General features: G+C 46.1%; 1 pseudogene; it reads left to right on the top strand.

Moving 5' to 3' along the window:
• The first annotated feature begins 14,076 nt into the window (after window positions 1–14,076).
• LOC146870089 (histo-blood group ABO system transferase 1-like) lies at window positions 14,077–34,480 on the top strand (annotated as a pseudogene).
• Window positions 34,481–72,089: the final 37,609 nt, after the last annotated feature.

Genomic DNA, 72,089 nt, shown 5'->3' on the forward strand with positions numbered 1-72,089 from the left:
CGTGGTGAGAAGTCAGCCTATCCAAGATAGTGCTCCCTGAAAAGGAGAGTTTTCGGTTTCTTCTGATTTGTAGGAGGTTTGGTGCTGTTCTGATGTAAAGGAGATGTCGTTCCAGATCCTTGAGGAATAGGCTGAGAAGGCTTTCTGTCTTGTTTTCTCCTTCCTGCAGTATTTATGGTCTTAGCTACTGTTGTCAGAGTGCCTCATGTGGCATTGGCCTGAAGATATTGCTATTTTGTTGGCAAACTTCACACGCTTGCTCAGGTACAGTGTGAACAGCCGCAATGTATGTTTTCTCATACACATCATCATAACATTACCACAGAGTGCTCAGGTTTTTCACTTCCATGCATGAATAGCTCGTCTACTCCATGTGTTTTACCAGTGGCGGCTGGCATCTGTGAGGGGTGGGGTTGGGGGGGGCGTGCACAAATATAATATATAGAAGGAATACAGATATCTGCAGACAAACACAATGTCCTCCACACTGGATGTATTCTTTCTTCAACTGCAGATCAGGCTACAAGGAAAACTCCCTTGAACAATCCTGGCACTGCTCTCATGCAGCATGAGAACAGTGCCCTGATTGGAGGGAGCAGCCTCACTCGGAGCTCCACAGCACTCTGGAGACATGCACTTGCTGTAACTCAGCTGTCTTAAAACAGGTGGGTAAGAGATGTTTAAACTGCGCATGTTTGGCTGGCCACAGCAAGAGGGCTGGCAAAAAAGACATGCACACTTTAAACAGTGCATAACAGTCCATCCTCCTCGTTGCTGTCACTTAGCTGGCCCCTCCCCTTCCTGATGCTCTGTTCGGGATGGGGGATGAAAAATAAAATGGTAATTAATTACCATTTTATTTTTCATCTTTGGGGCTCAGAGGGTAATTTGAGTGGGGCGAGGCTCCTCCACTCCAATGGAGGACCCGCCCCAGTGTTTTACTTTGCATTCTGGAATGTGAAGCCCTGTTTCTATCCTTATAAAATCCGGATGACAAGTCCCAGAAAGTTCCATTACTCATGCATAGGCCTGTGAAACTTGAGAACTGTTTTAAATGGCACTAAAAACAGTTAGGGAAAGTGAGCACTCCAGGTTCTGAGTGAAGATGATGATGTCACTGCACAGAGATCTTGATCATCTTTCTGAAAGACATATGATGGTCTGCGGTGTGTATTGATTCTACTAGAAAGTTGTCTGGCTTGGTTACATGAAATACTTCGTTGTTCCCAACGTGCACACTAGTGTTAAACTGATTAAACTTTAAAGTGCATCAATGTTCAATGCTGTGCTGCGAACACCCTGGCGCTCGTCCGTGGCGCCTTGAAGATAAATTCAGACCAGAATGCAAAAGGGGGAAACCCAATTTGCGGGTGTGAGCACAATTTATAATAGCAAGGAGCGCTATCCACTAGTTTCCAAAACATAGGTTCCAAACAAAGTTCATACTCTTCAAGTAAAGGGTAATCATTTATTTAATCTTCAAATCTTCATGGAATTGCATTCAATATCATGCGTATTTTTCCATTGCAAACAATAAAGTTCATATACGTGAGTTGGTTTCAATTAATGCGTTATTCAGCACAACCCAATGCATTTCGAGCCCGGTGGCGACCCTTCGTCAGGGGTCCTTCATTGAAACGCTAAAAAGAAAAGACAGGAAGGATTTCAACTGACAGTCCTATAAATATTAGTTGCAAATAACTTGAATACATTGATGGAGCGTACTACCAAAATGAAAAGAGCGTGCTCAAGTTGAGCTTGGCAGGCCAGCGGTACTGTGAGATTAAGAGTCTGTGATTTTTGTAGGTTGACTCTAAAGCCCAAAACGTTGAAGCTATTTTAGCAAGGCAGGTAAGGATCCAAGAGGATCTCTGAGTTCCACAATTACATCATCAGCATTGAATCTGATGGTGTGGTTGTCCCTCAAAATGCACCCGGTTCTCAGCTGATCGTCTCGTACATGCTGGGCCATGGGTTCATATAGAGTGCAAACAGTAGCGAGGACAGAGAACACCCCTGCTGTGTACCTCTTTTTACTATAAAGGAGCTAGAGGAAACCTCATTCACCCCCACCAGCGCCTTGGGAGAGCTGAAACCGCAAAAAACTATTGCCAAAACTTATATCTGAAGCCGAAGTGTTTCATGGTGGCAATCAGATTCAGCCATTGAACTCTTTTGAACATTTTTTCGGTGTCGATGGCAAGCAACATTGCCTCCCATGGAGATCTTTTCACTTTGTCTATCATATGTAATAAATGTTTGGTTTTGTCCCCACTTTTTCTATGTGGGATAAAACCTTCCTGGTCTGGGTCTCCCAATGAAGGCATAGTAGCAGGCCTCAAAAAATCTACTCGCCCACCTATGGCCAGTCAGATTTTATCAGGGTGAGCTATTTTAGGACCAATTGGCCTGGTCCGGCAAGAGAGCTCAAACTGGCAAAGAACAGGTATTCTGCTCATTCAAAAAGTGAATGAACAATAAAGATGCTTTTAAATCTGATTTTTATCTTGTCACATTTGCTGTAAATTCCAGGACAGAGGTCAAATGTCAGCCTATGTCTTCTTACAAATTGCTGCTTATTTTATCCTAGAAATTGGTGTTGGCAAAATCCTCAAACTTTGCAGTTAGAGAAGAAGGAAAGTGAACTGTCTGACAGTCATGCTGTGGTAGTGTGAGATGAATGGCTGTATGGTGTTACTTTTCTTATAACAAACAACATTTAAGTAACTTATAAATGAACTATATAAATATTTCAAAATATATTTCAGTAATTAAGAAAGCACTTTTTTGTAACTCTGAACTGTGGTAGGAATAGAGATTTTAAATGGACCAAAACACTTTACTTGGTGATTTGCAAATGATAAATATTTGCTGAAACCTGGTTTCCACAGATTATCATTTGTATGCTATGTTTTATAAATTAAACTGCATGTTGCATTACTGCACCAGTCTCTGCTGCTCACTTCGGGCAGATTTCATTGTCTTGAGTTGCGATGCCGGTTCTTCCTTGATTCCGACAGCCTCTCTCACGCTCTCCCGGCCTCACTGTCTCAGGATTATTGTAGTTAAAGCCCTTCTCAGCAAGAGTTTTCCTGTAGTGTGCCATCTTAGTTTGGCACTTAGTCACACCCCCAATTAAACTGCATGTCAGTAGGAAAGTTTGTGACTATTCAAAGGAAATGTGCTGATTGTAAATGACAGTGTGCTTCCACATCATGCTTTAGTAATATATTTATAAAAGTGAGGGTTTTTTAAACATGAACTGAGAAACATTCCTGTTCCTTGTTTGTGGGGCTAGATTTTTATTATACATGGGGCAAAGGTTTAGTCTCTTCAATGAAATACGAGTTTTTGTACAGCAGACATGCTGAACTCACATATTTGAAGGTACTCTCATAATTAATAATTAAAGAAAAAGGTGACACTGTGATAGTGGACAAATATTTTATTTCACAATTTAAGACCAATTTAGGTTGAGCAGATTATTCAATTCACTAGACGTGCAGGTCTGGTAAAATGTTTATGATTTTTCAAGGCCTGTATCCAGTTCAATCTGGCGGCAAGTATACTAGTGAAGAACCCCGCATCAGAGTTGATTAACAAGATAAGTCTGTATAAACTTCACAATCAATTATCCTTTCCGGGCTTGGGGATTACCGTTATGGACCCCTCCAGCATGGAGTGTATCAGAGTCCCTTTGTCCATAAAGGAGTTAAAAAGTCTATTAGGGATTGGCACTTAGGGACTAACAGAAGGTTTTATGGTACAATGGAATAAAGAGGTCTGGGCCAGTGGATTTAAAAGGTTTCCACTGCGCTATGACTGAAATTAACTCCTCGATTGCAATAGGTTTCTCAACGCTCTTCCCCTGCCATGGAGTAAGCCTAGTTCACTTAGGTAGCCCGCAGATATGCATCAATACCATTGTCATACATATCTATGGATGAGTAGAGAGTTTGGTAAAAAACAAATCCCTGAATGTCTCAGCTATGTGCTCTTCTCGAGTCACCTCTATCCCCCTCCGTTAGTGCGTATTCTATCACTGGTTCGTTTAAAGCAAAACATGTGCACCAATAATTTAATGCATTTGTTTCCCCCATATAATATTTGTGTTGTCGCTATAGCGATGCATATGCCACCCTATCTAGGTCATATCGCTTGATTTGTGTTTGTGAGGCATCGATTTTACGCCAGACCCTTGGTGCCCCCGTGCATTAATGTACGGCCTCAAGTTCCTTTACTTGTCCCTCCAGCTCCTTTTTTTTCTCCAGTTGTTTTTTGTTGGCAGATAAAGATACCACGAAAGTTGAGATAGCTTCAGGGATTGCCATCACATTGTCTTGCCATTGAATGTTGCAGTCCCAGAGCATCCATGGTCCCAAAACCCACCTGACCCCTTCTGCGCTGAAGGAAATAACCACTGGTGTGTCGTCTTACTGTGACAGTGGTACAATACATACATTCTGGACCAGTGCCTGCAGCTCTGGGGTACCCAAAAAGTAATCAATGGGTACGTATGTTTGTGTGTGCCAGAGAAATATGTGTGATCTCTAAGGTCTGAATGTGCGAGTCTCCACAGGTCCTCCAGGCCACCCATCTGCAGCCATACAAGGCCCCCATGGGAGAGGGTCCCTGCCTGGCTACAACACTGGCCGGATCTGTCAAGGTCAGTCTTCAGATTGAGGTTGCCCCCTAGCAAGACCCTAGGGTATGGGGACTAGAGCATCTCAGGAGCAGCACCCCTCAGAAACTTTTATGATTCTCTTTGGGTGTGTAAACAGTTGAAATTGTGAAAGATTGTTCCCCTACTTAAATGCAGTAAGCCAGTGTCATCCCCCTGATTTCAACAATCTTGCTGGTCACCTCCCCTCAGGAGATCCGGTTGATCAGGATGGCCACCATCTCTTTTTTTGTCAGCCCACAAGACAGATATTGTAGTAGAAACCAGCGTGATTTCAATCTCTGCCAGTCCTGTGATATAAGGTGCATCTCCTGGAGAAGCCAAATGTCCCCTCCACTCTGCTCCAAAAAGGACAGTATTGTTACCCTCTTAACAGGAATATTTAGGCCTTGCATGTTGAGGCTCAGTATTTTAACATCAATGGTTGCGTATAAGGGATCTCTAAAACCATAGCTGAGACCCAAGAGAGAAGGTCAGAGGCAGTTTAGACAACTATGAAGTGTTGACAGTGATATAAGGCAAGTATACAGCCACAAGGTTGTAGGGTGGAATCAATCCTGTTAGTGCAGTGAGTGTGTAACCCTAATCACACCCCAAAACAAAACATGAATATTAGAACAAGCCTATGGAGTTGAGGCTTGGCCTGGCCATCACCCTCCATATGCTACCAAAGAAACATCCTGCCCACATCCCCAGACCTCTCATAATGGGGCAGTGGGCTTGGCCAGTTGTGAAATCCCCACTCTGAAGTGGCAGATGCCAGGATCAACCTGTGTCCTGCCAGCCAACCCACCAGTGAGTCTGTCCAAGACCGCCTGTTTTTATTGGGCAATTGTGTCGGGGTTGGGACGCAGACCCGAGGCCTTCTGCCATTAATAAGTGCACCCTGCCTTGGCCTTCTGGGACATCCTAGGAGAAGCACGCCAAGCTTCCTCTTGAAGATCCAGAACTTGAAGGGCCTTCGCGAGTGTCCTTATATGGTGCAACTTGCCTTCCAGACAAAATGAGATACGGATCTGATGTCCCCAAGTATAGGCAATATATTTACTCTTGAGGTGTTCTATGATGGGTCTGAAAATCTCTGAATCTCTAGAGAGTCAGCAATGAGAGGTCTTAGAATAGCGCCAGTTTATGACTTTGGCACCCTAGGGGGTTAGCACCCAAGCCCCCTGGAGTATAGTCTCTTTGAGATGAAAATTGTGGATGCATGCTAGGATGTCTAGTTCTCCCCTGTTGTTCTCTCTTGGGCGACCCACTCTACGGACTCCAGAATATAGGTCACTGGCTAACTGAGGGCCACGCCAGCTGGTGTGCAGGCAAGGGGTTGTGGAACACTCTTCTCACTAAAGTTCCAAATGACATGGCTCCTTACTCATGCCTCACTTAATGTTTGAAGGTGTTTCTTAGTCTGGATGTTGACTATAGCCAAGATCTAACAAAATATGGCGATCACAAAGCTAAAAATGTCCGTTCCCTTGAGCGGAGAGTTTTAATCATGTACTGGGGGGGAAATCTATGTTGAAGATTTGTGGGCGCCATGCGCCGAGGGGTCCTGTAGTCACCGTGTTCCATGCTCAAATTGTTCATACAGGTCTTGATCGGCTTTGCTTTTGAAGCTTGTTCTTTTCCTAATAAAAAGATTTTTTTTAAATGTCCGTTTCCTCCACAGCCGCCGGTACTCCCCTTATTCGGATATTGTTCCTGCATGATCTGTTTTCTAAATCCTCCCATAGGCTCAGCACCGCTTGCTGTCAGTGTTCTAGTTCCTCACCTATTGCGATTTTGTTGTACTCTTGTACAGACACTAGGTCACAGATTGTACCAAAGTCAGGTTTCATTCAATTCCTGTGATAGATCATGTTTCACCTTTTAAAAGTCATCCCCCTGTTCCTCCGCGGGGGAGCCCTTCTGCCTGGTCGGACCTTTTTTGGTGGCAGCATTAGTGGAGCGTGTGAGCATGCATCTCATGTATGATCTTTTTTTGCCTTTGGTCGTTACCATGCTTATCCCTGCTTGTCTGTGGAACAGCCTGCTTGTCTCAAAAACAGTTGAAATGCACACTGTAGGGTCTGTGGTCTGCTGTGTTGTCACCTGGGCCCGCAATCCCCGGACTGGTAAGGTGAAAGAAAACGCTGTTCCCTGGTTTAATCATGACAAATGTTCAGGGGATGGGCATCCCTCAGGGAACTGCTCCAGGCAATATCTGGGGGCCCAACTCATGCACCAATGTGTCAACAAGTGTTGACTGTTGAGAGGCGTCATTGAGCTAGCCAAGCCCACAGCGTCCCATTCAGTGCAGCACAGTTCGATCGGTCCCAGGCTATCCACCAACAAGGACCGTACCCTTGTGGCACTCTCCTCAGGAGATGACCCAGCAGACAGCGCTCTCCTCACCTGCAGACCCAATAAATGGCCTAAATTCCTAAGGGGTTGGCAAAGGTGTGTGATGCTATTTGTCTTTTTTTTACGTGCCTCAGTTCGTGAGGACCGTTCACAGAGCTCACACTGAGGCACATTCTTAGAAGTTGAGGCAGAGGCCTCAATCCTTGGCCTATGCAGCCACACATAAGCCCCCTCCGCTCGGCTGCTTTACTGACTACGTTGCGGCCACCATCTTGGATATCGCGCAATCGGAGCAAGCCACGCCCATCCGTGCCGTAGCAGCTGCACAGTCCTCACTCAACTCACTCCTCCTGCTGTCCCTGGCACCGGGCCTGGGGTAGTTCCTACATTTGAGCATCAGCCCACTAACCAAAATGCCCAAACAAAGCCCCAGAGATTAAAAATAAAATGGTAATAAACCTAATTTATTACCATTTCTTTTTCATCAACCCGTGCCGAACCGAATGTCAGCGCGGGGCCTTCTACATGACAGCAGCAGGGAGGAGGGTGAGCTGCCTGGGCAGCTCAAAGTACGCATGTCCCTTTGGCTGGCTGGCTGGATGGCTTGCGACGGCCAGCCAGACATCTGCACTTTGAAAGCTTTAACCCAGCTGTCTCTAGACAAATGGGTTAGACCAAGCCCAGGTCACCATTGCCACCGGGAGGGCCGAAAGAGACCACTCCTCCAAACCTGGTGCTACTGTCATGCTGATGAGAGCAGCAGCAAGATTGGTTAGGGTATTTGTTGAGGGTCCCTGCTTGAGGCAGAGCCGAGAAGAAAACTGGATCGGAGTGACAAGGACCTTCGTACAGGTAAGTGCCTTTTTATTTATTTTATTTTTTATTTGTCACCCACCCATTTTCCCACTGCCCCCTACTCAAAGGTGCAGCCAGCCGCGACTGACCAGGGTATCCTGCTATTGTGCAGTTTGGGTGATGGGCAGGTGGACGAGTATAAGAAACTTCTCACACAGCCGTCATCTTGGCCACACTATAGCCTGCAATATTTAAAGAACAGTGAGTAGCTAAGTGTGTGAATTGAAAGCCACGCCCCTGAAACCACAATCCACAACAAATCAGGCCGGTAGAATACACTTTCTAGTCTATAAACTAATATAAATTTGTGACTGAATCCTCAAATCAAGGTTCCTGAACTTCTCTCTAACTGGTGCCATTCGGTTCATAGTAGTGTACTTGGGACAATTCCTGAGTTCCAGGGCTGGAGCTTTGATTAGCCAATTCTTTCTCATGTCAGGAACATTGCCTGAAGTCCTGCTACAATATTGTTATGAGTACTCCTGGCAGGTTTGAAGGAAGAGGTCATGACCAAGTAAAGGAAGATGCTGAAGATGCCCCCACAGTGAAATGTCATGCTGAAGAACAACCCACAGTGCAGCTGTCTGGAAAAAGAAAGGTGTGGGCAAGTAGGGCTGAGGAACAGCTTCAAGCATTGAGCGAGGCGCGAAGAAGGAGCCATGTCACTTGGAGCTTTAGTGAGCCACGTGCCACACAACCCTATGCTTGTGAACCCAACCCACTGGCGTGGCCGTCAGGAAGTCAGAGGCTTATATTCTGGAACTGCTAAGGGCACCAGGTTGGCAAATCTTCAAGGGGAACAGTGACCCAACCATCAGTAACAGTTATTACCAGTGCTATGAATCTGAAAGTGCACTGTGGCAGCCATCTTGAAGCTGAAGAGTGGGGAGTGGGACCTGCACACGCTCCAGCAGGGGAACACTCAGTCTTGGGGATAACCTCACTTCCAGTAGCCATAGCCTTCTGCTTGCCCGATAGCAAATGTATAGAGAAGTCCTTCTGTATCATTATATGTAAAGTATTGAGCTGATGGAGAAAGATAAATTACTCGTTGGGCATTGATTTATTTTGTAGTATTCAAATTCTACGGGGGGTAGTCTGGTTCTGAGTTTCTAATCCCACATCACTTCCTCAGCAAGGCTTGGATCCCTCTGTTTCCCTGCCTCTGGGTCAAGTGAAAAGTGGTGTCCTGGGTGCTCAGTTTTGGTTCGCCCGCAGGTCAAAAGTTGGTATAAAACTCTAAATAAGGTGGATTTTCTTCCCCTACACAGCAGAGGAACACAATCTACCACAATGAAGGATCGAATCCCAGTACCCACACTCTATATCAAGCTCCGCCTGTTTATTTTAACACTTACATTCTCTTTTAGAGGAAAATGTTAAAGAAGTATCTGCCCTAAAGGCCAAAATATTTTGTCTACGCCTCTGGTCACCCAGCCTGCTGATTTCAGATCCACCAAGGAACGCCGCTAACTCCTCTAAAGATGTTTGCAGACACAGTTCGCCTTCCACAACCACATTATGCAGTGTCCAAGGTCAAAATGCCACCACTCCACGCCAGCATTGACATAATTTCAAAGTGGCTCCTCCCACAGCTGAGACGACCACTTCGATGGTGGATACAAACTCAGAATTCAGCATTTTATATCCTCTAGTCTAGTACATACTGTCACAACGCTCAGTAGAAAATGTAGCCATCTCAAAACTGTGCATCCTCTAAACTTTTGGAAAGAGTGGTTTTGCTTGCTTGCGTAACGTTTTTCTCCCATCTGGTGGCCAGTTCTTCAACTGCCTAGTTAGTAAAAAAAAATGAATGTGACTGACTTGAATGTAGCAATAAATTCTTACTTAAAATACCATCCAAAGGAGTAGGAGTAAGGGAGGATATGTTGTGGCTCATCTATTGTTTAATATCTATTTAGGATACCTCGATTTATGACTACTAATACGCTATCCCAGCTGATTAGGTTGCAGATAAGTATGGACGCAAGAGTTTAGAATGAATTAATAGCTGTGGACATTCAGGCCTCATTGTTAAAGATGACCATAACTAGAAGTAGTATTTCGAGGGTATAAAGGCAGTGGCGAAGAAACTAGCGAGCGGCCTTAACTCGTTCAATGGAAGATAATTGTATTGCAACATGTATATATCTGGATTCTCCCCTTCAAACTTAAACATCTTGCAAAGTGGTTTCCCTTCATGGCAAGGGCCAGCTGTGATTGAGAATCGTCATGGCCATGCCTTGAAGAAATTGCTGATCTGCAGCAGTTGATGGTTCTATAAGAAAGACCTAACTCAAAGAGATGGGAAAGATAATTAGCTATCCCTTTCCAGGCACCAACAAGACCACTTTCTCCAGATACCCCTGTACCTTTTCCTGGTTCCTGGTGCCCATGAGTCTTCCAAAAGGCTCTTAGCTTCGCCTGAAAGGTCAGAATATCTGCCTGAATCCCTGAAATCCTCCAAACAAGAAGGTTCATCCTCCTGTCTAGAACCAAAGGGTGTTCTTCTCCATCTGGACCCTGGAGTAGGCCTAAGGATGAAGGGATCAGCCGTGGGAAGTCCACCGCTAACTCCATTACCCCCGGGAAACCAAACCTGGGATGTCCTAAAGGGAGTTACAAGGATGATGGAGCACCTACCCCTGATGCATTCAGGTCTGGTCTCCAGCTGAAGTATCTCTGAACTTGGTGAGTTAGTCTGCTGTCAAACAGGTCTATTTGAACTGGGCCACATAACCTGGATCAGAGAGGCGGCCTCGGGATTCAATTTCCAATCGCTGAAATCGTGGAGAAAACAAGAATTCCAGTCTGCCCTCAGATTCTGGATTCTGGGAATGAATTTCGCCCTGAGAGTAATCTTTTGATCCCAACAGAAATACCATTTCCGCTTGGCAATATCTGAGAGATTCTTGGATCTCTCAACCCCCAGGCGATTTATATAAGAGACAGCCGAGATATTGTCCAAGCGAATTAGGGTATTGGAGTTCTTTAGAAACTCTTTGAAGCTCATAAGCGCATTCAGGGCTGCTAACATCTCCAGAGAGTTTATGTGAAGGGGTTGTTCCTCTAAGGACCACCTCCCCCAGGTCTCTTAATTGTTTAGGCAAGCACCCCAACCGTGGTTGCTCGCATGTGATTTAGGGTAAAATCTGGAACTTTTCTGAGAATAGCTTTTCCGTTCCATGCTTAAAGGTTTTTCAACCACCAGTGAAGGTCCTCTCGAGCGTCCTCCGAGAGGGGAACTGAGTCTTCGTACCACAGGCCTAGAGCTTTTAGTCTTTGCAGACCCCTGTAATGAAGAGGACTGGGTGAAATAGACTGGATAGAGGATGACAGGAGGCCTAGAACCCTGGCTAGGTCTTTCAGATGGATTGATTCTTTTGATAGGGTAAGCGAGACATGTTTCTTTATCTTGGTAACCTTCTTGTGGGGAAGGATTCGGTTGGAGAGAATAGTATTTACCTGGAAACCGAGGAATTCCAACTCTTGTGTCGGGACCATGATAGATTTTTCAAAATTTATGATGAAGCCCAGGTCCCGAAGGAGGTCTACAGTCATTTGTAAATGTTTGTGTATTTCCAACTTGTCTTGAGACATAATAAAGATATCGTCTAAATAAATTATTAGGCGAACCCCTCTCTCTCTGAGATAACTGACCACTGGCCGCAGGATCTTGGTGAAGCACCAAGGTGCTGAAGACAGGCCGAAAGGGAGACACTGGAACTGATAAAGAGTTCCTTTCCAAATAAAACAAAGGTACTTTCGACAGTCCTCGTCCATTGGGATCGTAAAATAGGCATCTTTGAGGTCCAGTTTTACCAGCCAATCCTTGGCTTGCAAAATGTCCCTCAAAAGATGGATACCCTTCATCTTGAAGTGTCTGTACATTAGGAACTTGTTCAAATATTTTAGGTTTATGACGGGACACCAACCTTTGTCCTTCTTTTGGACTAGAAAGATAGTACTGAAAAAACCCTTCAGAATCTCTGATAAGGGGATCCTTATAATGGCTCCTTTGTCTAACATTTGGGAAATCTCCAATCCTATCAGTTTTGAATTTTCCTTGTCTAGGGTCATCTCCCTTGGGATCTTTAGTTGGAACGGTTCTGCCCAAAAATCTATCTTGAAACCCACTACAGTTTCTAGAACCCACGGGTCTTGAGTAATTTGTGACCAATTTTGTGTAAAATGTTTCAGTCTTCCCGCCGCCCTTGAGGGGGAAGAAGATTTCGGGCTTACCTTGATAGGATTGATTGGTGGACCTTATATTGCTGCTGCGGGATCTTGAACCCCTTCCTCTCTGGCGGTAGAAATTAGAGTTGTAGCGGTCGCCTCTATAGGGGCGAGAGGAGCATCTTTCATCTTGGGGGTAAAAATGGGACCTGTAGGAGCTGCGGCTGACACGCTGTCCCCTCCTGTCAGCCCTTCCAAAAAATGGGCGTCCTCCAAATACTCTGCGCATGTTTGACTGGGCCCTACTGTGAGGAGTTGGCCTGGTATATGCTGGTCACTACTTAAAGTGGCCACCTTGCACCAGTACAATTCGACTCTTATGGTAGATAGGTTTAAGACAACCTTTAAAAGAAAGCTATCCTAGTGGTAGCTGTGGAGAGCAGCCTTCAGGCTAGGTTTCAGAGGAATGTAAAGCAGCTTGTTTTACCTTATAATCTCTTGAATCACTAAATGAAAGGACACCACACAGGTATATATATAATATATATATGTATTTATTACTAGACACACTCTACTAATCTCCTTATGAGATTAGAAGTCAAGGACATATCCACAAATCAACATTTCACAACAAATTAAGCACTTATATGGCTGGGGCCCTAGGGGCGTACCAAACCATATACTAAAAAAGAGGTATAAGAAGAACGACTTGAGAAGGGAGAAGGCCTATGGTCTTCAGAAGCACAGTGGCCTCACTAATCCACCCAAGGCAGGTAAGTAAAGGACCCACGGAAGACGCATGCAGTGTGAGAACACAGCCGTGGATCCCAATAGACTTCAATGGAGCAAGTCGCGGTTGGAATTTTAAAGTTTTAGGATACTTCGGGACAGTCTACAAGCAAGTCACTTACAGGGTAAGTAGTTCTAGAGCCAACACACACAGAAGCACCGGAGTACTCGAGTTACCTCACCCAGGGAAGCCGGGTGCATAGGGGTCTTTTGGTGTAGGGTCGTGGTGTCGTTTTCAATGGGAGCCAAAGAAGACTTGCTGCTTGTGAAGACAGGAGAAGTGTCTGGTGGAATCCAAGGCTGGATTCGGAAGGAAGAAGACCTGAAAGCAGAGGAGATAGTCTTGACTCTTCAGCCACGAGGTCCATGAGGCATCTATGATGACCAGGAGCTGGATTCAGAGTGTCCCACAAAGTCTGCAGCTTACTGAAGTGCTGGCAACCAGATTAGAGCCAACTAGCCTTGGCAACAGCAAGTCTTGTGGAAAGTGAAGAAAGTCAGTGGTGCAGACCAGCAAGGTCTGAGGGACTCACCCAGTGAGGGTAAGTCAGGGCAGGCCTGGAGCAACCAGGGGAGCCCTTTGGTTCTGTAGAAAAGTCTTCTGGGGACCCACAAGTCAACCGGCAAGGGATCACAAAGACACCTCATGAGGATTCACTTCACAGGAGCCCTCGGTCACTCAGGACAAGGTAGGCCTCTGATTTTCAATAGAAATCCTGCTGAAGGCTTGGGCCACATGTGGTCCAAAGCACAAGTTCATAGAACGTCGTGAAGGGGTTGCACTTGACAATAGTGAACGGTACCTGGGTATTGCTGTGCCTCGTCACTCGTGGGGTCCACTCGCCTCAGCTTCGCTGGGGACTCACAATGGCTGTCGAGAAGTCAGGAAATCTACTTCCAGGGCTGCAGGGACTTCGGACTCCGGCAGGAGCGGGAAAGTTTGCGACCGTTGATGCAAAGTTTTGGTCCCTGCCAAGCACTCCTTGACTCCAAGGGAGATTCTTCAGTCTTCCAAAGGTAGTGGAACATCGAAGGTCCAGGATTCTTCTTCAGAGCGTCATCCAGGGATATCTAGTTTGCAATGGCAAGAGCTCCCTAACTTATACAACAAGGAAGGGAGGGACTAGCTCTATGACCATCCCTATGGGAGGGTCAGGGGAGTGGGTGGCTACACCCACTTATTATTATTATTATTATTATTAATTGATTTCTTAGGCGCGCAGCTACCCACAATGGGGTCTCCCGGCGCCGCCGATGACCAGGCAATAAGGGGATCACTGTGGCTGAAGTTTATTTGCGGGAAAATAACCAGGTTTTCAAATTCTTACGAAAGTTCAAGTAATGAGGTTCCAGCTTCAAAGACAGAGGAAGTGAGTTCCACAGCCTAGGAGCGAGACATGAGAAAGAACGACCTCCCATTCTAGACAGCCTGAAACGAGGAACATGAAAATTGCCAGAGCAGGGGCTGGTAGCCCCTGAACTGGTTTGAGCTGGCATATGCACAGAGGAGCCTACTGCTCCCCTACTGCTCCCAAGTGCAGGACTTCACAGCACTCTAGGAGTGCACCCACCCAGCCCCAATACACTAAATCCTGTCTGGAAGGTGGTTACACCTCCCTGTGACAGGATGCCTATTGTTGGGCCTCCTCCACTGCGAGTTTCAGTCAGCAGCAGGAGGGCAGCCCAGTGTCTGTGCTGGTGGCATCCATTTTGTGATGCCAGGGCTCCTCAGGATTCTACCGTGTTTCCACAGTGGGTACATGTCTATCCCTCTAGAAGGGTGGGATCGTACTCCCACACCAGTTACTGGTGTGGGGGTATGATTCCAAAGTGTTTGACACCAAACACGACATGTTTTGATGCAGCCGTCCCAAAGTTAGCATTTACCGCTACGTTATAATGCACTTAAGAGTATATGGTTTAACCACATCCACAAACAGCTACAGAGAATGGACTCTGAGAGCTGCAGCGGGGTCCTGCTCAGGCAGAGGCACCCCCTCACATGGAAACCAAGCACCCTGCCCTCAGGATTGTTAGGGCCTGCCTTAGGGGTGACTGATAGGTTTATATGTGTGTGTAAGGTGAGATATAGGGACCTATTCCTCAGTGAGGAGTGCTAACACTACCTCACCCAGGCTGCAGTAGCAGGCCTGTGGTGTCAGATTTAGTCTGCTTCCCAGGGGTGGCATAATACATGCTTCAGCCCCTGGTAGGCCTGTGAAGTACCTATGCCCTTATTACCTAAGGTACTATATACTAGTGGCTCATAAGGTACCACAGTATCCAATCACTAGAGCATCTAATATGCACTCCAAGTTGTTTAGAGAGAACAAAGGATGAGGTGGAAGGTTGATCTAAGTCCTCATCAAGATCCTCCATAGTATCCTGAGGATCAAAAATGAACTCATCCATCTCTAAGTTCTCTTAGTCCGTGCTTTCGTGATTGGATATGCAAGGAATCATTACCAAGGTCATTTGTACCGTAAAGGATACCGCGTTCTATCATGTCGCTACAGGCAACTCTTCTCTCTGTCCCAAGGAAATGGAAGTTCTCTTTTGTGCTGCCATGAGCACCAGCATCTATTGTAGCGCAAGGGCTACCAATCTCCATTGCATGGGTGAATGCCTCCTTCACATTTTCTTCCCCAATGAGCCTCTTCAGGCTATCCCCCAGAAGCTCCTTAGAGGGCTGTTGTGGGGTATTGGCGTCAGGATCCATTTCTAAGCTCAAGATATCTTGAGATAAAATATGTATGATTAATAAATAAAGAGCCTTTATAAGGCCTACTCACAGTTGTGCAGGTAATGCACTCAAAATCAGTACCAAACTTTCTTTAAAAGGCAGATTCCTCATTTCTCTGTAGGATAGTCAGAGCGCAGTGTGAGACGAGGCCACCAGGTGGCAATCTTGCTCTTTCTTGTTTTTTTATAAGTATCAGCGGAGATTGGGACTGAAAGAGGCTCGGCTCAGTAAGGCACTGTTACGCGCTCGAGACGAGGGGGCATAACCAAGGCAACCGGACGCTGAGCCGGAGGAGAGCATTGCGTTTTCCTGATCGCGTAAAGCGTAATCGACACAACACATTTGTCAATTAATCAAATATTCTTTATCTAAGAAATATTGCAAGAAACGTTCGAAATCATCATCAGCATTTTAGGATATCATATTTACCTATTCTGGCTAAAGTCGTCCTCTAAGTCAATCAGTCAAGGAAGAATTTATTCAGCAAAGTTAGGCCGCAATTCAGTCTCTCAAAGATTCAGGATAACAGCTGTCCAGCAGTGTCACCGTCCTCTCCGTCAGCATAACGTCAGGAAATCGAGTTCGTCAAAGAAGAGTGTGTCGATCATCGATATCATTAGCGTTTTTTAGCCTAATTACCTACCTACTTTTATAATGAAAATAATGTCAAAAAGTATCAAATCGGGGTTTAGAGAGTCCTGATTGGTCCATTTGGGGTAGCAGGGTACAGTTCTCAGGGTGTCGAATGATGAGTCATCAAACTTGCTTGTTCCGGCTCTTAAATTGAGCTTTGTCTTTGGTCTTGGATGGGTTCCCGGAGCGTCCTTGAAGGGTACATGTTCTCCCGGGGTCAGGTCCAGGCCACTGCTGCTGGCGATGACGCCTGCGCACTTCACCCAGAACCTCGTTTTGTCAGGGCAGTCACGTTTAACGTTTCGTTCAGCCATCTTGTTTAGGCCGAAATGGTCAACTTAAGCAAAAGAAACACAAAAACGTAATTAAAACATAGAAATGGCTAATAAAATGTTATCCCCTTGCTAATACCCATATGTGTGTGTATTTATCTAGCAGAAGCAACACTCAGAGCGGTTTATACTCACTGAATAAAGCACAAATCACAAATACATCACCAAAGCGACATATAACATACAATATTCTAGTTTTCTACTATTAATATGCGTACTCCAGTTAGTTTACAATTAATATAGCCATGCAAGGTGCAATTCCCACGTGTAATTCTTTTGTTTATATAATTGGTGAGTTATCACTTCAAACAAATTAATAATATTACAATTAATAGATTATTCGGATTAATATAAACATGCAGAATGGAGGGGGTATACAAAATGTTGTACTACCCGCTCCAGCAATCCCCCCTTTGGTGATTATATCACCACACTAATTAAAAATTTTGTATCCCTTTTACGGAAATTTGAATTGATTTCTTGTTTCGTTCATATTTCAGTTTCCCCTGTTTCTTCTCTTTTTGCTGTTTTATACATGCTATCCTTTAACTCTTCTAGTTCTATTTCTTCAAATTCTCTTCCCTGTTTCTTATCCCTTCTCCTTAAGTTTTCTGGTTTTTATTCTTTCTACAACAAATACAACCTAGTCTAATTATTAATACTAAGGAAATCACACAAGTTAATGGAAACAATACGTTACCTATAAATGTACTACCTAGTTTTACTACAAAGTCTTTAATAGCTGATATTTTCTTACCAATCTTCTCCCAGACACCTTCAACCTCCAGTGGTACAATTTCTTCATGCAATTCTACAATATTCTTAATATAAATTTTCAAATCTCTACTTTCGTCAGGAATGTAAGTACAACAATGTTGAACTTTCAGCATTCCACAGACTCCACCCTCTTTTGCCAATAAAATATCAAGGGCAAGTTTATTTTGCATTACCATAGCACACATGGCAACCATTTCAGTATTTACCAATAAGAATCCTCCAGCGGTGCTTGTTGACAAGCGATCCGCTACTGTTGAAAGTTTTCTAATTTTGTTCGCATCAGAGATATTCCCACTGCGGGTATAAGTGCTACAAAAATGTCACCCACAATTTCAGTCCAAGATTCTCTCTTACTACGTGCTAAATAACTACCTAAGCTATGTACACCATCTTCTCCTCTATCCATGTGAAAAATCTTTGGAAAGACCAGGCCAACATAACATGTGCCATACCAGTGGTCTGGCAAACGATAATATGCCCTGTTCCCGCAAATGAAATACAGTCCTGGAAAGACTGGATCTCTTCCACCTTTAAATCCCCATCCTCCCATGATTCGGTATGTATCATGGCACTCACTATTCCCTAGAAAATAATTGTCATACGTCGTCTGATTCCTTCTTATACACAATTTCCCTTTCTGAGGCCAATCTAATGCCATAGTTGGACTCGTTTCTCCTCTTAAATGTTTCTCCGTTTCTACATCCCAAACCGTTTTCTCCACTTTCCCTTCTGAAACCTTCCTTTGCATTTTCAATCTCCTTTCTTCAACCATATCCAAAAATGTCTTCTCCTATTTCTTTAAACTGCAAGTCAAGTTATTTCTAAATATATATTCTAAGGTTAGTTCATTTGTCTCTAAGAAAAATTCACCTAATACCTTTGCAGGTTTTACCTTGTTTAGTTTGTTAATTGCTGGTACTTGTGAAAATATAGTATCTACATCTGAAAAATAATACTCTAATTTACCTGTTTGATAAAAGAAACTAGCTATTACACTACAAGTTATTCCATATGTTACAGGAAGGTGATGATAAGTCACTCCTTCAGATACAGATGCAGGTAATTGCAACTTTAAAAACACATTGTTAGAAAAATTCGTTATTGATCTGTCTTTATGTAAATAGTTTTTATCTATTCTAGTTGGAACTACCTTTTGAACTTTCCCTATATTAGTTATGTTATCACTATGTCCTTCTAATGTATCAACAGTAACTTTAAATGAAATTAGTAGAGCAAGAATACTCAAAAGAAGCATTAATAATCCTGTACAACAACAACACATTTTGCACCATCTTCTAAGAAAGGTACATCTACTTTTGCTACTTTCTATGTTTGAGCCGTGTTTTTTGACTTAGCCTCTTCTAATTCACAACTAGTTTCTAACCCAAGGCTTCTAAGCACCTACGTGGTTCTACCAGTTTTTGTATTTTTCAGTATTTTATTGTTTTTCCATCAGTAACTTCCTTGTCTCATTCAGTTTGGCATCTCATCATCTTTCACTTTCCTTTCGTTTTCAGCATACAGGTTGTCCTGAACATCCGCTTCTTCTCCAATATCGGACAAGATCACTCTCAGGATTTCCGATTCTTCGTCTTCATCAACCACTTCCGGTACAACCACCTCTGGATTTCCTTGGCTATCCCCCTCTTCCTTCACTTCAGGCAGGGCCACATATGTCCATTCCGGTGATTTATACTTCTGGTTAGGTTTTCTTGTTCGTTTGTTTTCTTTGACTACTGTCTGTTCTTCTTCTTTCGATTTTTCCTGACTCGTTTCTTCATTCACCTGCTCAGCTCTTGGCGAATTTACACGTGTTAGTCGATATCTCAGTCTCTTTATTTTGTTTGGCCACACCTCGTCTTTTGCCGCTCTTTTTAGTTTACTCCCTTTATCATTCTTTTCAGTCCCCCAAGCTCTCTTTCTCAGAACTCGGCCTTCTGGTATTTCATCTTCGCTTTCTTCAGACTGTTTCAACTTGCTTTTTACCTTCAATGTATTCTTTTTCCACCTCTTTTGTTTTCCCTACTTCTGTCCCTCCTCGTATCTCCGTCACGCAATCTTTCTGCTGACTACTTGTCCCTGCTTCTAACTGGATGTTGGAGTTCCCTATACCTCCTCGGGGATCTTCCGGAATGATCTTTCCCTCTCTCTCTGTATCTGGCACCTGTCCATCTAAGGGTGTTGTCTCAGGTGGAATTTCTCTCAATCCTTCATCTGGCACTTCCTTCTCACGGATTTCTTTTATTGTCTCTCCACTGTCCTTTTCTTTGTTCTTCCTTTGTTCTTTCTTGGATGAATGGGCTCTTGGTTCTGTCTCTGAGTCTGAACTGGATTCAGAAATCTGTAACCTTTTCCTCACGGAGTTACTTCTGGGGACCAAAGTTAACCTTGGCTCTGTCTCCCCCCTTTCAGAGTTTTCTCCTTCTTTATCTTTTGGTTCTCCGTCATCTGACTCAGTACTGGATTCTGACTCATCAAAATACTCCTTTTCTTTACAATCAACTGGATTTGGAATTCTCGAAGTATGACTTGCATGGATCCAGTTCTTCAATCCAGCACACTTCACAGCTGTTGTTGTAGTCAAAATGACTTGCCTTGGTTTTCCCCACCTGGGAACCAAACAGTTTCTTCTTCTGTGTACTTTTATCCTTAACCAGTCCCCTGGGCTTAGATCATGAGCTGGCTTCTTTTCAAGAGTGGTGGCATCCGCTCCAACCCGATGAAACACAGAATGAACTGCGTCAGCCAGGCTTTTACAGTATTCCAATACCATGTCATCAGTTATTGTCATCAGCTTGTTGACTGGTATAAATACATGTCTCATTGCGCGTCCCATGATGATCTCATGAGGACTCAAACCAGTAGCTCTGTCTGGTATTGATCTAATAGTCATGAGGACTAGAGGCAAGACATCGGGCCATTTCATACCTGAGGCTAAACACATTTTCCTTATTCTGTTTTTGATAGTACCATTCATTTGTTCTACTACACCAGAAGCCTCTTGTCGGTAGGCACAATGCAGTTTTTGTCGTACATTCAATGCTTCACAAATCAATTTTATGATCTCATTATGAAAATGTCCTCCTCTGTCTGATTCAAGTGTTATTGGGAACCCAAACCTAGGTATAAATTCCCTCAACAATAATTTTGCCACTGTCATTCCATCATTTCTTCTTGTTGGGAACGCCTCTACCCACCTAGAGAATAGGCATACCATTACCAAAACATACCTCAACCTGTTACAAGGAGGCATCATAATGAAATCTACTTGCATTCTGGTGAAAGGCCCTCCCTCTCGACCTATTGTTCCTAGACTCACCACTGTCTTTCTTCCGGGATTGTACTGCTGACAAATTAGACATCTTTGACAAATACTTTCCGCCACAAGCCTAAACTTGGCATTTTACCAAGTTTGTTTAAAAGACCTAATCATGTCATCTCTCCCTATATGTCCATGATACATCCGTGCCATGGCAGACATCATGCTATCAGGCATAACTGGTCTTCCATCTCGATAGACCCACACATGATCTTTCTCTCTTGGTGCACATCCTGCTTTTACCCACTGTTTTACTTCTTCCTCTCCTGCTTCTTCCTGCAATTTTCTTACCTCATCCCATGTTCCCACAGTGTTAGTAAACATTGGGAAACAAGAAATCATTTCCTTTTCCTTTGCCCGATTGATTGAATTCTGATTTCGTGTACAATACTGTGCCATGTCATTGGCGAATTTATTTCCAGTGGCAATGTAATCACCACTGCGACTATGAGCAGCACATTTTACCACAGCCAATTGCCTAGGCAGCTGTATTGCCTCAAGCAACTTCCCAACCACTTCAGCATTCTTAATGGGAGTTCCACTTGAGGTCAGGAAACCTCTTTGCAGCCAAATTTGGCTGAAATCATGGACCACCCCGTAGCCATATTGGCTATCAGTTATCACAGTCACTCTCACACTTTTCCCAATCCTACATGCTCTAGTCAGGGCAACAAGTTCAGCTACTTGGGCCGACCTTACTCCCTTCAAATAGGATGCTTCCATCACTGCTGCAACTGTACATACAGCATATGCTGCACTAAGCACTCCATCATCTGTTCTCAAACAAGATCCATCAACAAACATGACATAATCACTTTCTGGTAAAGGGTCATCTTTTATGTCAGGTCTTGGTTTTGTACAAAAGTCAAGTACAATCATGATCTGCTTCATCTCTTACCTCCACATGCTCTACATCAGGCAACAATGTTGAAGGATTCACATTCACGCATCTCACAAGACTCACATTTGTTGCACCCAAAATGACCTTTTCATACTTAGTCAGTCGGCTGTGCGTCATATAGTGAGTACGACTCCTTGTTAAAAGAATCGCCACATCATGAGGTACAAACACTTTCACAGGATATCCCATCACAATTCCTTCACTCTGTTCCAAACTTCGACTTTCAGACACCCAGGAAGGGCTACAGCTACTGGGTCCAACATGGATGAAAAGTAAGCAATTTGTGTCCTCAGTTTTCCATGCTTCTTTACTAGAACAGACAGTGCACATCCATTTCTCTCACTGCAATACAACTCGAACTCCTTATCATAGTCAGGCATACCTAATGCTGGCGCTTCACACAATCCTTCTCTCAACTTCTTGAATGCTGCCAACTCCTCTTTGTTCAAATCAATTGGATCTCTTACATCACTTCTTGTCAATCGTACCAAAGGTTTTGCAATCAATGAAAAGTTACCTATCCACTGACGACAATATCCAACCATTCCCAGAAACATTCTCACTTCTCTTTGGGTCATTGGTGGACTCATTCTTTTTATGATCCTGATTCTATCTATCTATGGTTATTTTCCTGTGTCCTTTCTCAATGCTGTGTCCCAAATATTGGACTTCTTTCTTACAGAATTGTAATTTCGATGGTGACACTTTTAGTCCTCCATCTGCCAAATGATTCAGCAAAGCTACCGTGTCTACTTCACAAGCTTCACGAGTTTTCGATGCCACAAGTAGGTCATCGATATACTGGACTAGTACTGAATTTTCAGGCATTTCTAGACTCTCCAAAGACTTTTTCAATAGCTGATTAAATATTGAGGGGCTTTCTGTATACCCCTGTGGACTTCAGCACCATGCCAAAATACGCTCGCCGAAACTAAATGCAAAGATTTGCCAACTGTCATGGTGCAATGGGATGGAAAAGAAAGCATGGCATAAATCAATCACTGTGTACCATTCTGCGTCATGAGGGATCTGATATAAAATCACAGATGGATTCGGTACAATGGGACAACATGGTACAACAATTTTGTTTATCTTTCTCAGGTCTTGCACTATTCTGAACTTCCCACTAGGCTTTTTCAGTCCCATTATTGGTGAATTACATGGGCTACTCATTATCTCTCTCAAAATTCCTTGTTTTATCATTCTCTCAATCACAGGAGTAACTCCTTCGATTATTTCAGGGGTCAATTTATATTGTGGGACATTTGGATAACATACTCCTTCTTTTACAGTTATTTTTACTGGATCTACATTCCTCATCAATCCTACATCTTCTCCTGTGAAGTCCCAAACTTCTGCTTTTACTGATTGTTTCAATTCTTTTGGTAGTTCGTCAGGGTTGAATACAGCATAGGTTCCTGTAACCTCTTTCTCTCTGTTTGCCAATGTCATTTTATACAACACATCATCATCTGGTGTTTCAAAGGCTATTCCATCTGGAGTACAAAATATAGTGCAATTCATCTTCCACAATAAATCTCTACCTAACAAGTTCACAGGACTAGTGTCACACACTACGAATCTGTGCATTTCAGAAAATTTCTCTATACTAACTTTCACTGGTTCTGTAAGGTAAGTTGTAATCTGTCTGTTGGAGACCCCAACTACTTGGATCGTTTCATCCGAGAGAGGAAGTTTCTTGACATCAGCTGATCTAACAGTTGATCGAGTAGCACCAGTATCAACTAGGAAAGTAATATTTTCATTATTAACTTTGCCATCTACAAATGGGACTGTCTGGTCTACTTCTAGAGTTGCGCCAAGTACTCACTCCTCTTCCTCCCTTCGGCACCGTCAATAACCCTCTTCTGAATCGCTTTCATCGCGTTGCAGCCAATATTGCGAAGCAGCGCTAGCGCGTTGCGGCTTATTTACCTGTTCTTCGTTGTAGAATCCATTCTCCTTACTCCACTTTTGGCAATTTTTGTTCTGTGGAAAAGGTGGTTTTGGCACCTGATTCTGTTGTGTTACACCCTGCTGTTGTCGTTGCTGTTGACCACTCACCTCATTCTGCACCTGTGGATTCAAGGATGAATTTTCGTCATTAGTACTTGGTGGATTCTTACACTCGGATTTCTAATGCCCTATCCTACCGCAATTAAGACACGGAAATTTCTTTTTAGCTTTCTCAATATTCCCTTTATTTTTCCCAGGATTAAATCTTTGTTTTGACCCAGCTTGTTCCACTAATTGTGCTTCCTGTCTCTCGGCTACCTTTACCTGTGCCCACATTGCCTTCTCTTTTAGTTTTCGCTGTTTTGCTTCAATTTCATCACTGAAATATTTAGCATGTCTCAATACTTCGTCTATTTTCTTATTTTGCCAATCTACCGTATGCTGTTTTATCATTTCACTAATTTCTGGACGAAGACCATATACAAACCTGTATACGAAATGACTCAAATCCTTGTCACTCAAATTTTCATCTCCACTGAATTGTTTAAAGTCTAAGATTAACCTCTCATAATTGGCATGTACTGATTCTTTGCTTTCTTTATGTGTTCTGTCAATTTTCACCCAATCTGACTCTTTAGGGGGTACCTTGTTCTTCAGGAATGCCATTACCTGTTCATATTTCTTCATTACCTCAGGGTCTGGAGCTCCTGTCTTAGGATCCCTTGGGTATTCCTGTGTCGGCCAATCTATTACTATTTTACATTCTGTCCATAGATCTGCTGGTACTATTATGTCAAACAAGCTATTCAGGTCAATCCACAATACTTTGGATAGCTTCACAAATCTGTCCACCTGCCTATACCACTCGACGGGTTTTTCACGCAGTCGAGGGAAATCATTCGTAAATGACAAAATATCCTGTCGAGTCCATGGGACATGCACATATCCTCCTCCCGGAATATCTTTCATAGGATATTCTGTCACAACCTTCTCTTTTTCTCTCATAGGATAAGCTGAAAACGTTTTGTCTGAAACTAAGTCTCGCTTACGATACCATCTGCTCTTCCATTTGTCCACATCTCCCCATTTTCTCAACAAAATAATGATATCCTTAATCTGACCTATTCGTCCTGTGGTATTCATGTTTTCAATGTCTTTTTCGGTAAAGTCTACTCGATAGGGTTTCTGTGGGGCTTTTACCTTTTCAATATCAATACCCATCTCATTCGCCACTTCTTTTAATCTTTCATGAAGACTTTTTGCTCTCCATGTTACGCTTTTGCACAGAAACAACTCCTCATCTTGGTAGGTTTTTAATTTCTCTGTCGGGATAGTTCCTACTATTAATTCTTCCAGTACCATTCGTAATTTAGCTACATCTATTGACTGAGATTCCTTGTCTTTCTTTTGCAAGCTTCTCAACCATTCACTCAACTCCTCTGTAGACGGTCCTACTGGCTTCTCTACATTTCTTTGTCCAAAAACTTTTTGTGTTTCTGACATCGTCTCTATCATTGTCATACTTTTCTCTGCACAGTTCTGACCTACAAACGGGTTATTTGAAAAATTCGGTTCAATCATGCTCATAGTCTGTCTCCATGGATTCTCACTCTGACTCATTCTTGGTTGTTCAACCAGTTTATTATTTTTATAAGGGACTGTCAAACAATGTTCACTGTCTTTCTGCTTGTCAAAAATAGGCATTACTGGACCTATCGTTACTGGTACAGTTACCGCTTCCAAATTCTTGGTTAATTCTCTTATTTTCTCAGTTAATTCTAGGGTTGTCTTTGCTAATTCTGCTGAATTTTCTCCATCCAATTTTCTTCCAAACTTCTTTTCTACCTCTCTAATAGGATTGTTTCTTCCCAAATCTTGGAACTCTGGTTCCGATTTTATGATTCGTACTGTTTCTTTCATTGGGGCACTTGGAGTTAATATTTCTGGTTCTGGTCGGTATGGTGGTGGATTCTTATAGAACATATCATCAAGAACATCATCCTCTGACTCATTCACTCTGTACCCTCTCGACTCCACATTATGCCTCTTTTCTACACACTTTCGTCCTTCATTCTCTCCTGCAGTTCTTACGGGAAACAAACCCTCAGTCATACTAGTATTTCGCCGCCTTCTCATTCGATCATCATGCGTCTCATGTCCGTATGATCTGCCAAACAGGTACCTATATCCTCTACCATTTCTCTGTCTTTCTCGGTCATGCATTTCGTCTTCCTACTCCGTCAAAGCCTCGAATTGAGTCGGTCTAGGTCTCGGTTCTAAATTCATCATTCTCTCTCTCAAATTTCTCAAAACTGCCAAATTAAATGAACCATGCTCTGGAAAAGCCAATACTCTGTCTTTTTCCGTATACTTAACCCAGTTGTCTAACCAAATACAGGTGTGATATCCATATTTCGCAACTATAAAGGATGCAGGGGTTTTCGGTGGAGGAAGTAACTGTCCTTCCCTAGTTATGATCGGTTTGTCCTTCTTAAACCACTTCTTAATTTTACTAAACCATGACTTTTTCTCTTTTTCTGGTGGATCGTAATACATTTTCCTTTCTTTCGTGTCTTACTAGTTTCTCCTTACGACTGTACCGCTACTCTGTCCAATTGCAGCGCGACTCACACTATCGCACCAATCCGGAGCGTCTACATCACTGTCACAATTCTCAAATCCCAGCGCGACTCACACTAACGCACCAATAGGGAGCGTTTTACGTCACCCTGTATTTCTCCACTCCTAGCGCGGCGCACACTAACGCACCAATCCAAAGCGTTCTCCGTTTCTGACCGACTGTCCAATCCCAGCGTGGTCGTTCTGACGTCAGCAGCCACTGCGGCAGCTCCTGCTCCTGTCTACCCCTCCTTTACAAATCTGTTCAGTAAGTTTTTGTTTCAATTTCTACAATTCTGTTAGTAACAACATAAAAACGTCTCCATTGTCCGCTTCACTAACCAAAGAATAGCAATAGACCTTTCTGACAAGAATTCCGTCTTTCCTGAGAGCAGCGCTTACCTCTGCCCTACTACAGAATCGTTACTTCCGTTGATAAAGTAGCATATCCCTCTACTTCACCCTCCTAACAAGCATTAGCTAACCGTTTCTCCTGTATTTAAGACACTTAGGTGCCGATTCCGATCCGTTAAAAATATTCCCCATACGAATCGTATCCGGATTTTTTAACGTACGAATCGTACAAGTCCCGTACAAACTGGCAAGTACGATCCGTATGTTAAAAAATCCATACGAATCGCATTGGGAAAATTCCCCGACACGTCCTCAGGTCGGAAAAAGTGTCCGACACGTACCCGGACAGTTTTATGTACGAATCGGGAAACTGAAGTCCGAGCGCGCAAGTACGATCCGTCCCGTCCGTCCGAATGCACAACCATATGGAAAAAACACCGTACGGAGCGAACTCCCATGGCAAGCATGGAGACGTCCAAACATGTGCCCGCATACGCGCCGAACAACCCCCCAGCCCACCCCCCCAAGTATGCACCGTACCCCCAGCCGCCCCCCATGTACGTGCTGTACCCCCAGCCCCCCCTGTACGCGCCGTACCCCCACCCCACCCCCTGTATGTACGGAGCGTACCACCACCCCCCTATGTACGGAGCGTACCACCACCCCCGTATGTACGGAGCGTACCACCACCCCCCGTATGTACAGGGCGTACCACCCCCCCCGTATGTACAGCGCGTACCCCCCATATGTACGGTGCGTACCACCACCCCCCCGTATGTACGGTGCGTATCACCACCCCCCCTATCTACGGGGCGTACCACCACCCCCCATATGTACGGAGCGTACCACCACCCCCCCTGTATGTACGGGGCGTACCACCACCCCCCCGTATGTACGGTGCATACCACCACCCCCCCTATGTATGGGGCGTACCACCACCCCCCGTATGTACAGAGCATACCACCACCCCCCCATATGCGCGGTGCGTACCACCACCCCCCTCGTATGTACGGTGCGCAGTACCCCCACCCCCCGTATGTACGAGCTGTACCCCCAGCCCCACCCCTGTACGCACCGTACCCCCACCCCCGTAGGCACGGAGCATTCCCCCACCCCGTAGGTACGGAGCGTACCCCACCCCATGTAGGTACGGAGCGTACCCCCACCCCATGTAGGTACAGAGCATACCCCCACCCCACCCCGTAGGTATGGAGCGTACCCCCACCCCTGTATGTACGGTGCGGACCCCCACCGCAGCGTACCTACGGGGGTGCTGGGAGGACTCTGCACCCACCCCTCCTGTGTCTGGGCACTGCTGGGAGGACTCTGCACCCACCCCTCCTGTGTCTGGGCACTGCTGGGAGGACTCTGCACCCACCCCTCCTGTGTCTGGGCACCGCTGGGAGGACTCTGCACCCACCCCTCCTGTGTCTGGGCACTGCTGGGAGGACTCTGCACCCACCCCTCCTATGTCTGGGCACTGCTGGGAGGACTCTGCACCTACCCCTCCTGTGTCTGGGCACTGCTGGGAGGACTCTGCACCCACCCCTCCTGTGTCTGGGCACTGCTGGGAGTGATAGGCACCCACCCCTCCTGTGTCTGGGCACTGCTGGGAGGACTCTGCACCCACCCCTCATATGTCTGGGCACTGCTGGGGCTGATGGCCACACACCCCTATGTGTCTGTCCACTGGCGTGGTACAACCCGTACCCACGCTCTTAAGGCGTGGGTCCGGGCCGTACCCCTACGGCACCCCAACAATGGCAGTACGGCCCGTACCCATGTCCCAAAGGCATGGGTATGGGCCGTACCGCCATTGTTGGGGTGACGTAGGGGTGGGCGTGGTACGACCCATACCCATGCCTTTGGGACGTGGGTACGGGCCGTACCACCATTGTTGGGGTGCCGTAGGGGTACGGCCCGTACCCACGCCTTAAGAGCGTGGGTACGGGTTGTACCATGCCCACCCCTACGTCACCCCAACAATGGCGGTACGGCCCGTACCCACGTCCCAAAGGCATGGGTACGAGCCGTACCGCCATTGTTGGGGTGACGTAGGGGTGGGCGTGGTACGACCCGTACCCGCGCTCTTAAGGCGTGGTACGGTGCGTACCACAATTGTTGTGTTGCCGGTTCGCGTCCATGTCGACTTCCGTTGTGGCGGACGCAGGCCTTGGTGGAGACGCCCCCGCCCCCCGAAGTGACCAGGCCCTGGGGGTCAGGTATGTACAGGGCATGTATGATTTTTAACTTGGGTGGGGGTTATGTTTCCTGCCCCTGCCCCCCCTTTGCCCCTGGGTGTTGTTCTGACCTTCTGCGGCGTCTGTGTCGGTTCCTGTACACCAGGTGGACTGCTATGAGGGCCGGGATGACACGTAGGTTGGGGTCCATGGCTGTCCGTCGCGTACAGGTGCTCCTTCTGCGCGTCGTCCTGATTTCCCGGCAGTTTTTGGCTGCCGTAAAATATAATCTGTGCGGAGTGACGTGGGCACGGATCGTACTTGCTGGTTCGTGAGACGCTGCCTGACTCCGTCCGGACGTCACGTTTGCGGTGTCCCGGATCAGATTTGTATGTATTTTTTTGCCGGTCGGTGTTTTTGACGATTCGTACGGAAATGGTGTTTTTGTACGAATCGTACTTGCGGGTTTGTAAGGTGTTTTTCCCGGGTACGAGTCGGACGGAGAAAACGCTCCGTCCGACGGTTCGTACCCGGGTTTTACAGGATCGGAATCGGCACCATAGTTGGAGACCCAATGCTCCTGAGAAATAAAACTAGAGTTTCACAATTAACCCGAATTCCTTTTCATTCACGCACTTTCACACAAGAAAAATGTAGTACATTCACACAGAATCCTGTCTTTCCCGAGAACAGCGAACAGTCTGTCCTGCTACAGAATTATGACATACGTTAACAAAGCAGCGCTTACCTCTCCTTTGTCCTTCTATCGAGCTCAGAGAGAACCTATTACCTTTCCAGTGAGAAGCGTTATCGGAATGCCAGTTAGATCCCTGGTACCTAAGACCAGAATTTCACAGGTAACCTTCACTATCATACACACTTCTTCCACACAGAAAATGTCTCTAATGGCAACACATGGCGATATCACCGAATCGAACCCAGACAATGCGTCGTGCAACTTCAATCGTCACACGTTTCTCCTGTGTACCTACAGGATAACAACAACGGAACCGTTACAAACTTCCGACTTCCTACATCCCAGAAGCCGTGAAAACAACATCAAACTTGACACGACTCAACAAAGAGTGTTAGTACATGAACCAATATCAATAACCAATAATCAATAAGCTATTTACAAGCAATATTCATCAAACCAAAACAATAAAAACCATTGTCTTGCTACCAGAAAACTGTTGCAGCGCTTAGCGTCAAATTCCCCCTCCGGCACAGACCAACTACCTCAGCATCAAATTCACTCAAATACATTCATTTGGTGGGGCCCATAACACCAAATATACTTACACTCCGTTGATCTGTTTTTCCCAAGGGAAATACGCCTCCAAACGCTGACATGAAAGGAATACCTTTACCTTACACTTAGACACATTAACCTCAGACCTAAGATATCCCTCTCATAAGGAGAGGGATCATTTAGTTGTTTTGAAGGTTTAGATTCACAGTCATTTATCTAGTCTTAAATCCCATCAAACTCTCTTTTTATAATAATCGACACAACACATTTGTCAATTAATCAAATATTCTTTATCTAAGAAATATTGCAAGAAACGTTAGAAATCATCATTAGCATTTTAGGATATCATATTTACCTATTCTGGCTAAAGTCGTCCTCTAAGTCAATCAGTCAAGGAAGAATTTATTCAGCAAAGTTAGGCCGCAATTCAGTCTCTCAAAGATTCAGGATAACAGCTGTCCAGCAGTGTCACCATCCTCTCCATCAGCATAACGTCAGGAAATCGAGTTCGTCAAATAAGAGCGTGTCGATCATCGATATCGTTAGCGTTTTTTAGCCTAATTCCCTACCTACTTTTATAATGAAAATAATGTCAAAAATTATCAAGATCGGGGTTTAGAGAGTCCTGATTGGTCCATTTGAGGTAGCGGGGTACAGTTTTCAGGGTGTCGAATGATGAAGTCATCAAACTTGCTTGTTCCGGCTTTTAAATTGAGCTTTGTCTTTGGTCTTGGATGGGTTCCCGGAGCGTCCTTGAAGGGTACATGTTCTCCCGGGGTCAGGTCCAGGCCACTGCTGCTGGCGGTGACGCCTGCGCACTTCACCCAGAACCTCGTATTGTCAGGGCAGTCACGTTTAACGTCTCGTTCAGCCATCTTGTTTAGGCCGAAATGGTCAACTTAAGCAAAAGAAACACAAAAATGTAATTAAAACATAGAAATGGCTAATAAAATGTTATCCCCTTGCTAATACCCATATGTGTGTGTATTTATCTAGCAGAAGCAACACTCAGAGCAGTTTATACTCACTGAATAAAGCACAAATCACAAATACATCACCAAAGCGACATATAACATACAATATTCTAGCTTTCTACTATTAATATGCGTACTCCAGTTAGTTTACAATTAATATAGCCACGCAAGGTGCAATTCCCACGTGTAATTATTTTGTTAATATAATTGGTGAGTTCTCACTTCAAACAAATTAATAATATTACAATTAATAGATTATTCGGATTAATATAAACATGCAAAATGTGGGGGGGGGTATACAAAATGTTGTACTACCCGCTCCAGCAGTAGCCTCCGGTCTTGTAATGAAATCAAGATTCTCTCTGCATAATAACTGGAGAATCGTCATTCTCCCCTTCAAACTTAAACATCTTGCAAAGTGGTTTCCCTTCATGACAAGGGCCTGCTGCGATTGAGACATTTAGGATGTAATGGCGTCATAATGTCTTTCTGTTATGGGGTGTGGTCTGTTGCAACACAAATGTTGTGCAGTGCAGTTAAGCTGGTATTGGAAAGAATGGAATATTGGTTTGTGGATTTTAATGATCAATGCTTTAATTGACTTCCGGAGGCGCTCATTAAAATGTCCAAGCCTAATTTTAAGCGGACAGTGAAACAGTCCTAGCTGTTTGAACTGTGATTAATTTGAAGAAGAAAAAAAGAAGTGAAGGACAAGCTACTGACACTGCTGAATGCAAGGGTTGCTGAATACCAAGGCAGCATAATGTTGATTCTGTTTTCTTCCTACTTCTTCCACCTCTACACACTTCCTGCCTCTTTATCTCTCGCTTGCGGGTGCGAATTTCAGCCCTACTTTCTCTCTTTGCCATTGTTCTCTTATCTTTCTCTTCCTCCTTTCTGTCTTTCTCTCTCTTACTCTAGGTCAAAGGCTGATGATAGAAAATAAGTACTGGTCCCAAAACGGGTTCTGGAACTCACCATCTGAAGGCACTGTCACAAATAAAGCACCAAGCTTGAAGTAAGCAGATTGATTCTGCGCATTTGAAGAATAGGGTTACTTACGATTTATATTTACATCGAATGGGTATTTTTTAATAAATCAAAGTTTGAGGATAAGCGCTTATATTAGATATAATGACAATTGCCGTTTAGAGAAATGACAAATAGGTTGAACGGCTTTTTTCCCATTTCCTGTGAACAGGACATGGGGGCAGCTCTTAGCTGCGCCAATTATCTTAGATACCCCGCCCTAAAAAATAAATAATCCCAACATTGGGCAAGGTGGGTATGCTGTAAATCCATCTGCAGAGACATGAGACCCTTAAAAGTTTTAAAAAATATAAATGCAGCTGCTCTTAATGGGTTTGGTTCCCACAAAGCATTACAATACAAAAATACAAATGGAGTCCGATGCAGCACAATTATTTGCCGTGCCCCATGTCTGGCGATCAAGACGAGTTACGTAGCCACGTTATGTTTGGATGTAAATGTTTAAATGGGGGCTAAGGGGGCGGGGGGGGAGAGAATTCTGCCACTGATAGTATCTTTAATAGTATACCATTGGTGGATACATTGTGTTAGCTAAATGTCATTCGTAAGATATTAATTCATTTTATATTTGAAGAACGTTTTTCTGAAATGTTTGCCTTAATGTATTGTATGATAGAATTGTTTTATTATAATTTTGTTTGTAGGAACACTCAGCCTCAAGACAAAGCTATGTAGCCATGACTGCAGCACTTACCTGGCTTACGTACTCCTTGGTTTGCTCTAATCGTATGGGAAGGGACGAACAATCTGAATATCCTGAATGAACAGTTCAAGAGGCTGAATGTCAGAGTAGAACTTATTTTTCGCTTTATCCCAACAGCAGAGAAGTTCTTCATTGTGAGGAACCATTATGTGTTCACAGACTGGCCCAATCAGGTGCCCGTATTCTCGCTGGCATCGGGATGAAAGCTGTTCACCAATGAGGTGTTCATGAGATGAATGGAGATGATACTGAAAGCGTCAAGGTGGACAACACATGTCAATGTGAACATGGGCGTGCAGTTCACTGACCTGCTTGAAGTGGGACTGCTAAGCTATAGATTTCGGACTTTCCACCTGGGTTCCTTCAGTCTTTCACCCATGAGTTGAGGTCACAGTCAGAAGCCAATGCAAAAACAACAATTGATGGACAGAATGCAGAACAATGTCATACATTCACCCCAGTACAGAGATCTGGGCCTAAATCCATCGTTTTTTTGCTCACTATGCCATACCAGTTTGAACCCAGCCATATGCAAATCAGTCTTGACCCTGTGCCTCATGGGAACAGTCCAGCCCGAACTGCCATCTTGTGTGTTTTGCTGTTTGCCCTATGTGGGAAGGGTATGCCCAGACGTGGGTCCCGTGCGCACTACGCCACTGGAGTCAAGCTATCCTGGCTGAAGAGGGGTGAAACTCCAAAACCGGTCCTAGGATGTTTGATTCCGGTCCAGGGAAGACATGGCTTGGCAGTTCGGACTGGACTGTTCCCATGAAGCACAGGGTCAAGACTGATTTGCATATGGCCATGTCTGAACTGGGGTGGCGTGGTGAGCAAAATAACAATGGATTAAACCCAGATCTGTGACTGGGGGTGAATGTTTTGCCAATGTGCAACATTCCGTCCATCATCTTGTGTGTTTTGCTGTTCGCCCTATGTGGAAAGGGTATGCCCAGACGTGGGTCCCGTGCTCACTACGCCACTGGAGTCAAGCTATCCTGGCTGAAGAGGGGTGAAACCTCAAAACCGGTCCTAGGATGCTTGATTCCGGTCCAGGGAAGACATGGCTTGGCAGTTCGGGCTGGACTGCTCCCATGAGGCACAGGGTCAAGATTGATTTGCATATGGCCATGTCTGAACTGCGGTGGCGTGGTGAGCAAAATAACGATGGATTAAACCCAGATCTGTGACTGGGGGTGAATGTTTTGCCAATGTGCAACATTCCGTCCATCATCTTGTGTGTTTTGCTGTTCGCCCTATGTGGGAAGGGTATGCCCAGACGTGGGTCCCGTGCTCACTACGCCACTGGAGTCAAGCTATCCTGGCTGAAGAGGGGTGAAACCCCGAAACCGGTCCTAGGATGCTTGATTCCGGTCCAGGGAAGACATGGCTTTGCAGTTCGGGCTGGACTGTTCCCTTGAGGCACAGGGTCAAGACTGATTTGCATAGGGCCATGTCTGAACTGGGGTGGCGTGGTGAGCAAAATAACGATGGATTAAACCCAGATCTGTGACTGGAGGTGAATGTTTTGCCAATGTGCAACATTCCGTCCATCATCTTGTGTCTTTTACAGTCAGAGGTCAGCATCCCAGAAAGTGAGGGTGACTTCTATTATGTTCGAGATGTTTTTGGAGGATCAGGAAGAGAAGTCTATCATCCCACTGGCCACGGCCACAATGCCATAATGTGAGACAAAGATAGAGGCATTGAAGCAATCTGGCATGACGAGGGCTATCTAAATAAAAACTTTCTGTACCATAAACACAGAAGGATCCTATCCCCAGAGTACCTGATGGATGTGGGCCTGGTGTTACCATCTATCATCAGAAAGAAGTGTTGCTGCTAGATGGTTATTTGCACCATGCAGGTCCTTGGTGCAAAGTCAAATACAAGCTGCACTCAAGCGGATGGACCTGCAGTCCCGGGCTAAAGTTTAAAATTTACAAATCAACAGTACATCGATTACAGTGAAGTACATTACGCCCCCAAGGATGACAGAATGTAGTAGATTTCCAAACGATTAAGGTTTATTAGCAAAACTATACCTCAACTCATTAAAGGTGATCAAAGATAAACTGTCAGTTACATGAATGCTCCCATTACATAGTTCAAAGCAATTAAAAATCAGCAAATACAAAATAAAATGCTTCAAAAAATCATGACGCAAATCGGGCAAATTCAACTTCCCGTGAAGAGAAGATTTTGTAATATGCTAAGCTAAAGGAAATGGAGAAATTCGTGAGCTAAGTCAAGCAGAAGGTGTCAGCAAGTAAAGCCTCTAAAAGGCAGAATCAAATAAAGTTTGACAAGTAGGTGAGAATGGATTTGGTCAGAAGTCTAACTCTTTTAGCTGGAACAGAGATCTATACGCTCTAGACTGTGGCAAGGAGCATCTGAATCTAAGTAGCTCAGCAATGCGCAATTAAATCATACAACTCTGCAGTAAAGAAAGGCTCCCTATGGTTCCTATTAAGAGAACCAACCAGAATCTAACATTTCACGATAAGACATTTTCAGGCTTGTTCCCAAACATGATACACTAGAAATCTTCTCTGCACAACCTTCCAAAAGATATCTTGTAGACAAGGAGGCTGTACTTAACTGGGGAGGCACCCTGCTGTACCCGGCCCCCATCTCTTTCGGCTGTTATTCCCCAGGGGACATTTCCATGCTGTGGGGGAGCTTCTGGGTACCACTGAGGTAATCCTGAAACTGCAGATACCCAGCAACGCAGCTGGGGCTTGAGAAAGCAGCCAAACACTTCATGCGCAGTGAAGGGACAAGGATGTGCAGTAGCACGCACCCACCACAGTGTCATGCCCCTGGACACGCCCCAAGACTCGTCCGAGTCCTGGGGACGGGTCCAGGGGGATTGAAATAAAACAATAATAAAATGGGCTAGAATCCTGTTTTATTATCGTTTTATTTGTGGCTGGTGGGGGGGGGGGGGGGCGGGGTGAGGCGCTACTCCGCTCTAATGGAGGGACCGCCGCTGTTCATAGTTGATTTGTAGTTTAATACTATCATATTTCTGTAGTTTGGTCATAATCAGTTTCTCTTTTAAAGCTTATGAGTTCGATAATGGGGTGGTAGTGGGGGTGGTGTTTAGCATTTGGGTAGTTCATGAGCAGAGACACACTTGTGAATGATGGCAGACAGGAAAATCTGGCTTACCTAATGGGCGATAGGGAAGCAACTAGGTGGGGATGGACTCATCCTTGAGACAGTAATTGACAGGATGAAAGTTAGCCTCAAACTCCATCCCTGAATGTAAATGGCCTAGGGAACAAAATTAAATGAGTAGCGGTAGCGCTGTATATTCGCTAGACAAATATGGACATTGTCTTAATACAAGAGACACATCTGATTGGGACTGTATGTACGTTCCTAGTATGGGCCAATACATTTTTTGCGGTCATATGGGCTTCTCCCTGGGCTCCCGTAGGGTGGTGATACTAGCGAAAAAGAATACCCCCTTCCTAATCACTAAGAGATGTACTAATCTGAGCATTACCCTAATTGGGTTACAAGGGACACAAGGCTACACACCCCATTTCTGCAGCAGGACAAACTAGAAAATTGGTCCAATAAATACTTTTTGAGGCCAATGATACGCAACTAATAGTGAGTGGTGAGCACTGGGGTTGACAGACCTATGGAGACAGAACCACCCCTCAGACAGGCATTATTCATACTTCTCTGAGACACATAGGGCGTTTTCCAGATTGGATTACATGTATCCACCCACGGGAGAAGTGCCCCCACTTATAGAAACAGAATACCTAGCAGGGGGAATATCGGATCACTTCCATCCCAATCAGTGGAGACCCACTAGATAGTGAACACATAGGAATTGATGTACCCAGAAACCCTGTTGGAGATAGGGATAGACTCTGCCATGTGCTTTTCAGAAAATGTGGAATCATCAAATCCTCTATTGTCATATATGAAGCCTACAAGGCGGTTCTCAGCGATAAAATACAAATGATCACTGCACCAAAAAAAACAGAAGAAAGGCACCAAAATCCTCATCCTAGAGAAGCAATTCTTCACCCTGGAGAGTCAAGTAATTGAACACCCAAAGATAGACCAAACTAGAATATTAGTAACAGTCACGCAGAATATCTTAATGAAGTAGAGAATGTGGCCCATTGCCATTATCTCTCAAAACAGCGGATATTATACGAAGTCAGTGATAAGGCAGGTCACCCTTCTGGCCTGGCTGAGCTGCAGACAGGAAGAGGCAAGATGGATAGGAGAAATATTCAGTAATGCAGGAGGAAAGATGTCAAAGTCAGTGGGCATGGCTCTGGAGCTTGCCATGTATTATATAAAGACAGACCGCAGGGAGATGAGAGACACAACACTTCCTAGTGTCCTTAAATATCCATACCCTGAATCGGAAGGACTATGAAATGCTCAAGGAAACCTGTACACTGACAGACTCACAGACACCATAAAGAGTGTGCAATGTGGGAAGACACCTAGACATAAGGGGTTCCGGTGGAACTATATAAGCCCTTTGCATCATTTGTGGGTCCACACCTGCCGAAGATGTTTGATGAAGCCCTGAACCAGGGAACATTACCCCCAGATTTTCGCCGTGCCCTAATAATGGTAATCCAAAAGGGGGCAAACCACGATCAGATTGCGGGTCGTGTTGCCCAATCTCTCTACTTATTGTAGAAACCAAATTACTGGCCACTATGTTAGCCCATAGACTCAACAAGGTCATAACAGCATTTATCCATCGTGACTAGACGGGATTTATAGCAAGCTGAACTTTCTGTCAGAACCTCAAATGTCTACCCAACTGGCTAAACTCTGCGAAAGATTCTAAGGTCAAACTCTCAATCGATGCTGAAAAAGCATTTGACTCCCTCGGTCCTAAGGCGCTTAAGAGGTGGACTGTGTTTCTGTAACTAGGTGTCCCTCTTAAATAGGGGCATGACAGATGCAATTCAGATTAATGGGGTGTTATCTGCAACATTTCCACTGGACAGAGGACCAGGCAGCAGTGCTTACTCTCTTCCCTTCTGTTTGGGCTGTGCATAGAACCACAGGCTCGTTGCATCCAAATGAATGAGAGGCTCATCAGTGTAAACATGAGTCAACAGAGGGAAAAGATATCCCTATATAAGGAAGATGTCCTAATGTATATAGCCAGACCTGGTGAGACACTAAGGCCCATCCTAACACTTTTTGAGGATTTCAGAGAGTACTTTGGATACAAAGTAAACTGGAACAAAATGATGCTCTTTCAGATTGGTGACTGGGCTTCTGAAGAAGACATTCCTTATCTTCTTATGGTAGCATATGATCGTTTTAAATACCATGGCATCTGCATAATGATGGACTCGGATGGGTTCCAAGAAAATAACCTAGAAAGGCTTATAACAGATATGCCAGGGGACATCTCCAGATGGCGCAAACAACCAATGACACTACTCGGGAGAGCAGCCGTTTTCAAGATGATCACACTTCCAAAACTTCTATATGTGATGCAAAACACAGCCTTTCGAAAACCTGAGGCGACATTTACATGTATGAAGAAACAAATCAGATTGCGGTTGTGGGATGGGGCAGCTCTATGGCTAGACCTCAGAACCCTTTTTAGGTCGGTGTATAACTGTGGGATTGCTCTTCCACATTCAAGGGCCTACTTATGTGCTTAACAAAACTCAACATGAACTTCTCCATGGTCTAGATATATAAACAATACGTTTATGATATAAAAATATAATACGCCAGACAAGTGTCATTTATAATTCATTGATCTTAGATATAAACAAAATCTTCTTTGTTTTGCAACTTTTTAACATATAGAGAAATTATATTTAACAATGATATATATATATACACAATTTGTGAGCTCCACATACACGGAAAGAACAAATAAACCGTATAAATACACTAAGAACAAAGACAAAAATAAATCAACTACATCACAAATTTAGACAAGGCTATCACATACAGACCTACAGAGAGAAAATGTACACATCAAGACATTAACTACAAACAACTTATAGGGTTCTAAAGCTTAATTTATATTGTAATAACCATTATAGTGCAATTTTAAAAACGTCTGAAATTTTATATAAAGCACAATGTAATGTAGACAGAAATGAGCCGATGCGTGTTTCGGAAGTTTACAAATCGATGTAAGTGAGTGGCGCAACCTTCATCAGGGCGCTGTCTTTGTATTTAGTTCTGTGGCAGCTGCCATCCAATCTGCACTTATTCAAAGACAGTATCAAGCATAGGGGGCTCTCAACAATCTCTAAATACTGTTTTGTTAAGAAATGACTGTGGAACTAGAGTAATACACAATCACCTTATCATAGGGGAGGCTTCTATGGAATAGAAGATGTTTAAACCGAGTGCATTCCAAATGAAGAACCAGGGGCAAATAAGTTGTTTCAAGGAAAAATCCACTGAGAAGAGCAAGGCACCATCAAGGTAAAGGGCCCACCAATGGCTGGAGATGGTCTGTCAAGGGTCTAGTTGCGGAGTCCATTACTTATACCATTTCAGCCTTTGAAGTTGCCAAACTTCAAAGAAAAGTCTTTGTAGTGCACAAGACACTGCCCTTCGTTGCTCTAGCTCCAGACACACTACAGGGAGTGGAGACTTCTTTGTGTGGGGATAGGTACAGCCCTGTTCAAGTGTCAGTGTCAATTCCTCCCACCACTCTAGCTCAGGAAGGTCCATCAGCCTGGTGATGAGCCATCAGGACATGCAAGGCATACCTCAACTCCCTTTGTGTGACTGTCTAGAGTGAATGTGCAAGAGCCCAACTATCTCCCAGGCGTTTATTCAGAGACAGGCAGAGGCACAGAATGGTTGAAGTAAGAAAAGGCTCACTTTCTAAAAGTGGCATTTTCAGACCTGCAATTTAAAAACCACCTTTACTAAAAGATGTATATTTAAATGATGAGTTCAGAGACACCAAACTCCAATTTTCAATCTATTCCAAATGGGAAATTACACTTAAAAGATGTTTCAAGGCAATGGGAGAGAAAGGCCTTGTAGTGAAAAACAAATGCAGTCGTTTTTCACTACCTGGACATGTAAAAACACAAACATACATGTCCTACCTTTTAAATACACTGCACCCTGCCCGTGGGGCAACCTAGGGGCTACATTAGGGGTGCCATACATGTAATAAAAGGGAAGGTTTGGGTTTGCCAGGTCAACATGGTAGTTTAAAACTGCACATACAGGCTCTGCAGGGGCAGGCCTGAGACATGTTTGCAGGGCAACTCATGTGGGTGGAACAATCAGTGCTACAGGCCCACTAGCAGCTTTTGACTTATTGGCCCTGGGCACACTGTACTAGGGACTTACTAGTAAATCATATAGGCCATTCATGGAGAAAGCATATACCATTACTTTTTAGGCATAGAGCACTTGCACTTTAACACTGGTCAGCAGTGGTACAGTTCCTAGAGTCCTATTGCCAGCAAAAACGAAATTCAGTCCACAGTCAAAAACAGGAGGTCAGAAGGAAAGGGACAGGGGAAACCACGTCAAAAGATGCCAAGTCTAACACAATCTAACTGCACTAAACTGCAAACTATGGGCCTCATCTACAAGAAAATGACTCTGCGCGGTGTCACAAGCCATTTATTTGCTCTCCAAGCTGGACTAGGCCAATGCAATGACAATTGGTACACCAAAAACCCAACCCTTAGCGATGGTCTACACTCAGCGCAGCAGCCAGACTTCTCTCTGATGAGAGACGCTTTGACCACATCACTCCCATACTTACGAAACTCAATTGACTTCCAGTCGAAGCAAGACGCATTACTAAAACAGCTAGCTTAACCCACAAAGCGCTCTACTCTGGAAAATCAACCTACCTTGCAAACAAATTATCAAGAGTGGGCAAAAAGAGACCTCTGTGAAGCTTAAACTCTCTACCCCTGATCCCACCTAAATATAAAAAAAAAATCTCTCTCCCGCTCCTTCTCTGGGAATGCTTCCAGAATTTGGAAAGCTCTACCACAAGAACTACTTGGCTTTCCATCTTATCTACACTAAACTCAGGAAATACCTAAACCCATCCTCCTAAAATAAACTGACCTGCGCAGATACACATCCTGACCTCCAAAACAAGTTCATCCCGACCTCTGAATCAACTACACACTCTTTCTGCCAACTCATGCTACATTCTACCATAGCTACCTCGAAACTGCATTGACTATCTAAACCATCTCCATTGTATATATCATCCTGTTATATATTGCTGTTTGTATGCATCCTACTTGTATTGCATCTTTGAAAACATGGTCTGTGCAAACCTTGTAAAGCGCTCTGCCGCCCTTGGCCCAAGTTTGCCCTTTATAAAACTCGAAACGTAAAATAAATAAATTAATAAATTTGCCCCTGCCATGCTGCCAATGATAGTAACAACACAAACGGTTCACTGATAGAATATCGACGCTCAAAATAATGCCATACACAAATATCGAGTCATAAATATCGATGTCAAAAATATCGGCATCCTATATTTATAATGGTAAGTATAAAAATATCAGGAAAAAACTATCGTTATAAAAAAGTTAAATATATTAAATAATAAAATTTATTATACATTTGAACAAATATAAGAAATAAATTTAATTTAAACATTTTTTAAAAATACATATATCAAATGTTATCTATATATATATTTACTTTAAAAAAGAATAAACTATTAATTTTAATTTATTTTTAAATTTGATAAATATATAAAAATGTACATATATATATACATAACATATGTAAAAAAAAATTCCCTCATAGTCATGACTGTACAGATATAGTGCTTGCAATTTGTACACAAGAAGTATACACTTTTATTGTTTCCACTGGTATGATCCTAATTGGTGGTTCTATGTTTCATTTCAGGAAGTGAAGACTGGGCTTAGAGATGTGAGGTCTACCAATGTGGTTCATGCAAATTTCCTCCTCTTCAACCGCCTTCATTTTCTTCTCACATCCTCCCTTCCTGCACTTGTCTAAAAGAGATCACCACATTCCCCTTAACCATGTTATAATTCTGTCTTAATAGTTATATCATCGCACGTGCACTTTTATCACTTCTTGTTTGAGCACGACACACTGACTATTTCCTGACCGCTTGGCATATGACACAGATCTAAGTCTGTAAGCATCTATGAGCACTTAGCCAGTGATCACAACAGAGTATTTATATGTTCTAGGCACTTGCCACCAGGCTCAGGTGGGCGGACGTCGTGGACATGAGTGGCATTGATATTCACAAGTGACACTTGCCACCTGAATAGGCTGATATTGCAGTTTCTTCTTTCCCCTTTATTTTTATTTTTGATTAAGATGTTACAAGATATGTACGCACGCACTCCGACAGACGATCTCAACACTATGTTATGATTAATCGAGATTATCTTTTGCGCTAGATCCAATGCGATCGTAACTTTATGCGCAGTGCACTGTCTGTCTCTCTTGTTTACTCTCTTCTAAAGTATTTTTAACTTTATTGAGAGGCGACAATATACAATGCCTCTTAGAGGAGACCTTTTCCAACACTCAGGGCAGCCCTTCGTCGCTGTTTATCTTGTCAAAACGTTGCACGATATATATATAATTTCTTTCGTGTTTATACTGTTATGATTGAGGTTACTAAAAGACAATGCATTTGTGTTACGCTTAACAGTAAGTATGTTTTCCATTTATGAATTCATTTATGCATTTGTTAGTAGTATCATTTGCATTACGATGTCCTCTTTCTATTCCCATTGCATTGCATTGAGATTTATGTGGTCATTTTCAGTGTTGTCACTTACACGTGATCAAGCCGGACGGCGAAACGCGTTGTGTTTATTAAATCAGCAGTTTTCCAGCACTCTTTTCTGGGTCCAGTGATTTCTGAGAGCGTACTCATTGGAATAGATTGAATTACTATATTTGAATGCCGGTTTTCTCCGCCAGCGTGCACGCCACTCTCCTAGGGTCCATTCGAGTACGGAAGGAGTTGTTTGCCCATACGTTATATATATATATATATATATATATACATACATACACCTATAACATAAAATCTAATAAAAAATAACATTATATTATAAATTAAAACATTAAAATAATTAATACTCTTTAAACTTACATTTTGCCCTCCTTTGAGTGCAACAGTAGGGAAAGTGTTGGATAGCAAAGGGGTGAAAATAACTATTCCCACTCCAGTGAGTGCAACAGTAGAGAAAATGTTGGATAGTGGAGGGGTAAAAAATACTATTCCCACTCCACTGAGCACAACAGTAGGGAAAGTGTTGGATAGTGGAGGGGTAAAAATTACTACTCCCACTCCCGTGAGTGCAACAGTAGGGAAAGTGTTGGTTAGAGGAGGGGTAAAAAATATTATTCTGACTCCAGTGAGTGCAACAGTAGGGAAAGTTTTGTATAGCGGAGGGGTAAAAATTACTATTCCCGCTCCAGTGAGTGCAACAGTAGGGAAAGTGCTGGATAGCGGTGGAGTAAAAATTACTATTCCCACGCCAGTGAGTGCAACAGTAGGGAAAGTGTTGGATAAAGGAGAGGTCAAAATTACTATTTCAACTCCAGTGAGTGCAACAGTAGGGAAAGTGTTGGATAGCAGAGGGGTAAACATTAATATTCCCATTAGAGTCATTCAAAATTAAAAACAAACAAAATGTCGACTACAACACAAAAGATTTTAAAAAAGAAAAAAAGAAAACATATATAAAAATTTACAAAAGATAAAAACATATAATGATGTTCAAAAGATCTAACAAGTACCTAGAAAGATTTTCTTTTTTAAATTAAATAATTTACAGCCAATTAACTATTTTAATTGAAATTAACTAGAAATTATTTATGATCAAAAACATTATCACATAAATGTAATCTTTTTTATTGCTTACCCTATAACACCACACAATTCACTACTCACATCTAAATTTAAAAATAATGTAACTCCATAATTAACATAATTAATGATCAATTAAATAAATATTCATAATTAAAAACAAATTAAAACAGATAAAAATAATTTACTCCTCAAACATTACCCATATAAAACCAAAACCCACACACAAAATACAAATAAACAATTACCATAAATATTTTACATTAATAAATTAATATCAATTGAAAACAACTTATTAATTAATTTCAAATAATTTACTTTCCACCCTTTACCACTATAAACTTCACAACTCACATCTTAGATTAATTACACAATTGGTATATTTAAATTTTAATTAATTAATTAGCATTAATTAACAAATAATGATTAATTAATTATAAATAAATTACTTCCCACCCTATCTCCCTATAAACACCACCACCCGCACCTAAAACAATAACACAATAAACATAATTAATAATTGATTAGTTAATGATAATTAACAAGCAAATAAAATAATTAATAATAAATGAATTTCCACAATTAACGTAACACTATAAAATATAAATTAAAGAAATACTAATAAATAAAAAATTATAAATAATTTATTGTAATGAAATTACTTCCCACCCTATTCCCCTATAAACCCACAACCCACTCCTAAAAAAATGACAAAATTAACATAATTACCAATTAATTAATTAACAAGCAATTAATAAATAAGTAATAATAAATTAATTCCCACAATTAACACTATAAAATGTAAATTAAATAAATATGAATAAATAAAAAATATTCATACATTTATTATAATTAAATTACTTCCCACCCTATTCCCTTATAAACCCACAACCTGCTCCTAAAAAAATGACACAATTAACATAATTACCAATTAATTAACTAATAATAATAATTAACAACCAATTAATAATTAATTATTAATAAATTAACTCCCACAATTAACACCATAAAATCTAAATTATATAAATACTAATAAATAAAACAAAATCATTTATTATAATTAAATTACTTCCCACCCTATTTACCTATAAACCACAACCCACTACAGAACTAAAAAATGCCAAATTGAATTAAAATAAAATTAATACCTACTAAAAATGTCAATCAATCAATCAATCAGGGGTTTATAAAGCGCACTACTCACTCATGAGGGTCTCAAGGCGCCAGGCGGGGAGGGTCAGCTCTGGATCAGTCGAAGAGCCAGGTCTTGAGGTCCTTCCTGAAAGTGTGCAGGGTTGGGGAGCGTCTGATGTTCACGGGGAGCTCGTTCCAGGTCTTGGCTGCGATGTAGGAGAAGGCTCTCCCGCCTGTTCTGTTTCTGCGGATGCGGGGGACCTCTGCCAGGGCGAGGCCGGCGGAGCGGAGGTTCCTCTTGGGTACATGGAAGGATACTCTCTCATTGAGGTATTTGGGTCCTATGTTGTTGAGGGATTTGTAGGCGTGGGTGAGGAGTTTGAAGGTGACCCTCTTCCCGACGGAGTGCCAGTGGAGGTCTCGTAGGTGTTGGGTCATGTGTTCGTGACGTGGAGTCCTGAGGATGATTCCGGCAGCGGCATTCTGGATGGTCTGGAGTTTGTGTAGTAGAGCTCTGTTGATTCCGGCGTATACGGCGTTGCCGTAATCCAGTCTGCTGGTTATGAGCGCGTGGGTGACGGTCTTTTTGCAGTCAGGGGGATCCATTTGAAGGTCTTGCGGAGGATTCTCAGGCAATTGAAGCTGGTGGAAACAACGGCGTTGATCTGGCGGTTCATGAAGAGGGAGGAGTCGAGGATGATGCTGATGTTTCGTGCGTGGTCTGTAGGAGTGGGTGGATTTCCGAGGGCAGAGGGCCACCAGGTGTTGTCCCAGGCGGAGGTGCAGAGTCCGAGGATGAAGACCTCGGTCTTCTCTGAGTTGAGCTTCAGACAGCTGTCTTTCATCCAGACTGCCACGTTCTTCATTCCTTCTTGGAAGCAGAGTCTGGTGTCTTCGGGATTCTTCGTGAGTGAGAGGATGAGCTGGGTGTCGTTGGCGTAGGATACAATGCTGAGCCCATGCTGTCTCACGATGGCAGCTAGGGGGGCCATGTAAATGTTGAAAAGCGTGGGGCTGAGCGATGATCCTTGGGGTACTCCGCAGTTGATATCGGAGGGTTCGGAGAGGAAGGGAGGGAGTCTGATCCTCTGGGTTCTGCCGGATAGAAAAGATTGGATCCAGTCGAGGGCGGCTCCTTGTATCCCCACGTCGTGAAGTCTGGCTGCGAGAGTGCGATGAAACAAGGTGTCAAAGGCTGCGGAGAGGTCTAGAAGGATGAGGGCCGCTATGTGTCCCTGGTCTAGTAGCATGCGGATGTCATCAGTGGCGGCGAGAAGGGAGGTCTTGGTGTTGTGGTTTCTGCGGAATCTGGACTGGGAGGCGTTTAGTGTGGAGTTCTCTTCGATGAAGGTGGTCAGCTGGGCGTTCACAAGTCTCTCGGTGACTTTGGCCACGAAAGGGAGGAGAAAGATGGGCCAGTAGTTTTTCAGGTCAGTTGTGTCGGCCGAGGGTTTTTTGAGGAGGGGTTTAACCTCTGCCCGCTTCCAGCCGTCTGGGAAGATGTCGGACATGAAGGAGGTGTTGATGGTTAGTCCAAGTTCGTGTGCGATGGCGATGGCGGCGGCAGCCCTGTGGAATATGTGCAGTGGGCAGGGGTCCGTTGGGGCTCCTGAGTGGGTTTTCTTCATTGTAGCGGTGATGTGTTCGACGGTAGAGGGATTACAGGTCATGATGTTTGGCTTATCCGCGGCGTTGGGGGGAGGTGATGTACGGAGTCGGGTCGCTGAAATTGTCATAGAGGACCGATGGAAGTATGAGCTGAGCTTGTCGCAGAGTTCCTGGGAAGGTGTGACATCCGTGGCTTTGCTGGGGGGTTTTGTGAACTGCTGTATAATGTTGAACAGTTCCTTGGCGTTGGTTGCGTTGGTCTGGACTTTGGGGTCCATTAGGATGTAGGGCGGTGGGACCACCGCCGCGCTGGCGGTGCGGAAAAATGCCTTTTTCCACCTGCTAGCAGCAGACATCACACCCATCATATTAGTATGGTCAAACATAGGCCAATTCCCGACCGCCGCGGTGCGTAACGCACCGTCATCAAAGTGCGCCTGCCACAGTGGCGGTGGGAGCCAATGGAGACCCTCCGTCCTGCGGAATGACGTCTGCCCCGCTCCACAAATTAGGATGACTCAAGCAAGCAGACACACCGCAGTGGAGACACTGCCCAACCAGAGACGGCGGAAACTAGACTGCGGAGCGCGAAACCAGAGTCCCGGTCACGACCGCCATGGACCCAGCTCTACACGTCTTTCTGGTGCTGTACCTGCTACATCACCAGGAACTCATGGACCGCCGCGGACGACGCTGCAGGTACGCAATAACACAACACACAACACACAACCCACGGCCTGACACAGGGTCCATATCCACATCAGACACCCTAGGGGGGATAGGGACACATCCACAAGGGCACCCACATATCACCCACCTGCCACAAATGCACCCCGCTGCATCCTGCACACACAGCTACCGCCACCATGCAGAAATGTCCCGGTCATGTCACCGCAGCGGCGAACACAAGCAAATACATGCGCAATGCAGAAGGCAGAGCCAGTGCCAGGCATGGGCAGGGCACAAAGACCACAGGGCCACACCCCCTCCCACCACACAGTAGCACACCCCATGAAGGCACATGCCATGTGCCCCTCCTGTGCGCCCCATGCAAAACAACAAGCCAGGTCAATACACACCCTGCACCACACAACAAACAATCATGGAGACACACACTGCAGGAGTGGCTGCACAGGAACACGCAACACACAGCACAGTAGCACAGGGCCAAGGAAACACACACAACACCACACTCAGGGAAATATAAATGAGGACAAGCAACAAATGAACACATACAAGGAACCAACATCCAAATGGACACACAGCCTGCACAGTCACACATACATATCACAGACTGACACACACATACACACCCCACATGCCAACAGCAATGGAGTACAACAAATAGGTAAACCAAAGTGGGCTGCACACAAATGGAAGGCCATGGAGACACACAACAAGCATGTGTACATCACATCAACACTAGGAACAGAGCACAGCACCCTCACACCATCAAAGCACACATGGCTGGCACAGTCAGTTAAATCAAACCACAGACAGCTCAGTGCAACCACACAGGGAGACAGCAAGGCAAACCATGTATAGGCACAAGGATGAAAGGATGAAAGGAAGATCCTGAAGTCAAACTGGGAACAGCCACACATACATACAACTACTTCAAAGGAGTACACAAGCAGCACTACATACAGGGACCATCTACACACCTCAGGACTGACAAACACCAGTAAGAATTTACATACATATCCCTCTCACACCAGCACCACACAACACCAGTGCCAAACACTGAAGGCTGCCAATACTTAACATATTAATGCTTGACAAGGGGAAACCCGTAAGGTAGGAAGGACCCAGGGTACTTACTATTTTGAAAAACAAGAGGTCCTTCAAAAACAATGCAGCATGCGATAAATATAGACCAGAATCGGCTCTATATCACTTGTACAATGCCCAGCCAGACATTGAAGTTTTAATGATCAATAGACGTAATTTCTGACATACAATAGAATGTAGAGTGGGACACAGTCCTGTGTCCTTACCAACTGAACAAAAAGTACAGACAGTCAAACACAAGAAACATCCATCAGGCTGAAGAATGAAGCTTATAGCCAGTACGAGATACAAGGGCAAGCTTTCTTAAAGGTACAGTGTCATGCACAATTTTTAACAAATGCGTTTAAAATGCATGTTTGTACATGGGGTCGACGACGTTTCGATCTATTCAACCAATACATAGATCATCATCAGGACTAGAGAGAATATAAGCCTGAATTTACAATTCCTGTAAGAAGGAAGTGGGAGAAAATAAGGGAGAAAGGAGAGGTACATTAAAACCTAACAATACTGAGAAGAAACAATGGTGCCAGTTATCATGCACGGCATGCCATACGTGAGGAACACACCAGACGGCTGGTTGTTGAAGCGAAGGAATTGAATTTGTGAGAATAATCGGTGAATTGACCCGAATGATCAAGGCAAGAACAAACGCACAGGCTGTGAGTTGACAGAGTACGCGTGAACATGTGCAAGGGGCTAACAATGGTACTATAGGGCGGCCAGGAGGAGAGGTAAGGTGTTTGTGTATTTTTGGAAGAGTGTAAATTACCGGTGTTCTGGGTGATTTGGCATTGAGAAATTGGAATTCTTTAGGGCTAAGAAAGCCGTCACGCTGGGTAGTTGGTCGTTCCTTAATTCCCTCAACAAGCTGCAGCGCACAATTGGTGAGTCCCCCTTCCCTCATTTCGCCCTTCCCTCATTGGGTAGTTCCCTTTTAATTTTTCCCGTCCTTAGTTTTCAGCTGAACCTCCATGGTATTGTCCTGGCCGGTTGATCCGCGCAACCCTTTCCCAAACCTGGGACTGTGTGCAATTATTCAAGGAGTCATTCGTCTCCGAAATGGGTTAGTTTCCCGCCTTCCTTGCGTTCATAGTCACGACGTTACCGGCTCACCTTCAGTCCTCACGTCTTCTTGACTGTTCGCTAGCTCGATTATGCACTAGTTCACCGAACTACGATACTATTTTGCGGTTCACCACACGCTCCACTACGTACCATTGTTAGCCCCTTGCACATGTTCACGCGTACTCTGTCAACTCACAGCCTGTGCGTTTGTTCTTGCCTTGATCATTCGGGTCAATTCACCGATTATTCTCACAAATTCAATTCATTCGCTTCAACAACCAGCCGTCTGGTGTGTTCCTCACGTATGGCATGCCGTGCATGATAACTGGCACCATTGTTTCTTCTCAGTATTGTTAGGTTTTAATGTACCTCTCCTTTCTCCCTTATTTTCTCCCACTTCCTTCTTACAGGAATTGTAAATTCAGGCTTATATTCTCTCTAGTCCTGATGATGATCTATGTATTGGTTGAATAGATCGAAACGTCGTCGACCCCATGTACAAACATGCATTTTAAACGCATTTGTTAAAAATTGTGCATGACACTGTACCTTTAAGAAAGCTTGCCCTTGTATCTCGTACTGGCTATAAGCTTCATTCTTCAGCCTGATGTATGTTTCTTGTGTTTGACTGTCTGTACTTTTTGTTCAGTTGGTAAGGACACAGGACTGTGTCCCACTCTACATTCTATTGTATGTCAGAAATTACGTCTATTGATCATTAAAACTTCAATGTCCGGCTGGGCATTGTACAAGTGATATAGAGCCGATTCTGGTCTATATTTATCGCATGCTGCATTGTTTTTGAAGGACCTCTTGTTTTTCAAAATAGCCAATACTTAACAGGCAATACACACACAAACAACCACACACCCTGGGCTCAGCCACAAACATCACACACACACACACAGGGATGCCACCACAAATGTGGAAACAAATACAACAGACAAACACATAACCCAACTGAAACACACACAGAGCCACAACAACAACAACAGACATGTCCTGTGCAGCTAAACTGGGGAAAGGCAATGGGAGCACAGACACAACAGGAGTGCACAATCTCATCACTCAGGAACAATGTACAGACAACATTCCACAACACACACAAGAAGTGCACCATCACAGAACAACACAGCCACAGCAAACAAACAACAGATGCACAGGCAGAACAATCACATAGCAAACATAGCACAACATCAGGGGATGCACAACAGGCAGTCACAAGGCAACATACACACAGCACAGCAAGCACAACAAGCTGTGTGTGCACACCAAGCATACCAGACACACACAGACATCAGTGACAGAACAGCAACCCACACAACACCATACAGCACAGCATAAAGACAACAGCACACCCAGAAGCAATAACACAAACAACACACATACATCCAACACAACACCCAATCGATGCACAAGTCTGGGACACAAAGGTGGAAACAACTTGACCACAGGACTGGGCAGCACACACAGTTGAACTGCATAGCAGCACCCATGACTTACAAACAGCACCAGAACATCACACATGACCCATTGGGGAGTGACACATTGACCCTGGACAAAGAACTGCACCACAAAGCACAGTGGCACAAATGAAGTCATGAGGAGGCACACACACATACAAACCAAGGGGACAGTTCACACCAAAGTGAAATGTACTGCATGTCAGTAGGGGACATGGCAGGAGTGTACCATACACAAAGAGAGGGAGTGCAGACCCACAATGGGTACGCAGCTGAAGCACAGATAGGGGATGGCATGACAACACACACAACATGCCACACTGGAGGCAAGAAGGCAACATGGGACAGTAAGCCATGAGAAAACACAACCACAATGGCAGTGTGGAGCAGCAGGTCTGCACAGACCCCACAAACAGCCAACAGGCACAGGGATGTGTAACAAAACACAACACTGAATTGACAGTAACACCCTCTGCATACTCACAAGTGACAAAAACAACAAGTAGGAGTCAGACAGAACAGCAAGGACACACCAACACACTGCACAGTGCACAACATACAACTCACACATGGGCATACAACCAAATCCACAGTGATGAACAATCAAAACAACAGGCACACAATTCCTGGGTGACACATGTGTGTAGTTCACATTGCAGAGGCATGCACACATCAACACTCCCCACAAACTCACCCCCTTCACGCTGCACACTACCTGGCCATCCAAGAGCACACATGGAAAGTAAGGCATGGGATGAGGATGACTGGCCATCACAAGATGACCACACACATACACCACTGGGCACACATATAGGAAGAACACACACATGATGACCCTGGACAGCCTGCCTGCAATACTGTGTGCAGAAACCCACCTTGTGCTGGCAGTGCCCCCCAACCTGACATGTGTACAATAGAACCAACATGAACTAATCAAGTAAATGACTACTGCTAAACATTCGAAATTGACACCATTGCCACCACAAGTATCTGGGCCAAGAAGAACTGAAGACCCTGTCCCCCCTGAAAAAAAGAGAGCAAGTGAGCCCAAACATTGAACATGTTGAAGTGCCACACAGACCATGTGGCACAGTAAACCATTTACACACAGCAAAAGAACTTTATTCAGTAAGGACACTGACAAAATAGACAACTGGAGCAACTGTCTTTATTCACATATTGCACAGATTGGCACCATGAGAAGAGAAGAGCGAGGCACAAAATGCAGAGCATGTCCATGAGCAGCTGCACAGGCAAGGGAAAAAAAGCAGTGACCAACAAGGCCAGTGGCCAGGGCAGAGTGCAGAGTATGTCCATGAGAAGCTGCACAGGCAAGGGCAAAACAACAGTGAACAACAAGGCCAGTGGGCAGGACAGAGTGCAGAGCATGTCCATGAGAAGCTGCACAGGCAAGGGTCCAACACAGCAGTGAACAACAAGGCCAGTGGCCAGGGCAGAGTGCAGAGTATGTCCATGAGAAGCTGCACAGGCAAGGGCAAAACAGCAGTGAACAACAAGGCCAGTGGGTAGGGCAGAGTGCAGAGCATGTCCATGAGAAGCAGCACAGGCAAGGGCAAAACAGCAAGGCCAGTGGCCAGGGCAGAGTGCAGAGTATGCCCATGAGAAGCTGCACAGGCAAGGGCAAAACTGCAGTGAACAACAAGGCCAGTGGCTAGGGCAGAGTGCAAAGCATGTCCATGAGAAGCTGCACAGGCAAGGGTCCAACACAGCAGTGAACAACAAGGCCAGTGGCCAGGGCAGAGTGCAGAGTATGTCCATGAGAAGCTGCACAGGCAAGGGCAAAACAGCAGTGAACAACAAGGCCTGTGGGCAGGGCAGAGTGCGGAGCATGTCCATGAGAAGCTGCACAGGCAAGGGCAAAACAGCAAGGCCAGTGGCCAGGGCAGAGTGCAGAGTATGTCCATGAGAAGCTGTACAGGCAAGGGCAAAACAGCAGTGAACAACAAGGCCAGTGGCCAGGGCTAAGTGCAGAGTATGTCCATGAGAAGCTGCACAGGCAAGGGTCCAACACAGCAGTGAACAACAAGGCCAGCGGCCAGGGCAGAGTGCAGAGTATGTCCATGAGAAGCTGCACAGGCAAGGGCAAAACATCAGTGAACAACAAGGCCAGTAGCCAGGGCAGAGTGCAGAGTATGTCCATGAGAAGCTGCACAGGGAATGTGTGCGACTGTACCTTTCCATGGCCAGCAACACAGTCAGGGGGCAACAATGTGCAGTACAGGCCCTCCTGTGTGAGACACAGGTGTGTGATGGTGCTACCACTCAGACTTGGCTGTCAGGCAGCCTGGGGGCTGGCTGTGCCTCGGGGACTGTCGGGGCACTTAAAGGGGGAGAGAGCGGAACAGCTGAGGTAGAGCGATCAGTGTCTTGGCAGGCCTGAGGGCTGCTTGGACCAGGTGGTGTAGTGGCCCGTGGAGGTGGTCATGCAGACGGGAGACACGGTGTGGCTGGGAGATTGTGGAGGGGTGCCCTTCCTCTTCTTGGGGATCCTAAATGGCTTGCCTGACTTGGGATCAATGGGAATTGGTGTGGGCACAACAGGCACAGACACCACCACTGCTGCAGCAGGTGCAGGCCCTGGCAGCCCCTCTGTTGATGTGCTGGACTCAGCTGAACGCTTTGCCGTGCTTCGCCTCTGCCCCCCCTTCCCCTGTTTACTAGGTGTCACCCCTACAGTCCCCTCCGGCCCCTGCTTCACTGGGCTTAGAATGGGAGATGAGGTGGTTGGTGATACTGCCTTTGAGCCCTTTCCAGGTGTACCCTTGGCATGCACCGCCTCCTTGGTGGGCACAGACACTGTACGATTATCTTTGCGCAATGCCTTAGGGGCAGGAGAGTCCTTGGATGGGGATGCCACGGAGGCATGTGTGCCTGAGGTCTGCTGCTTTGCTAATTGTTCCCTGGTGTTGCCTGACGGGCTTTTCTCCCTGCGCTCTGGGGTGCCTTTGGTCTACTGTGGGGATGGTGTCTGCGCACGGGACCACTTGGGTTGTTGCTGCTGTGTGCTCCGTGTGCTGTATCGTGACTTTGATGTATGTGGACCGTGGTCACTATCGTCAGACGTGGCCACTGCCTGGGTGGTGGACAAAGGGACTGGAGCTGGACTGTGAGAATGTGCCTGTTGCAGGGCAGATGTCACTGTTGATGACAAAGCCTGGACTGTCCGGTGTGAGAAGTTGGCCTGGCATATGCTGGTCACTAGTTATAGTGGCCACCTTGCACCAGTCCAATTCGACTCTTGGTAGATAGGTTTAAACACAACCTTTTAAAGAAAGCTATCCTAGTGGTAGCTGTGGAGAGCAGCCTTCAGGCTAAGTCTCTGAGGAATGTAAAGCAGCTTGTTTTACCTTATAATCTCTTGAATTACCAAATGAAAAGACACCACACAGGTATATATATCAAATATATATGTATTTATTTCTAAATATACTCTACTAATCTCTTTATGAGATTAGAGTCAGGTAAACATTCAAAAGATCAACAGTTCTCAATAAATTAAGCACAAATATGGCTGTAGCCCTAGGGGCGTACCAGACCATATACTAAAATAATGGGTTAACAAACTCGACTTGCAAAATGAAGAGGCCTAGGGCCTTGGGAATCGCTGGGGCTTCACTTCTGCAGTGTTAGCAGGTAAGTAATCAGCCCACAGGAGACGCGTGCAGTGCCTAAACACACACGCGGGTTTTCAATGCATTTCAATGGCAAATGTCGCGGTTTGTATTTTACAGTTCTAGGGCACTTCGCAAAAGTCAACAGGCAAGCAACTTACAGGGTAAGTATTTCGAGGGCCAACACACACTTGGGCACCGGAGTGCACGAGTTACCTCACCCAGGGAAGCCGGGTGCATAGGTGTCCTTTGATGTCGGGTCGCGATGCTGTTTTCAACGGAGATCCTTGAAGACTTGCTGCTTGTGACGACTGGAGAGGTGTCCGTTCAAATCGGACGATGGATTGGAGTTGCAGAAGACCTAGAAATTGAGGGGACAGAGTTCAGAGTCACTTGCCAGTGACCGGTGGCCAGCAAGATTATTATTATTATTATTATGTGTTCTTATATAGCGCTCAACTTACCCTTGGGCATCTTGGCGCTTGCATTGGGAACCCGTCCTGGTTTTTCCCTGTGAGATAACCCATACTGGGCATCCCCAAGGTGAAAGCCAGGCATCCCGCCGCGGGGGGGCCGTTGTGGATATTAAGCAAGCTTGTTGCCCAGAGCTGCATAGTAGAGTGGGCACCGAAGCGAGAATTATCGAGTCCGTGGACAATTGGGCTCCGGACCCTGCCGCGTCGGGAATTGAACCCTGGTCCGGGTCTGACCTCTGCTTCAGGGTATGCCTCCTCTAACCAGTGAGCTACACTTCTCCAATGTGGATGACACAGCTGGTGCGTCTCTTCAGGTTGATGATGGTGTTTTGTCTCTTCGCTCACGAGGACCAGGAGGCATCGAAGATGACCAGCAGCTGGCTTCGGAGGTTACCACAATGTCTGCAGCTGATGACGGTGTCGGCACCCGGATTGGAGCCAACAAGCCTTGGCAACTGCAAGTCTCGTGTAGAGTGAAGATTGGCAATGGTGCAGACCAGCAAGGTCTGATGGACTTACCCAGCGAGGGTAAGTGAGGGCAGGCCCAGAGTAACCAGGCGAGCCCTTGGAATCGATGTGCAAGTCTTCAGGAGAGTTACTAGCCAACGGGCAAGCAACCGCAAAGACGCCTTTGCAGGAAAAGTTTAACAACAGCCCACGGTCGTGGGGTAGGCCGCTGAAATTCGGTACTAGACCTGCTAGGGACTCGATCAACAAGTGGTCCAAAGCACAACTTCGTTGGACGTAGTTTAGGGCTTGCACTCGAAATCAGTGCACGGTTCCCTGGTATTGCTGTTCCTCGTCACTCGTGGGGTCCAGATGCCACAGCTTCGCTGGGGACTCAAATGGCCATCGAGAGGTCAGGAAATCCGCTTCAGGGGATGCAGGGACTTCAGGCTCCGGCGAGAGCGGTAAAGTTTGCAACCACTGTAGAGAGTTTTGGTGCCTGCCAAGCAGGGGAGTCACTCCTTGACTCCAAGGGAGATTCTTCAGTCTTCCAGAGATAGTGGAACATCGAAGGGCCAGGATTCTTCTTAGTTGATCGTCGTCCAGGTGTAATCTAAATTGCATTGGCAATGTGTGGTATCTTATAGTGAAAAGATGGGAGGGACTAGCTCTATGACCACTCCTCTAGGAGGGTCAGGGTAGTGGGTGGTTACACCCACTTCCCTTTGTCCAGTTTTGCGCCAGAGCAGGGGCAGGTAGCCCATGAACCGGTTTGAGCTGGTATATGCACAGAGGAGCCTACTGCTCCCCCAGTGCAGGACTTCAAAGCACTCTAAGAGTGCACCCACCCAGCTCCAATACACTAAATCCTGTCTGGGACAGGAAACCCTTTGTTGGGCTCCCTCCACTGCGAGTTTCGGTCAGCAGCAGGAGGGCAGCCCGGTGTCTGTGCTGGTGGCATCCATTTTGTGATGCCAGGGCTCTAGATGATTTCTACCGTGTAGTACAGTGGGTACATGTCGTCCCCTCTAGAAGGGTGGGATCCTACTCCCACACCAGTTACTGGTGTGGGGGTAGGATTCCAAGTTGTTTGACACCAAACACGACATGTTTTGATGCAGTCATTCCAAAGTAAGCATTTACCGCGAGGTTATAATGCACTTAAGAGTATATGGTTTAACCGCATCCACAAACAGCAGCAGAGAATAGACTCTGCCAGCTGCAGAGGGGTCCTGCTCAGTCAGAAGCACCCCCTCACATAGTAAACCAAGCACCCTGTCCTTGGGATTGATGGGGCCTACCATAGGGGTGACTGATAGGTTTATATGTGTGTGTATGGTGAGATATAGGAACCTATACCTCAGTGAGGAGTGCTAACACTACCTCACACAGGCTGCAGTAGCAGGCCTGTGGTGTCAGATTGTGAGTGCTTCCCAGGGGTGGCATAATACATGCTGCAGCCCCTGGTAGGCCTGTGAAGTACCAATGCCCTAGGTACCTAAGGTACCATATACTAGGGGCTCACAAGGCACCACAGTATCCAATCACTAGTGCATCTAATATGCACACCAAGTTGTTTAGAGAGATCAGTTAGACTGGGGCCCTGATTAGCAGGGACCCAGCCAGACTATAGCCAGAAACCAGTGTAGACATCAGAAAAAAAGTGGGGGCAACACAAGTGCAGATCCTACTCTCCTACACAACCCCCCCACCCCCCAAACGCAGGGACATTAAACTAACCTTGACCAGTTGAGTCTTCATGTTCTAAGTGGAAATACCTCGAGAGTCCATCTGCATTGGCATGTTGGGTCCCAGGCCTATGTTCCACTGTATAGTCCATCCCCTGTAGGGAAATGGACCACCTGAGCAGTTTAGGATTTTCACCTTTCATCTGTTTGAGCCATAGGAGGGGCTTATGGTCAGTCTGAACTATGAAGTGAGTGCCAAACAAGTATGGCCTCAGCTTCTTCAGGGCCCACACCACAGCAAAGACCTCCCTCTCAATAGCTGACCAACGTTTCTCTCTAGGGGTCAGCCTTCTGCTTATAAAATCTACTGGCTGATCTTGACCTTCATCATTAAGTTGAGACAGTACAGCTCCCACACCCAGCTCTGAAGCATCTGTTTGGACAATGAACTTATTTTTGTAATCTGGACTCTGTAAGATGGGGGCAGTGCACATTGCCTGCTTGAGGTCATCAAATGCCTTTTGACAGCTAGCTGTCCACTGAACATTTTTTGGCATTTTCTTGGAGGTAAGATCATTTAAGGGAGTCACTATAGATCCATACCCCTTAACAAACCTCCTGTAATGCCCAGTCAGGCCCAAGAAGGCTCTCACCTGTGTCTGGGTGGTTGGAGCTACCCAGTCCATTATGGTCTGGATCTTGCTCTGCAATGGTTGAACCTGGCCTCCACCCACAAGGTGGCCCAGGTACACAACCTGACTCTGCCCTATCTGGCACTTAGTGGCCTTGATAGTGAGGCCTGCTTTCTGCAGGGCCTCCAGTACATCCCTGAGGTGGACCAGGTGATCCTGCCAGGTGGAACTATAGACAGCAATATCATCAAGATATGCTGAGCAATAGGTTTCCATACCAGTCAGAACTTTATTCACCAACCTCTGAAATGTGGCAGGTGCATTCTTCAAACCAAAGAGCATTACCACAAAGTGATAGTGCCCACCAGGGGTTGAAAATGCTGTTTTAGCCTTGGCATCATCAGCTAACTTAATTTGCCAATAGCCTGCTGTAAGGTCAAATGTACTGAGATACTTGGCTGAGGCCAAAGTGTCTATTAGTTCATCTGCCCTTGGTATGGGGTAGGCATCAGTCCTGGTGACTGCATTGAGGCCCCTGTAGTCAACACAAAACCTCATCTCTTTCTGACCGCCCTGGGTGTGAGGTTTTGGGACAAGTACTACTGGGCTAGCCCAAGGGCTATCTGAGGGCTCAATAACACCTAGCTCCAACATTTTCTGGACTTCAGTCTTGATACAGTCCCTGACATGGTCAGGTTGCCTGTAGATTTTACTCTTTACAGGCAGACTGTCTCCAGTGTCCACCTCATGGGTGCACCAGGAAGTCTGACTTGGGGTTAGGCTAAACATATGTCTAAACTGCTGTAGCACTTGTCTACATTCAGTTTGTTGATGTTCAGTGAGGCTGCTTGCCAAAGCAACACCATCAACTGACCCATCTTCAGGGTTCTGTGAGAGCAGGTCAGGGAGAGGGTCACTCTCCTCCTCCTGGTCCTCATCAGTTGCCATGAGCAAGGTCATGTCAGCCCTGTCCACATATACTTTAAGTCTGTTGACATGGAGCACCCTAAGGGGGCTCCTGGGAGTGCCAAGATCTACCAAGTAGGTGACCTCTCCCTTCTTTTCAACAATTGTATGGGGGCCACTCCATTTGTCCTGGAGAGCTGCTGGGGCCACAGGCTCCAACACCCACACTTTCTGGCCTGGCTGGTAAACAGTCAAGACAGCCTTTTGGTAATGCCAAGCTTTTTGGAGTTCTTGGCTTGCCTCAAGGTTTTTACTGGCCTTCTTCATGTACTCTGCCATCCTGGAGCTGAGACCAAGTACATAGTCCACTACATCTTGTTTGGGAGGTTTGAGAGGTAACTCCCATCCCTCCTTCACCAGACATAATAGTCCTCTAACAGGGTGCCCAAACAAAAGTTCAAAAGGGCTGTAGCCAACCCCCTTCTGAGGAACCTCCCTGTATGCAAACAGAAGGCAGGAAAGTAAAAGGTCCCATTTTCGCCTAAGCTTCTCTGGGAGTCCTTTAATCATTCCCTTTAGGGTTTTGTTGAATCTCTCAACTAACCCATTGCATTGTGGGTGATAGGGAGTAGTGAATTTGTAGTTTACACCACACTCCTTCCACATTGCAGTTAGATATCCTGACATAAAGTTAGAACCTCTGTCAGAGATGACCTCCTTTGGGAAACCCACTCTGGAGAAAACTCCAATGAGGGCTCTTGCTACCACAGGAGCTGTGGTAGTCCTTAGGGGTATAGCTTCTGGATACCTGGTGGCATGATCCACTACCACCAGTATAAATCTGTGCCCAGATGCTGTTGGTGGGTCAAGGGGACCAACAATGTCAATCTCTACCCTTTCAATGGGAACCCCCACCACAGGTAGTGGTATCAGGGGGGCCTTTGTGGTGCCACCTGTCTTGCCACTGGCTTGAAAAGTGACACAGGGGCGACAAAACTCATTTGTGTCTTCAGACATGTGTGGCCAATGAAAATGTGGTACAAGCCTGTCCCAGGTCTTGTTTTGGCCCAAGTGTCCTGCTAATGGGATATCATGTGCTAGGGTCAAGAGGAACCCCATAAACTTCTGAGGAATTACCAACCTCCTGGTGGCTCCAGGGGTAGGATCTCTAGCCTCAGAATATAGGAGCCCCTCATCCCAATAAACCTTATGGGACCCACTAGCACTCCCAGCAGCCTCAGCAGCAGCCAGCTGTCTGAGGGGTTCAAGAGTGGAGCAGCACTGTTGCTCTTTGCTCAGATCTTCCCTGGAAGGGCCCCCTGCCCCCAAGAACTCAACCTGACCAGGCTCAAGTTCCTCTGGGGCAGTTCCTTCTACAGGCTCTGCTTCTCCTCCCTCAGGAGGGGAATCTGAGATCTGAGACAGAGGGGAAGGCCCAGCCTTAACCCTACTACTCTTCCTCTTGGGTAGCACCTGGTCCATAGTTTCAGGATCCAGAGCTGGTTCAGCTTTATGCATTTTGGCTTGTGACCTGGTCACAGCAAATACCTCTGCAGGTATGCCCAACATCTCAGCATGAGTCCATAATTCTACTTCAGACCAGGCTGAAGTCTCTAGATCATTGCCCAACAAACATTCGACAGGGAGGTCTGCACTGACTACTACCTTTTTGAGGCCAGTTACTCCTCCCCAGGAGAAATTCACAACTGCCAGGCTATGGTTGGTCCTGGTGTTGCTTGCATTGGTTACCTGGTACATTTCACCCAGGATGATCTGGGTAGGGTCCACAAGGTCCTCTGCCACCATGGTGACACTAGCACCTGTGTCCTTAAATGCCAAAGCCTGTTTGCCATTTATGATAGGCTGCTGTTTGTATTTGCCCAGATTACTGGGGCTAACTAGGAAGGACATATCAAGGTCTCCCTCACAAACTAGCATTGCCTGTGTTGGTACTCTGACTAGGCCAGAGTCCACATCAGAACCCAGGGTCAACCCTACTACACCCTTATTCTGAGTATTACCTACACCACTCGCTGCACTAGGGGGAACAGTTGCCTTAGGGGCTGGAGTGGTGGTGGTTTGGTCTTTGGACTTTGTACAGTCAGAAGTCCAGTGCCCTTTCTGTTTACAGAATTTGCAGCAGGGCTTCTTTTGGCCTTTTCCCTTTGCAGATTGTGACTCCCCACCAGATGCAGATTGTTGGGGCCCTTGTGAAGACTTCTGATCTTTAGATTTATCCCCACCCTTATCTGAGCCTTTAGGATCTTGCTTCTTAGTGTCACCACCTTGGTTCTGGTTTTTCTGCCTCACCCTGGTTCTGACCCATTTGTCTGCCTTCTTTCCCAATTCCTGGGGAGAGGTCAGATCAGAGTCCACCAGGTACTGATGCAACAACTGGTTCTGGCAATTATTAAGGATCTGTTCTCTCATTATAAGATTATACAATCCCTCAAAGTCAGTTACTCTACTACCCACCAGCCAACCTTCTAGAGCCTTGGTTGCACAATCAACAAAGTCAGTCCAATCCTGAGTCTGTGCTTTCTGGGTGTCTCTGACCTTCAACATGTACTGTTCAGTGGTTAAGCCAAACCCATCTATCAAAGCACTCTTCAGGGCTTCATAATCATTAGCATCCTCTTCTCTAACAGGGAGGAGCTTGTCTCTCCCTTTGTCTGAAAAGGAGAGCCACAAGATTGCTGCCCACTGTTTCTGGGGAACCTGTTGAACTTTACAGGCCCTCTCCATAGCAGTTATCCATTTGTGGATATCATCCCCACTCTGGTAGGGAGGAACAACCTTGGGCAGGTTCCTGTGATCTGGCATGTAATCTCTGCCTCTAGGGACACTGTTGCTGCCACCAGGGGTATCTAACCCCTCCTTCTTAGAAGCTCTTTGGAGCTCGAAGGCTTCCCTATCTAAGGCCAATTGCTTGGTTCTGAGGGCAAGCCTAGCTTCCTCATACTGGAGCATCTTGAACCTTCTTTCAGAGGAGGACTCCCTGGGAAAGTTGGAGTTCCTCTGTGGAACAGATTCTCTTCCAGAGTGGTATGAATGGTCAGATTCCCTTGAGGGGGACCTGGTCCTTCCTCCCACTCTGTCAGTTCTCTTAGGGAGAATTCCTCTGTTCCCTTCAGACCCTTCTGGGTCTGGCCCTTCAACCACAGACTCCAGGTCATCTAGATTTTCATCATCAGACCCAGAGACTATGTTTGAACCACCCCCTGATGCAGACCCACTTGCTCCTAGAGCTTGTCTCAGGTCATCTGCTACTAACAGATCTATCAGGTGTTGTGATGAGGGACTCCTGCCCACCCTCAGTTGTCTTTCAGAGCATAAGGCCTTCAGTTCAGTGTAGGCTATATCTTTGTACTGAGATGGGGTGGATCCACTGGCTCCACCATGGTGAGACATACTAGTGTTGTGCAGTGTTGTACTACCTACACTAGTTGAGGCCTACTGGACCTAGCTTGAGCTGTAGCAAGGGTGTGCTTGTCCCTTCACAAACAGCTCTAAGTTCAGTAGAACCTATTGATACTAGCTTGACTTTATATGTACCTTGAGTACCTTAAGTGGTTTTCAATAGTAATTCAAATAGAGATTTTCTGGTAAAACAATGGCAGGCTGGAATCCCCAAGCTGCCCACCAATGTGAGAAGTTGGCCTGGCATATGCTGGTCACTAGTTATAGTGGCCACCTTGCACCAGTCCAATTCGACTCTTGGTAGATAGGTTTAAAGACAACCTTTTAAAGAAAGCTATCCTAGTGGTAGCTGTGGAGAGCAGCCTTCAGGCTAAGTCTCTGAGGAATGTAAAGCAGCTTGTTTTACCTTATATTCTCTTGAATTACCAAATGAAAAGACACCACACAGGTATATATATCAAATATATATGTATTTATTTCTAAATATACTCTACTAATCTCTTTATGAGATTAGAGTCAGGTAAACATTCAAAAGATCAACAGTTCTCAATAAATTAAGCACAAATATGGCTGTAGCCCTAGGGGCGTACCAGACCATATACTAAAATAATGGGTTAACAAACTTGACTTGCAAAATGAAGAGGCCTAGGGCCTTGGGAATCGCTGGGGCTTCACTTCTGCAGTGTTAGCAGGTAAGTAATCAGCCCACAGGAGACGCGTGCAGTGCCTAAACACACACGCGGGTTTTCAATGCATTTCAATGGCAAATGTCGCGGTTTGTATTTTACAGTTCTAGGGCACTTCGCAAAAGTCAACAGGCAAGCAACTTACAGGGTAAGTATTTCGAGGGCCAACACACACTTGGGCACCGGAGTGCACGAGTTACCTCACCCAGGGAAGCCGGGTGCATAGGTGTCCTTTGATGTCGGGTCGCGATGCTGTTTTCAACGGAGATCCTTGAAGACTTGCTGCTTGTGACGACTGGAGAGGTGTCCGTTCAAATCGGACGATGGATTGGAGTTGCAGAAGACCTAGAAATTGAGGGGACAGAGTTCAGAGTCACTTGCCAGTGACCGGTGGCCAGCAAGATTATTATTATTATTATTATGTGTTCTTATATAGCGCTCAACTTACCCTTGGGCATCTTGGCGCTTGCATTGGGAACCCGTCCTGGTTTTTCCCTGTGAGATAACCCATACTGGGCATCCCCAAGGTGAAAGCCAGGCATCCCGCCGCGGGGGGGCCGTTGTGGATATTAAGCAAGCTTGTTGCCCAGAGCTGCATAGTAGAGTGGGCACCGAAGCGAGAATTATCGAGTCCGTGGACAATTGGGCTCCGGACCCTGCCGCGTCGGGAATTGAACCCTGGTCCCGGGTCTGACCTCTGCTTCAGGGTATGCCTCCTCTAACCAGTGAGCTACACTTCTCCAATGTGGATGACCACAGCTGGTGCGTCTCTTCAGGTTGATGATGGTGTTTTGTCTCTTCGCTCACGAGGACCAGGAGGCATCGAAGATGACCAGCAGCTGGCTTCGGAGGTTACCACAATGTCTGCAGCTGATGACGGTGTCGGCACCCGGATTGGAGCCAACAAGCCTTGGCAACTGCAAGTCTCGTGTAGAGTGAAGATTGGCAATGGTGCAGACCAGCAAGGTCTGATGGACTTACCCAGCGAGGGTAAGTGAGGGCAGGCCCAGAGTAACCAGGCGAGCCCTTGGAATCGATGTGCAAGTCTTCAGGAGAGTTACTAGCCAACGGGCAAGCAACCGCAAAGACGCCTTTGCAGGAAAAGTTTAACAACAGCCCACGGTCACTCGGGATGGGGTAGGCCGCTGAAATTCGGTACTAGACCTGCTAGGGACTCGATCAACAAGTGGTCCAAAGCACAACTTCGTTGGACGTAGTTTAGGGCTTGCACTCGAAATCAGTGCACGGTTCCCTGGTATTGCTGTTCCTCGTCACTCGTGGGGTCCAGATGCCACAGCTTCGCTGGGGACTCAAATGGCCATCGAGAGGTCAGGAAATCCGCTTCAGGGGATGCAGGGACTTCAGGCTCCGGCGAGAGCGGTAAAGTTTGCAACCACTGTAGAGAGTTTTGGTGCCTGCCAAGCAGGGGAGTCACTCCTTGACTCCAAGGGAGATTCTTCAGTCTTCCAGAGATAGTGGAACATCGAAGGGCCAGGATTCTTCTTAGTTGATCGTCGTCCAGGTGTAATCTAAATTGCATTGGCAATGTGTGGTATCTTATAGTGAAAAGATGGGAGGGACTAGCTCTATGACCACTCCTCTAGGAGGGTCAGGGTAGTGGGTGGTTACACCCACTTCCCTTTGTCCAGTTTTGCGCCAGAGCAGGGGCAGGTAGCCCATGAACCGGTTTGAGCTGGTATATGCACAGAGGAGCCTACTGCTCCCCCAGTGCAGGACTTCAAAGCACTCTAAGAGTGCACCCACCCAGCTCCAATACACTAAATCCTGTCTGGGAGGTGGTGACACCTCCCTGTGACAGGAAACCCTTTGTTGGGCTCCCTCCACTGCGAGTTTCGGTCAGCAGCAGGAGGGCAGCCCGGTGTCTGTGCTGGTGGCTTCCATTTTGTGATGCCAGGGCTCTAGATGATTTCTACCGTGTAGTACAGTGGGTACATGTCGTCCCCTCTAGAAGGGTGGGATCCTACTCCCACACCAGTTACTGGTGTGGGGGTAGGATTCCAAGTTGTTTGACACCAAACACGACATATTTTGATGCAGTCATTCCAAAGTAAGCATTTACCGCGAGGTTATAATGCACTTAAGAGTATATGGTTTAACCGCATCCACAAACAGCAGCAGAGAATAGACTCTGCCAGCTGCAGAGGGGTCCTGCTCAGTCAGAAGCACCCCCTCACATAGTAAACCAAGCACCCTGCCCTTGGGATTGATGGGGCCTACCATAGGGGTGACTGATAGGTTTATATGTGTGTGTATGGTGAGATATAGGAACCTATACCTCAGTGAGGAGTGCTAACACTACCTCACACAGGCTGCAGTAGCAGGCCTGTGGTGTCAGATTGTGAGTGCTTCCCAGGGGTGGCATAATACATGCTGCAGCCCCTGGTAGGCCTGTGAAGTACCAATGCCCTAGGTACCTAAGGTACCATATACTAGGGGCTCACAAGGCACCAAAGTATCCAATCACTAGTGCATCTAATATGCACACCAAGTTGTTTAGAGAGATCAGTTAGACGGGGGCCCTGATTAGCAGGGACCCAGCCAGACTATAGCCAGAAACCAGTGTATACATCAGAAAAAAAGTGGGGGCAACACAAGTGCAGATCCTACTCTCCTACATCCGGTGCAGCCCACCCACGTCGGAATGTATGCCCTCCATGAAAGCAACCACCTGGGCCAATTTCTTGTCGTGGTCAATGGAGGCATTTAGGAGAGCTGCCTAGCCTACACACAGCTGCCGCAAAAGGTCCACAAAGTCAGCACTGATGGCAGCAGGGGGGACAGGGGCAGGGGCAGAGGTGCCAGGGGTGAAGGACACTCTTCCCCTCTTATTGAGGCGGACACGGGCAGCACCAGAGGAAGTGGCTGGGAAGGTGGGCAATGGCCGCTGTGTGGTGGAAGTCGATGCAGAGTTCCCGTTCCCTGTGCCCTCCAACATGGATGTATCCCCGCTGGCATCGGATGATGTGGTGCTTTGCGTCTCAGGCTGGGACTCCTCCAGCAGACTCCTGTCCCCCTCTGATGCGCTGGTGACATCTGTGACACTGGGCTCCTGGGGAGCTGTGGTGCTAGTTTCACCCCCACTGGTGTCCGTCTCCTGTCCCACCGTAACCACAGGTGATGCTGCATGGGAGAGAGAGATGTAGGGTCAGGTCAGTGGCAAAAACAGAACAAACATATGCAAGCAATGCATGACAAAAGTTGAGCAAATCTACATGTTGCACACCACCCTGTACAATCACATCGTGCCAACTCACTTCATAGACTCAAGCAGTGCATGGAAACTGGAAACTCAGGCATGAGTGAGCCATGTGATAACCACACAGCACAACACCCTGCTTGTGGCTCTGTTCAAACAGACACACAACTAGTTCTGAGCACACCTAGGGACATGATGGGGGCACACAACTTGTTGCCAATGACAGAACTGGATGTAACAGGAGGGGACAACACAGACCCAGACTACAACATGACAGTCCACAATGGACATTAGCCCATGCCACCCATCATGTCGTACCTTGGGGACAATAGAAAGCTGCACATTGCTGTAAGATATCTAGCCCTCCCCAATATGGGTGCATGCAATGAACGCATTGATGTACGCACAGTCAGATTGGGCACACTGCCGTTCCCTCCCATGGGATTCCCAAGACTACACCAATGCAGAAGAAACCTGAAGAGCACAACTCAGAATGTAATGTGAATGCACAGCTTCCAAATCAACTTTGTAAGTACAGGTAAGGCAAATGCATGCCACAGGCACCATGGCCAGCAGCCACTTACATGCCATAGCATCACACTACCAACATCACAGAGACCAGCGATGGCACAGGCTCTGTACACATGCAGCCACTCCCATCCAAAGTCAGACTCCACAAATGCTCACCCCTGGCTTGCTGCTGATGCTCCTTCAAACGTGCATCCAGCTCAGGCTGTGTCACTGCCAAGATGCGCCCCATTAGTGGTGTCATGCTGCGCCGTGCCAGACGCCCAGTGCGAGGAAGCATCCCCAGGGTCATCTCCGCCACATTCTTTGCCAGCCGGCTGATGTCATCCCATCTCTTGTGGCAGTGGGTGCGCCGTCGGTTTGAGACCCCCAGGGCTCGCACCTTCACTGCAATGGCCCTCCACACGGCCTTACGCTGGTGTATCTTGAGCTGCAGGCATGGGAGACAAGAGGAAGAAATGATCAGGTACACAGTGCCATGTACCGACATCTAGCAGTATAGCAGCAAGATACAACAAAATCACATACCCAACGATAGATTAATCAGAGACCATAGTAGAGCCCACACGTAACCCCTGCATGGGAAAAGCTGATGTTAAAGCATGCAGGTGTGAGGGGGAGCACAGTCTCTGCACATCTCACATACATGCAGGATGCCAACACTGAAACCTGCCTGCCCACATCTCCAGTCAATTGTTGGGTTGAGCAACACATACATCACATATCAACCTGTGTTTGGGTGGTGACCCACTGTGTCCAAGACTGCGCAGCCCTCAATGTCCCTGCGCTGTGAATAGATAACTGTGTCATGGATGTCACATTGAGGGACATGATCTCACAAATACAAAATGCCCTTCACAAGGGCAGTTGTGTGCAATCTACAGTGCTGAGATGGGCCACAGCTGGAGTGCAATGTGAAAAGACTGATGTCATACTCTGTAAGTGAAGTGATGTGTCCTAGTCTTTGTAGACGGGGACTGTGCAGGACAGCTGGGCTCACACTGAGATGGACTACAGGCGCACACACAGCCATCCAGCCAAGCAATCACTGTCCTGACTACAGCATGAACAACCTTCTGTGTCACTGTATGGCTGACAACACAACACAGGTCACTCATACTTATATGTGCAGGGAGGGAAATCTGTGGCATTGGGTATACACACCCTCCCACTGGAGACAGCATGTCAGGCAGTGCATTACACTACCCCACACTCCCAGGCACATACTGCATCAGTCCACTACATGTGTGGTCCCCCTTCCCTACCACAACACTGTTTAAGACTCACCACAACATTTGGGGCACCATATAGCCTTGGGTACTGTGTGAGCACCTCGTCCACCAGGACCTCCAGCTCCTCGCTCGTGAAGGGACTGGCACGGATCTTCTCTGTCCTTGCCATCACTGTGGATGTGAGACAACAGCAGGGGATTTTGGTGGCGAGGGTCCCCAGGCATCAGTCCCTGGAGGCAGCAGCAGGTGAGGGGTGTCAGGCAGCAGTCCCTGGAAGCAGCAGCAGGTGAGAGGTGTCATGCAGCAGTCCCTAGAGGCAGCAGCAGGTGAGGGGTCTCAGGCAGCAGTCCCTGGAGGCAGCAGCAGGTGAGGGGTGTCAGGCAGCAGTCCTTGGAGGCAGCAGCAGGTGAGGGGTGTCAGGCAGCAGTCCCTGGAGGCAGCAGCAGGTGATGGGTCCCAGGCAGCAGGCTCTGTGAGCAGTGGCAATGAAAATGAAATGAAATGAAAAAGGGATTTGTATAGCGCGGCTGCTGCCCAAGGGCGTCCAAGCGCTGACACAGAGGGCATAGTACTCTGAGAGGGGGGGAAGGGAGGCTTAGTTTCTAAAGAGGAAGGTTTTTAGTTCTTTGCGGAACGAAGAGAGGATCTGATTAGATCTTAGGGAGGGGGGAGGGAGTTCCACAGCTTGGCAGCATTGAGCTCGAAGGACCTGCCTCCTGCCCTAGATCTTTTGATTCGGGGAACTGTGGCAAGACAGGCGTTTGAGGAGCGAAGTTGTTTACCGGGGCAGTAGGGGGTAAGAAGGGAGTGGTTGATCTGGGGGCCAACTCTCTGGAAGGCTTGATGGGAGATACAGAGGGCCTTGAATTTTACTCTTTCCCTGACAGGGAGCCAGTGGAGCGAACAAATCCCTGCCTTAACTGATTCTCTGCGGGGTATCTGGAGTATGGTCCGGGCTGCACAGTTCTGGGTCCGTTGAAGCTTTACTAATACGTATTCTGGTGCTCCCAAATAGAGGGATTGTTGAAATCAAGCCGCGATTGAATGAGGCCCTGAACGACGATTTGTTTGGCTTCAAGGGGTAGGATAGGGAGAATTTTTTTCCGCATCCGGATTAACCCGAAGCAGATTGCTGAAGTCTTCGTTGCCTGGGTGTTAAGAGTGAGGGATTTGTCTAGCCAGACTCCCAAGCTCTTGATGTCCTCCTTCGGGGAAGGGGGTGGACCCAAACTGGAAGGCCATAGCTGGGTGATGGTGGTGGGGGAAGGAGGGCCGAGGAGCATGATCTCGGTTTTGTCCCCATTCAGTTTTAAGGAAGATGCCGTCATCCAGCTTTTTATGTCTTCCATGCAGGATGCCATGTTGGCTTGCGGGAGCCTGCTGTTCTTCTGTGCCAGGGAGACCACGAGCTGGGTATCGTCCGCATATGATATGATTTTGATACCATATTGACGAATGATCCCAGCCAGTGGTCTCATGTACACATTGAACAGCGTGGGGCTTAGGGAGGAACCCTGGGGTACCCCGCAGCTCAGAGGTTTGCTGGTGGAGCATGAGTCACCATCGAAGACCTGGAAAGTTCTTCCGCTCAAGAAGGATCTCAACCATGCAAGAGCATTTCCAGAGACTCCAATATCGAATAGTCGATGTAATAGAGTTTTGTGGCACACCGTGTCAAACGCGGCGCTGAGGTCGAGGAGGACCACTGCCACTGATCCCCCTTGATCTAGGATCTTTCTTGATTCTTCCACCACGGCTAGGAGAGCTGTTTCCGTGCCATGTTTTGGGCGGAATCCTGTTTGGGTGACGTCCAGTAGGAGGTTTTCTTCGAGGTGTTTTGTTAGGTGGAGATTAACATGTTTCTCAAGTATTTTACTAGGCCAGGGTAGCAGAGAAATGGGACGATAGTTGTTAGAATCGTTCACGTCAAGATTGGGTTTTTTCAGAAGCGCTTTCACCATCGCCTGTTTCCAAATGGGAGGAACGACTCCCTTTTCCAAGGAGCAGTTAAGTAGCTCTAGGAGGGTGGGGAGAATGATTTGGCTGGCCATTGTCATCGTAAGGGGGGGTGCTGGGTCAGAGGGAGAGCCAGATTTTATCTGTAGAGCGAGAGTTTGAAGCGTTTCCAGGTCTAATGGTGGGACATTGCTCATGGTTATTAGGCGTGAGCGTGTTATATCTGCTGGGAGCTGAGGTTCATTGATATTTGGCTCGGGAGTGGAGGTAGTGAAGGAAAAATATATATTGTTGATTTTTTGGTGAAAGAAATCGGCTAGATTATTGCAGCGGCCGATGGGGTTATCGGCAGGCACTGCCGAGGGGGAAATTTTGGAAAGGGTTTTGATGATTTGATACATTTCTCTGGGTTTGGATCTGGCAGAGAGAATTTTTTCTTTGTAGTAAGTGGATTGGGCTATAGTGATCCCAAGTTTATATGCCTTTATGGCTTCCTTGTATCTGGTTTTGTCAGTAGTAGTATATTCAAGGCGCCATTTCCTTTCAGACCTTCTGCACTGACGTTTAAGTTCTCTGAGCAATGTGAGGCTCACTCCCACATATATAGCCCCCTGGGGTCGTTTCAAATGTGCCAAGCTGCAGCAATTGGTGGTCCATGTCTGCCTCTTTCAAATGCATCCAATGACCGCCTCCGCGGTGGCGGAGCACGCCTACCGCAACCTTCAAAATTGCATCATGCCATCGCTATCGAGCCTTCCATTGGCTCTAGGGCGAGCTCCATGGCGGTGTAACACCACTGTGGCCCGGGGTGCGCTACCGCAATGGTGCATCTTTCAAATGTAGCCAATGACCGCCTCCGCGGTGGCGGAGCACGCCTACCACGATCTTCAAAATTGCATCATGCCACCGCTATCGAGGTTTGCATTGGCTTTAGGGCGAGCTCCATGGGGTGTAACACCGCTGGGGCCCGGGGTGCGCTACTGCGATGGTGCAGCTTTCAAATGCAGCCAATGACCGCCTCCACTGTGGCGGAGCACGCCTACCGTGACCTTCAAAATTGCATCATGCCACCGCTATCGAGCTTCCCATTGGCTCTAGGGTGAGCTCCATGGCGGTGTAACACCGCTGGGGCCCGGGGTGCACTACCGCGATTTTAGTGGCGGAGCATGCCAACCGCCATTTCCACATGTCTCCATGCCTATGACTACTGCACTGGTGTGAATGGGGGTGCTGGTGACACACCACCGGTGCCAGGCGGTAGCTACCGTGATATGGGTGCCATGCAATGGCAATGGCCATCTGTCACACATCAACAGTGCATAGTGCCAACATGTTCAATGGCACATCATTGTGCACACAATGCCAATGTTCAATTTACTCCACTGATGGCTACACATGCCATGTTTGTGTACCCACTCACATGTCACTTGAGGATTTGATGTTGGTCGTGGCAGGACAGTGTAGTCCTGGACTGTACAATGTGTACACATGTCAATGTGTTGAGGTCCAGTGACAATCACAGCAATGCTCGTTTCGATGAATGTTGATCTAATTAGCATTGTATCTCATGTCTGCTCATGAACACATTCATCATTCCAGCGCCGACTGTGGTCATTGTGTGGTGGATGTGTGCCAGGTTGGAATGACGCATCAATGTGTGACTGGTACAGCAGCTAGGTAGGAGACAGTGGTTTTGATTAGTTACACATATGCTGGATGCTAGACTCCCAGGCGTGCACATGTGTACTGTGGCCATATCCCTATGTTCTTTTACATAGCCAAAGGTGGTGTTTGAGGTACTTGTCCTGTGTAAGTTGACACATGTGCCCTTTGTGTAGCTGAAGGTGTCTCTCCATGTAAGCTGGTCTGTTAGTCACTCTAGATGTCAGACATTGTTGCTGTTGTGTCATCCAGAATGTGATATGCACATCTCTTGGTGTATTGTATTGACATGTGTCCACTATCAACTCCAATAGGAGGAGGCCAAATTTGATTTGTCACTTGACGGTGCTGGAGGACATGGAGGATGTTGTGATCATACGCAAATGCTGCCTGGACAGAGCCACCCCGAAGACCCTTTGTGATCTGTTGGAGCCCCACCTGCAGCCACGCAGGACATATCCAACAGCTTTCACCCCTACTTATAAGGTGATGGCAGCCCTGCATGTTTTTTGCAACAGGATCATTCTAGGAGACTGTGGCCAGCGCTGGTGGGATGTCACAACCAATGTTCAGCATGGTGCTGCGTGATGTACTATCCGCCATGATGCTATACAAAGACAGATACATCCATTTCCCCAGGGGTGCTGAATTGCCAGCTGTGAAGGGAGACTTCTATCCCCTTGGACACATCCCCAATGTTGCTGGGGCCATTGATTGCACCCATGTCGCTCTTGTGCCACCACAGGCAAGTGAGTACATTTACCGCAATCGCAAGCATTACCACTCCATCAATGTGCAGGTGGTGTGCCTGGCAGATATGACCATCTCGCGGGTGTGTGCCAAATTCCCAGGCTCGGCCCACGACTCCTACATCCTGAGGAACAGCATAGTGCCCCAGCTGATGGCTAATCTTCTTCCAGAGCGTGCATGGATTGGGGGTGAGTATGCCTAGTCGTGTGGCATGCTGTGTATGTGACCTGCTCCCCTGAGACTGTGCGACATTGCAATGTCTATTTGTGTTTGTCATACCTAGGTGACTCTGCATATCCCAACCGTCCCT

Source organism: Triturus cristatus, chromosome 1_1, assembly GCF_964204655.1.
Source record: "Triturus cristatus chromosome 1_1, aTriCri1.1, whole genome shotgun sequence".
NCBI lineage: Eukaryota > Metazoa > Chordata > Amphibia > Caudata > Salamandridae > Triturus > Triturus cristatus.